Source organism: Hippopotamus amphibius, chromosome 5, assembly GCF_030028045.1.
Source record: "Hippopotamus amphibius kiboko isolate mHipAmp2 chromosome 5, mHipAmp2.hap2, whole genome shotgun sequence".
In the NCBI taxonomy this organism is placed as follows: Eukaryota; Metazoa; Chordata; class Mammalia; order Artiodactyla; family Hippopotamidae; genus Hippopotamus; species Hippopotamus amphibius.
In genome coordinates this window covers 78,455,010-78,526,412 of record NC_080190.1, presented here as the reverse complement: position 1 = coordinate 78,526,412, position 71,403 = coordinate 78,455,010, and the positions used below count along the sequence as shown (strand labels likewise).

At 45.6% G+C, this 71,403-nt stretch overlaps 2 protein-coding genes across 2 annotated transcripts; both read left to right on the top strand.

Annotated features, from left to right (window-relative positions):
* The first annotated feature begins 40,719 nt into the window (after positions 1 to 40,719).
* Positions 40,720 to 54,921, top strand: CCSAP (centriole, cilia and spindle associated protein). Its single transcript, XM_057737366.1, has 4 exons — positions 40,720 to 40,888; positions 41,316 to 41,732; positions 53,227 to 53,495; positions 54,738 to 54,921. The coding sequence occupies exons 2-4, from the start codon at positions 41,366 to 41,368 to the stop codon at positions 54,912 to 54,914; spliced, it is 813 nt and encodes a 270-aa protein (XP_057593349.1). The 5' UTR covers positions 40,720 to 40,888; positions 41,316 to 41,365; the 3' UTR covers positions 54,915 to 54,921.
* Positions 54,922 to 55,623: 702 nt separating this feature from the next.
* LOC130854490 (eukaryotic translation initiation factor 1-like) lies at positions 55,624 to 59,224 on the top strand. The gene has a single exon (XM_057737367.1). The coding sequence runs from the start codon at positions 55,692 to 55,694 to the stop codon at positions 56,031 to 56,033; it is 342 nt and encodes a 113-aa protein (XP_057593350.1). The 5' UTR covers positions 55,624 to 55,691; the 3' UTR covers positions 56,034 to 59,224.
* Positions 59,225 to 71,403: the final 12,179 nt, after the last annotated feature.

Sequence of the window (71,403 nt, the reverse complement as noted above, 5' to 3'; positions counted from 1 at the left end):
CTGGAGGGAAAACTCTGGGATGAAGGAGGCGGGCACACCTGGAGAGTCCTATTTTCTTACCAACTGCTTTTTTTTTTTTGCTTTGAAAGCATCAAGAGCGTGGGAAGGTTGCACTTTGGCTAAAAGGATATGTTTCTAGCTGACTTGTTTTCTAGACCAGGTCTCTCCTGGGAAGTGATGCTTCTGCCAATTCTGGCAGAATTAACTCCTGGCCACAGAACCCTCCTCGGTGGCCTAATGGGCAGCTGGCGTTTCCCCAAGCACGGATGGATTCCCCCTTGGCTGTGGAGCCAAGTAAGTGATTTCTGTGACTGGAAGAAAGTGAGGACTCAAAATAGGTGCCAACTGCACGCTGCAGGAAAAAGAAGAAATGAATAAAAAAGGGAAGGGAAGGGGAGGGGAGATGTGTGGGGACAGCAGGGGGCCAGGGGGGCATCCCGACCCTGGGGTGCATCACATTTTCCTTTAGAAAGTTTACGTGGGGCGGGCGGAGGCCTTGGTTGTTGACTTCACTTGCTTTTCTTTGCTCACCGGTGAATTGAAGTTTGTGTTTTGTGGAGCACGTGTGCCCTGTGCTCACCGGGCAAACTTGGCCTTTTGTGACGGGTCTGTTGCGTCCTCTGTTGAAAAGCACATCCGATTTTCTGATTAGTTTGTAAGGACTCTTCACTCCAGCTTCTGGGCAGGTGTATATGTTGTAATTATTTTTTGCAGCTCCTGATTTTGAGACGTTGCCGTGGATTTGCAGGTATTTACACATTATCAGCATGGGTCACACGTCTATGGCTGGAGTCTGGTTTTCAGTTTCATGCTGGTGAGGAAAACTCTTGTCACTGGAGATGATAAATTTCCTTCCCTCTAGAGTCTGGGTGAGCGGGGCTGAGGGTGCTTTGCGAGCCCGGGCAGCTCTGAGACACCCTTGCTGTTGGGTGAGGGAAGAGGAGTGGCAGACAGTCATGGCATGATAGGGAGGATAATGACAGGCACTTAGATCCCAGGACAGCAGCCTCCTGACTTGCAGTGAGATCGTGGCAAGAACTGGAATTTCTCTGGGCCTCCGTACTGACCCCATCTAAAAAGACAATAAGCAAATAAAACAAAAACAATAAATGCGGGAGAGGGTGTGGAGAAAAGGGGCTCCTCCTACACTGTCGATGGGAACGTAAATTTGTGTGGCCACTGTGGAGAACAGTATGGAGATTCTTTAAAAAAACTAAAAATAGAGTTACCATATGATCCACCAATCCCACTCCTGGGCATATATCTGCAGAAAACTATAATTCAAAAAGATACATGCACTCCAATGTTCATGGCCACACTATTTACAGTAGCCAGGACATGGAAGCAACCTAGATGTCTATCGACAGAGGAGTGGATAAAGAAGATGTGGCACATATATACAATGGATATTACTCAGCCATAAAAAGAATAAAATAATGCCGTTTGCAATGACATGGGTGGACCTAGAGATTGTCATACTGAGTGAAGTAAGTCAGACAGAGAAAAACGAGTATCATATATCGCTTATATGAGGAATCTAAAAAATGCTTACAAATGAACTTATTTACAAAACAGAAATAGAGGCACAGATGTAGAAAACAAACTTATGGTTACCAGGTGGTAAGGGGGGGAGGATAAATTGGGAGGTTGGGGTTGACATATACACACTACTACATGTAAAATAGATAACTTTTATATATATAAATTGGGAACTTTACTCAATACTCTGTAATGGCCCATGTGGGGAAAGCACCTAAAAAAGAGTGGATATGTGTATGTGTATGTATAACTAATTCACTTTGCCATATACCTGAAACTAATAGAACATCCTAAATCAATTATTCTCCAATAAAAATTAAAATAAAATGTGAGGAGATGATGTTTAAGGGGTTACACTATGCATTTACGGAGGTTACCTGTGGGGAGGGAAGGGGGCATGGGGTTAGACGTGAAGCAGAACTTATTCTTTTCCTTCCATCTACTTCTGTACCACTTGGGTTTTCAGGACCTCTGTGTATTCATGAATTTCCCCAACATTTTATTATGAAAAACATCAAGTATACAGAATGTTCGAGAATTGTACATGAACACCCACACACCTGCCACCTGGAATCTACCGCTAACATCTGACTGCACTTGCTTTATCACCCATCCACCGGCCTGTCCATCCCACTACCCACCCTTCAGTCCATCTGATTTTTTAAAATTAATTAATTAATTTATTGGCTGCGTTGTGTCTTTGTTGCAGCACATGGGCTTTATCTAGTTGGGGCAAGCGGGGGCTACTCTTCGTTGCGGTGCGTGGCCTTCTCATTGCAGTGGCTTCCCTTGTTGTGGAGCACTGGCTCTAGGCATACAGGCTTCAGTAGTTGCAGCACACAGGCTCAGTAGTTGTGGTACATGGGCTTAGTTGCTCCGTGGCATGTGGGATCTTCCTGGACCAGGGCTCCAACCCGTGTCCCCTGCATTGGCAGGTGGATTCTTAACCACTGCGCCACCAGGGAAGTCCCCCACCTGATTTTTGATGCATTTCAAAGTAAATTGCAGATGTATATTTGTAAAATATGCTTATAATGAGTCTTTAGTCTGTTCATAGAGATGTTTAAATTAAATGATCCTCAAGGTTATATCTAACTTCAAAGATTACAATACTGCCGTCTTTTCAAAATGTCTCTAACAAAAAGATTTCTGGCCCTTCACTGAGGAATGTTTTTTCCCTTAATTTCTTTGATATAAGTAACAGGTATTTTTTGTTGAAAAATGAGAAAATAGAGGCATAAAGAAAAAAGGTTAAACTCACCCAGAGATCTAATTTTGCTGTGTTCAGATCTGGATTTTTTTTTTTCCAGTGTAAATATAGAGAAGTAATTAAACCAATGGCATCACACTTTTGTAATATGATCATAGATCAGCGATAAGATCGTGAAATGGGTACACAACTGCCACACCTTTCGTGAAGTGTGTTTCGCACAGCAGCTATCGAGGTAAGTCCTGTCACCAGCTGCATGTTCCAGGTGAGGAAACTAAAGCTGAGAGAGACTGGGAAACTTGTCCACCGTCACACGGCAAGTAAGTGGCGGGGCTGGGACTGGGATTCAAGTCTGGCTAATGCAAAGCACATACATTTAACTATTACTATTTTTATTCCAACCAAGGGGAACTTAGCATTCTTGCATGTGACCTAAGAAATGGATACATGTGTTTGTATCATGAAGATTGCTTTCAGTTACAAAATTAGCGTTTAGAGGTATGTAGCTACATTGAGAGATGCAGCAATGTTAGCGGTTAGGCGGGGCATGCAAAGAGCGCAGCAGCCCAGCTTCAGCCAAAGTGGGGGCGGGGAGCCCATGTGAGGATGGGTGGGGAGGAGGATGAAGCCCAGCCCCAGGGAAGAATGGGAGGAGCCAGAGAGGCCCTGGCACCCCTCCCCGTTGCTTGCCACCCTCCTCTCTGAATGTCTGTGTTGTTCTTGCCTTTGTGCAGGTGCTTTTCTCTGCATGTCTGGCTTACTTTAGAGAATGGACACCCTTCAGCTTCAGATTTATACTTAGGTATAGACAATAGCTGTAGGCGCAGACAGCTCAGATTCTCTAACTGGCAATCCCAGGAGTGGGGAAATTCGGGCTGGCCTAGCTGGAATCAAGGCTCCATCCCTGGTCTTATAAGCAACGGCCAAGTAAGGGGGATGCCCCAGCGAGCACTCGGCCAATGGGAGTTCACTGTCCCTGATGGGGGAGGGGAAGAGAGGAAAGGTCCCACAGAAGAGGGTCACTGGCCTATGGGTGGGCAGACGCTCCCAACATACACCCCTCAAAAGAACAGATGGAACAGAAAGACTAGCAATCAAGAAGCCACTTGCTCTACCTCCTGCTTTGTCCACTGCTGGAGACCTCACCACCTGCAGGGAAGGACCAGGAGGGCACACAGAGTCTTTGGGGGATGCACAGACATCACAACAGGGATGGCCTTCAGGGGCCTCTGGAGACACCTCCGTGTGTCATGAGATGAAGGGCTGAAGGGCTCAGATTGGTCCCTGTGTTAGTCTGCTTGGGCTTCGTAACAAAGGACCACAGACCTGGTGGCTTAAACAACAGGATGTATTGTCTGACAGCTCTGGAGGCTGCAAGTCCAAGATCAAGGTGTCGGCAGAGTTGGTCCCTCTGAGGCTGTGAGGCAGCAGCTGTCCCAGGCCTGCCTCCCTTGGCTTGTAGACAGCCGTCTTCATCTTCCTTCAGTGCGTCCGTTTCCTCTTTTTAGAAGTACTCTCATCATATTGGATTAGGGCCACCCTCGTGAGCCCATTTTAACTTGATTAACTCTGTAAAGAGTCCATCTCCCAATAAGGTCATGTTCTTAGGTACTGGAGGCTCATATTTCAACATATGATTTTGGGGGGAACACGATGTAACGCACACAGTTCCTCTTTGAGTCTCCCTCCACATTGAGTGGAGGAATGCAGGCCAAGGGGCAGGATGGGAGGGTAGCATCTGCCTCAGAGTCACCCCCAGAGTGAGCTCGGAATCTGTCCTTGAATGCTTCATACTGTGACCCAAAGCCAACACGGTCTCTGTTTTGGAATGTTCAGCAGCTTTTTCTTCAATGAAAGAATGGACAAGCCTGGGGGCTTCTCCGAGGCCACAGGATAAGGGGGGCAGGAGCCAGACTCAAAGGTGGGCCTTCTCGGCAAAACTGGCCCAAGTTCCCCAACCTGGAAATTTCTTCTCCTCTTGGAGAAGTGAGAGAGTGGGCTAAGCACAAGCTCTTCGTGTGTGTGTGTGTGTGTGTGTGTGTGTGTTCGCGCACACAAATACGCATCTGTGTCTATGCACAAGCCCACATGTGCATGTGTAAGTGTGGGTCTTTTCAATCTGAGTCCTTTAGGAGACTCTAATACCCTTATTATTCTTACTCAAAAAGTCAAGTGCTTAGAAATAAAAGCCTTGGGCTTCCTAGGTGGCGCAGTGGTTGAGAATCTGCCTGCCAATGCAGGGGACACGGGTTCGATCCCTGCTCCAGGAAGATCCCACATGCCGCGGAGCAACTAAGCCTGTGCGCCACAACTACTGAGCCTATGCTTTAGAGCCCATGAGCCACAACTATTGAGCCCATGTGCTGCAACTACTGAAGCCCACACGCCTAGAGCCCATGCTCCGCAACAAGAGAAGCCACGGCAATGAGGAACCCGCACACTAAAACGAAGAGTAACCCCCACTCACCGCAACTAAAAAGAAAGCCCGCACACAGCAAAAAAGACCCAACAGAGCCAATAAAATAAATAAATAAATAAATATATTTATAAAAAAAAAAGAAATAAAAGCCTTGACTTCTGGTACTTTCATGTCTCTGGTACAGCGTTTTAAGACCTGAGGTTAGCCCCAGTGTTCATTACAGCACTATTTACAATAGCCAGGGCATAGAAGCAACCTAAATGTCCATCAATGGATGAATGGATAAAGAAGATGTGGTACGTATATACAATGGAATATTACTCAGCCATGAAAAAAGAACAAAATAATGCCATTTGCAGCAACACAGATGGACCTAGAGATTGTCATACTGAGTGAAGTAAGTCAGACAGAGAAGGACAAATATTGTAGGATATCACTTATATGTGGAATCTAAAAAAAAATGGTACAAATGAACTTATTTACAAGACAGAGGAGTCACAGATGTAGAAAACAATCTTGTGGCTACCAAGCAGGAAAGGGGGAAGGGATAAATTGGAAGATTGGTATTGACATATACACACTAATATATATAAAATTGATAACTAATAAGGACCTACTGTACAGCACAGGGAACTCTACTCAATGCTCTGTAATGACCTATATGGGAAAAGGATCTAAAAAAGAATGGATATATGTGTATGTAAAACTGATTCACTTTGCTGTACAGCAGAAACTAACACAACATTGTAAATCAACTACAATAAAAATTAATTTTAAAAAACTATGCTCAAAAAAACCCCCAAAAGACCCAAGGTTAGAAGTCAAAGCCAAGGATACTTGGCCTCTCCTGATGCAACAAACAGCAGCCTCTTTAACGATGAAAGAGTTACGGGATAGAGAGGAAGTACCGAGAATAATGACATTTTTAAATATTCTGTTTCATCAGGATCAACAGATGTAATGATTCATGTGTTTCAGAGTGTGCTCAGGGAATAGGCAAAAAGAAGAAAGAAATAGAATTAAGCAACCTTGGCCCTACTTTGTTTCCTAATTTCTTCAATGTGAAATGACACGTCATGTTTATTTAAGCCACTTTTCCTCACGGTGCTAGGAACTTCCTGATCACTCTTTAAGCGTGATACTGATTTGATTACATCTTTGAAGGGCCTGATGATACTGTAATAAGGAGAGAAATGGATCAAAATGTAAACAAATGATTCAAGTGCCTGCGGAAAGCGGCACTTGGTCCAGCCCTGCTACCACTGTGTGTGCAGCACATTTCCCACAGTCAGGGTGAAAAAACACTTTGTAACTTCATACAAAATAAAAATAATACAGCCACTCTGTCTAGTTTTGGTTTCTCCAAAGAACAAAATCTGGAGCATTTCCTGTAAGCCTGGACTCTCGGCAGGGACCACATAACACATGAGGCTGTAACACAACGTTGGGATGTGAGGAGCTGATCTTTTCCCACCATGAACAGACAGATGTAAACATGCAATCTTGTGGGGTTTTGTAGCATTAGATACTTGCTGGATTTTTTATTGGATGAGCTGGTCTTATTGAAGTCTGGCTCCCTTGCCCTTTAAGCAAATAAAATTTTTTTTGTGTGTTTTGAAATACTTCTTGCCTCTGAACTTTGCCTTGACAGAATCAATGAATTTGATCTCACAGTTTTGAAAAGCCATACATGTCGCTCTTTGCAGAGCCATGTGGAATATCTAAGGGGCCCCAGAGTCCCAGTGCCCGCTTTCTCATGGCTCCAACCCAGGGCTGGCAGCCTCCTTCCCCATGAAACTGGCATCAAGACTCAAGGGACAGAAATGGCCTCAATGGAAGCCTGGAAACAGCATGGGGCTGCCTCGATTGGCCCACGTGTATTCCATGCAATTGACAGCACTCAGCTTCATCTCCTTGAAGAAGGGTAGCCCTGGGACTGCAGGTGGGCAAGATGTTGCTGGAGGAGATTGGTGACCTTTGAACCAAGTCCCCACCACCTAGGACCATTTGTAGGCATCCATGTATTTGGAAAGAAACATGGAGATGCATGGCCTGATCCCTGGACCAGCCACAACGTATCTGAAACAACCTCTGCACTGCAAATCCGGGGCTGTGCTTGTCTCAACTGTGTGCTTTCCAGCAGGGCTCCTGGACCCCGCGGGCTGCCCTCACTAGAGGAAGCTGTGCAGGCAGCACCTCAGCTCTGACGCAGGGAGGGCCATCCTGTCAATGTGTCTCTGGTTCAACGTCAAAGCTCCGGGGTTCTAAGGGACCCCATGGTCCTGTGGCTGCCGCCTGTATCACACCTGCATGGCACCATAACTGAAGCCTTACCACGGCAGGGAGTCGCTAGCAGAGCACCTGCCCCGTCCCTGCTGTTCAGCCTCAATGAGGGGACCTGAGTTCTGACATCCTCCATGTGGACCCGTCTGTTGGGGGAAGGAGCCCACAGACCTGGCGGAAGGCACTGCTGCGCACAGACCTGGCTGAAGGCATTGCTGCGTGCGCGCAGGACGGGTGCTGAGACGCACGGACACGTCTGTCCTCCTGGGGACTGGCCCTCGACTATCAGTTACATTGTTGCACAGCACCCCCACCGCCCATTTCCCACCCCCCACACCGGGACTAGGCACATGAGCCAGGATGAGCTGGAAACAGCAGTTGGTCCTGGATGAGCGCGGTGATCCAAACAGTCCAGGGAGCGTCCTCGCCCAGACTGGTAAGTGGAGTGCAGAGATGGGGGCTGCTTCTGCGGGGCCTGGGCAAGCCAAATGGGGGTGGGGGTGCTGTGCAGCTGGGGTGCCACCCGAGGAGAGAGCTGGGAGACAGAGAGACAGGTGGAGGCACTCCGATTGGGTCTGAGGACCCAGCCGTGCCTGCATCCATTCCCATTGCTTGAGTAGTGGAAATTAACTTCCTTTCCATCTTTGTTTGGCTTCAGCTAGTTTGATTTGGGTTTCTGTCACTTTCAATAGTCCTGGCTGTCCCTTGAACCCAGGCAGCTCCCTGGTGGTTAAAGGTACAGATGCCTGAGTTGCGATCCTGGTTCCGCCTTTCCAAGTGCAGGACTCTGAAGCCCCCAGCCTGTTGGTCACATCTGGGTGATAACAGGTAAGAAAGCTTCCAACACGTGCCAATTATCACGACTGGGTCCTTTCAAGTCTTCCAATGTTAGGTGCTCCAAGCAAGAGCTTTCCTTCAGAAAGAATGTTCTTATTTTTGAGACAGATTTAAGTGTAACTGGATTAATCTGAAGGCCTCCACTTGCTTATTACAGGGAAATTTATCCAGAGGGAAGGAACACCGTCATTCCTATTTCTCCAGAGAGCTCTTCAAGAAAGGAAATCCTCCTTACTCCAAACTTTCTGTTAAATTCCAAGGCAGAGGTGTTTTCATTAAGTGTGTAATCAATGCCTGTCATGGCCAAGACAGTAGTAGGGCAAGTTCGTGATACAGCTGAAGAGACTCTTTCACGAGCGGCAGGGCATTGTTCTGTAGAGTTCTGATTACTTTTTATGAAATTGCTGTATGCTTTCATTCACATAATGATTTGTATGCAAATCCTTGCAGGAGGCTGAAATGTTTGTTTTTTTATTTGTACACTTTTTTTTTTGGCTGTGTTGGGTCTTCGTTGCTGCGCGCAGGTTTTCTCTAGTTGTGGCAAGCAGTGGCTACTCTTCATTGTGGTGCGCAGGCTTCTCATTGCAGTGGCTTCTCTTGTTGTGGCACATGGGCTGTAGGCACCTGGGCTTCAGTAGCTGCAGCATGTGGGCTTAGTAGTTGTGGCTCGCAGGCTCAGTAGTTTTGGCACACAGGCTTAGTTGCTCTGCGGCATGTGGGATCTTCCTGGACCAGGGATTGAACACATGCCCCCTGCATTAACAGTTGTAGTCTTAGCCATTGCGCCACCAGGGAAGTCCTGTACACTCTTGTTCCAGAAAAGATTTGTGACAATTTATACAAGTTTATAAAAGATAAAATAGAAACAAATAAGTGAAGAAATTGGACCATGAAGGGTGGAAAGCTAAGATAAATCTATGAGTAAGATTAATTAGACAGACAGGTATAAATGAACCATAAATTTAATTGTGAGCTTAGTAACAGCTTACACAGAGGTGTATGTTTATGTTAATCATGCCTTTTTATTCTGATGCTTTGACATCTTTGGGCCTTGATGACCTTGTGAAGAACCGCCCCCCCGCCCTGCCCCCAAGGGCTAGCTAATTTCTGGATGTAGTAAACAACCAGCCTTCAAGCACCTTTCAGATGCAAACCAACCAATGCCACACCCCAACCACCTCCTCTATGGGACTCTCACTCTGGACCAGGATCCCCCTGCCCTAATCAGCCAGGGCCAAGTAGCAGACACCTAGGGACAGTGCCTATGTCCCAAAGCCCACTGAGATTATTCAAACTCAGTTATTCAAAGTCAAATTAGCCAATATTAAACCTACTTCTCCTGCCTCTCCTTGCCTTGCTTGTGGAAGCCACAATAAAGGCTCCTGGCTGAATTTTCCCAGCTCCCTCCGGCTCCTGACTAACCCTGGTGCTTCCCTGTATGGCCCTGCCTCTCATTTCTAGGGACCTGTGAGTATACAAAAATCCTTTGCTCGTGACACATATTTCCTGATTAAAACAAATCCCTGGCACGTTCTACAACATTGCTTCATAGCATCCAAGAAAAAAAAAAAAGTCAGTGGCTCAGAAGCACAATTATTCATAAAAGCGGGGCCAGAGGTAATTATTTCCAGTGAGTTCTCTTAGAGAGGACATTGTGTCATGGTGCAAGCAAAGCCCTAAAGGCAAATCCACAACAGAATGCCTTGGTATCAGTTAGGACCCTTTCAGCAGCAATAGAAAACTGACTGAAAGAGGCTTAGACACCAAAGTTCAGAGCAGGGCAGTTCCACAGCATTTGCAGCTCTGGGAGAGCTTGGTTTCTTTGTGATTCTTTGGGGTTTTTTTGTTTGTTTGTTTTGTTTTGTTTTGTTTTGCTTCCCCACTGAGCACTTTCTGAGACACAGTACATCTGTTTATCTGGATGTAGTAAGAAATTACTTTGAAATATTATATTAACTGATCATTTTTACTCAGTATTTCTATCTACCCCATGGCCTTTCTTTCCCACCTTAGAGGCCAAGTCCAGAGACAAAAAATGGAGTCAAAATCTTAGCCTTGACTCAATAAAATAGGCTTCTGAAAACCATAGCAGAGGTAATGTCTTGAAAAATAAGGATTTCCATTGACAAGAACCTGCCCTTTAGGGAGGATCAAAAAGTTCACAGTGAAGAGCTGAGTGCATGACGTTTACCTGGAAATGGCAGCTGGAAGAACACCTACCAGCCCGTTCTCTTCACCACAAAGCAAGGGGAGGAAGGCTCTTTCTGGGCTTCAGGGAAGAGAGTTTCTCCAAATTTCAGAGGGTAGGGTGGTAGGAAAGGCAACTGATGTTGTGAGTCTCCAAGAAGGAACTCTATGTCAGGCATGCCCAGGCTGAATAAGCCTTGATAATGACACTTTGATAAGTTGGTGGGGCCCCTGAGCACTGGGATCTACGCCTAAGAAGTGGCTGGCATGGACCAGGGCTCAGAGCAGCATCTAAGCAGGGTCTGTGGGTGGCCAAGGCTATGGTTCTCAGGGTGGATCAGGGAAAGGTCCTGAGACCCCAGGAGGTCCCAGAAGTGCTGAGAGAGCTGGGGGAGCCTCATGGCTTTGGTAAGGGGGGTGTAGCTGCTTATAGAGCTGGGGACCTGGCATCCATGACCATGGCAGAGCTGCAGGGGATGCAGAGGTATAGGAATGAGGACCCCACAGAGGGGCCATGTGGGCAGAGATGAACTGAGTCCAGCCTCTCCTCCCCACAACTGCAGCACTTACCTGGGTCTCCCAGAGCCTTGACCCATCCTCAGGGCAGAGCAGGGGAAAAACATCTGAACTTAAATCCTGAAATGGCTCCATAGTCATTAATAGAGTTTATCTGGAAATAAGATTATTTTTGCTCTTGGGAGAAAGTAGGGGCTCCAGGCAAAAGTAAACATGATCATGGAAAAATACTGTTTCATTTTCTCATGTTTGACCTCACAGATCTTAGGGAAGCTCAGTATAAGGTGTTCTGGTATTTAGTAAAATAGTTGTTTCACTCAAACTAATACCCAGTGATTTGTTATTAGCTGTAGGCAGCACTCAAATGAGTCATAAATAGTTTGTCTATATTTCCTCATTTTTCTTAATTTTTAATAATGAACATTATTGCTGTGGCATTTATCCATTCAGTAAACACTACTGAGGACTTCTAGGTATCAAAGGCATCATGCATTAGTTTGGAGTAAGAGACAAAATATCAGTGACTTAAGATAGAAAAGTATTCTCTTTCCTATAAAACTCGGGGAATAGATAGTCCAGGACCAGAGTTGTGGCTTCATAACTCCACAAGGCCCTCATGCATCCAGGACTCTTCCCTTGCTGTGCACAGTCTCATTTCACATAATTACTTCCTGGTCCAACATAGCTGCCCAGGTCCAGTCATCACACCTATATTCCAGCTGGTGGGAAGGAGGAAAACAAAGGACATGCCTAGCTGTCTTCTTTGGAAAGCTCCTGGAGGCTGCCATGTGATACTGCTATTTACATTTCATTTGGCAAATCTTGGTCAAAATGCATTGCTTTAAGGGTGACTCAGAAAAAGTAATTTTTATTCTGAGTGGCCATGTGCTCAAAAAAGTGGGGATTCTATAAGGATGTAAGAATGGGAAATTATTTAAGGGGATAACTAACAATCTCTCACTAGCACTAACAAAATCTGTAGGGGTGTTTCATTTATGTCAATTTAATTCAACAAACATTGATGGAGCATTTATCACACGCCAGGCACTGGCAAGAAAGGTGTTGGCGGGGCCTCCTTGGCAGGACTTCATCCCATCATGCCCTCCCTCTGATGAGGCAACCATCTCCTCATCACCCTCTGATCTGATTTAGTTTTGTAGAGACAGATTCCTTTAAAAAAATATTTTCCACTAGCAATGTTGCCTAATGCTGAATTCTGAATGTAAATAATTCTGTTTTCCTTACCTGATACTTTGATTCTTTATGAGGAATCACCTAGCCTACAATTTACCTCTAGGCTTTGAGTGTGAATCATCAATTGATATTAAATCTCTTAGATCCATAATCACAGACTCTTAAAGCTAGAATGGTCTCAGAGAATATTGAGCCCGCCCTACTCATTATACATGGGAGGGGATGCAGAGGCTGGCCAGCACCGGAGGGTGCCTGGAGTTTGTGGTCCTCTCCAGCGCCTCTGCCTCCCTCCATCAATGGGAGCACCAGCATCCTGCCAGAGGCCAGCTTGCCTCTGTCACATGTCAGCGGGCAGTGCAAAGAGAGGCTGTAACCGATGCTTCATCCTGCTCTTTAATCCCCAGGTGGCTTGTCCCAATTCTGCAGATACACATTTCTGAGTCCTGCTGGAGGCAAAACTTGCTCCTCGGTGCCCCTCTCCATCCTCCTCCCCTCGCCTCATCTGCACCCCCCAGCCACCCACACCATCCTTCACCTCGTCAGCACCTGCTCTTCTGTTTTTCTACCCATTGCTGGGTGCAGGGGGAGGGGGCAGAAGTTCCCTGCACCCCAGCCAGGTCAGCATGTTCTGAGTAGGCGGGTTGTGTGTAAGTTGTTATCCTAATAGTAAACAATCTGGTGGTAAGTGACTGAGTAGGTATATAAAGAGTTAAAATTACTAAGGTCATTCTTACTTGGGCCGAAGTTACAGCCAGGAGGGCTGGGGATTAGCCTGGTCCTTGCACACCTGGAGGCTGAATTAGAGATGCTCCTGGCATCTCCCCCGGAGCCCCACCCCAGTCACGCAGCCTCCAGCTTTCTCTTGCGTCCTTGCCCGGCCTGCGGCTCCCTGCTCCCTCTGGCCCCTTCCTCGGGGTTGCCCATCCTCAGAGCAGAGGGAGTTCTCTCCTTGGTTCCCCAGGGCATCACCGACACTGCGCCAGACCTCTCCGGGCATGCGCGTGGGAGCAGGGGTGGCCAGAGTTCTCCCCTCCTGTGCGTGAGTGAACCAGAGGTACAGATGGGGTAGCAGGACAGGTTGAGATAGCAAAAGACTAAGGGAGCATCTCACTCCAACTGATGCAATATGAGCCATCTTCCCGCCCCACCCTTGAGGAACTGATCATCAGATGTCTCAGTGATCCGGATTCATCTGACTCAAGGTCCCAACTGCTTGGCACAGGGCAGGGGTCGCCCAGGGCTGTCAACACTCTGCTTTTGAACCATCCTTTAATGCACTGGAGCGGGGGTGTGTGATGGGGCTTAAGTGTTGATAAGTGTTGGGAGAAGGACTGTGTCTGTTCTGCTGCACAAGGAGGCAGAGAAAGTGTTGCCTGAGATGCAGAAGCTCTTTTTTTTTTCACATGCTTTGTTGTTCTCTCTGTGTGTGTCTTGTGCATTTCAGAATTCCTCACAGAGAAACTAACTGGAAAGGAAAAAGCCAAAATTCAAGCCTGAAAAAGAAAAATGCTTCCCGGAAGTTTTGATGGCATCACGTCATGTGGGGGCGCCTTCCTTATGCGGCCGAGAAAACGGTGGGCTATTATTGGATACAGACTGTGGGTGGCCTATTTCCTTGCAAATCATCCTAAGTGGAAGGCCTAACTGCTTTTCTGTCAAGCTATTTTCCTCGAATTTACTTGCAAAAAGTTGCTTCCAGTGTTTCCCTGCAGAGAAAGAACACACTATACTATTTTAGAAAAGGGCAAACATGGCCAGAGACTTCCTGGTCCCCTAGCCTTGTCTTCCACGTCCTTGCGCATCCCTGGCTGCAGGCCTGCATCTGCTCTGTGCTCACTGTGGCTGGCAGGCTGGGGTGGATGGCCTCCCTTTCCAGGCTCCACACTTACTCTTTTAGGGCACAGATGGGGAGGTGTGTTCCTAAGCCCTCCTCCTCAACACAAAGGTCCTGGTCTAGTGCATTTTGGATGTGACTTTGAGTGACACCTATATCCGCATAAAGGGCCCCAGGTCACAATAAAGAGAGCCCAAGAAGGCCCTAGGGCCGGGATCCACTTGGCTATCTTGAGATCTGTCCTTAAGGCCAGAGAACAGCCTCAGATGGGGTACCACTGGAGCACCACTGGAGCCTGTATTCTCACTTTTTTTCCTCCTAGCTTCCCTATCAGAAACCTAGTGTTTAAGGTGGGAGGATGGAGGTGGCGAGGAGGAATTAGACTTGGTTGTGAATCTTCATTTTAGTCTGAAAAATAAGTGAGGATGTATTTTGGTTCATCCTTTGCTACCTTCCACCTTAAGAAGAACTGGCCATCCAGTGCCACAGGTGGAGGACATGTTATTCATCAAAAGTTCTCTTAGGGAAGCACAGGTATTTATTTGGAAGCACGTGTCCACAGAATGAAATCCCAAGGATATGATGAACCCACAGAAGGTGATCCCCAAACTGATACAAGACCAGAGGTACTCGCTTTGTTTGGTGGCAGAATAGGGATGGCTAGGGAGAGATGGAGGGAAAGGGGCCAGTGGAAAAACTGAGCCCTATGTGTTACCCCAATTTTCAAAAAATACACTTTATTGATAAACTCACCAAATGCTTAGGGTGAGTGAATTTCCGGTGGGAGCAGCTGCAGCGGCTCAGTTCTGCCAGGGGGCAGGCATACACAGCCTGCCCTTGCACCCGTGGAAGAACCAGGGGCAGAGGCTGGTGGGCAGATGGAGGCACAGACACTGGAGGCTATACTCTGATGGGCCCCAAGACTGACAGTGGGATTGGGCACGGGTCTCAGCCAAACAAACTTAGACCTTATGGTGTAAGGGGAACGCCAGCGGACATCTGTGTTCTACTGCAAATAAGCAAGTGACTTTGGAAGGAAAAGCAAAATCAGCCCGCATTTTCCTTTTTATGTTACTTGAGAATGTCACGCACTTCAAAGCTACAGGCTTCGGTCTTTGAGTGTGTTTGTGCTTGACAGTGAGTGTCCAACATTCCAGAGGGGACAACACTCTGTGCTCACCCACGTGAATCACGTGACACACACATCCCTGTCCATGGCAGACGGGGTACAATGCTAAGTCTGCCTCCTTGACTGAGAATTCATACCCTGGGAGCAAATGCATTGTGCCTCCAAATACTCCAGCTTTTCCTGTGGGGACTTGGGTTTCCTTTTGAATCTTGCAGGACCGCCTTTGCCTTTTTCTCAGTTCTCCCTCCCCCACAGTTGGGTCAGTGTGTCTCAAATTTTTTTGGTGCACAGTATGACTTAGGGGTCCTAGCAAAATGAAAATTCTAATTCAGTAGATCTGGGTGGTCTGAGATGGTACTTGTTAATACACTCCAGGTGAGACAGAGATGCTGGTTTATGGACCACAGTTTCAGTATTAACCCTCTAGACCCCAGTTCAATCCCTCAACTCAGTGTGGTCCTCAAGCAGTCAGCATCAGAATCCTGGGGGTGTGCTGGTGGGGACTGGGCTCCAAACAGAGTCTAGGGAGGACACCTGGCACCCAGAGTCTAATCAAGTCCCCGATGATGCTACTGCAGACAGATGTTGGTGAGCGGCGGCTCCAGGAGCAGAAAGACTCATGGTCTCTCCCCCCAGCCCCCTGCAGAGCCGAGGTTGCGGTGGCCCATGGCTTGAGCACAGCCTCCTCAATCTGGGCCCTCAGGTTTCGGCCTCCTAAGTCCTGGAAATAGGATTGTCTTCATGGGATGGCTTCAATAAGCAGCACTTCAGATCTTGTCATAAAGAAGCCTTCGAGGGAAATATCGCATAAAGGAAAAATCACCCAGGAAAGCACTGGGGTGGGGGTGGGGCCAGGTGGGGAGGGACCCTCCAGCGACTCTGTTCCGCAGAGCATCCTCAGCACAGGGGAATCCCCTGAGCCGTCGCTGAGGCCGTGAGGCTCGCGAGCCGGGCAGAACTGGTTGGCAGGATCCTAGCTGCCAACTCAGGGTCCCGCCTCGGGGCAGTGCCGGCTCCCTCCACGGTGGACGCAGAACCTCCCAGGAGATGCACCTTCCTGCAGGGCAGAGACAGGCATTTAGCACAGCACAGCCTGCCTTGCCCCAGGCCCCAACAGAGCACTCTCTCAATCTCACACCTGAGAAACCCAGGTGACAAGCTGTGTGCGGATCTAATCACATGAGCAGATGGCGTGGTCCCCTTGGCACTTATACCTGGTGGCTGTTGAAACTCTAGAAAGAGAGTGTGATTAGAGTGAAATTACAACCACCCTTGCTTCATGTATTCACTTCCCTTGTCAAGTGAGAAGTCTCACCCTTAACCAATGACTTTATCTTCTGTGAAGGCTGTCTGCCTGTCCAGAGTGGACCCACGGGTGATTTCCACTTTCATTTTAACATAGATGTAATAACGACCCTAATGTTACCACCACCTCCCATAGCAACGATGGTGCCCCCACCCCCCATGTGTGAAAGGACTTGCACTTTGAAAACACGGTTCCCCAAGGCCAGTTCCCCAGGGCCAGATCCATGGAGACCCCGAGCCACCTCCCTACTCCCTTCCTACTCCACTAATCCACAGGGTGCCTGCCAGGGGCAGGTGGGCCGTGCCAAGGGGAGGTAGGGCCTGGCATTAGGGCGGGCATGGAGAAGTGCAGAGACAGGCAGGCAGTTAGAACCCCAGTGATGAGTGCGATGGGGGTGGTGCAGCAAGAGGGATGCTTCCAGAAGCTGTGAGGTCCGAACTGAGCCCTGGAGGCTGAGCAGGAGTTTTATAGGGAAACACACCAAGGCTGGAAGGTCTCTCCCACTCTGGGCACCGGAAGCAGCCAGCACTGCTGGTGCCAAGGACAAGCATGGCTGGGGGAGGTGAGGATAGAAAGGCAGGCAGGGGCCAGGGCGGGGAAGGCTTCCTATGTCCTGCTGAAGGGTTTAGGGGTCTCTCCTCCACCCGCTGCAGGAGCCCCTGTCAGGCCTTATGCAGAGGAGCCTTTGGGAGTACATCCTGGAGGAAGCACAGGCAGGCTGTGCATGGCTGCCCGCCTGGAGAGGAAGGCCTTGCATTAGCTCTGCTCGTGCACTGGCAGAGAGGTCCTTGCAGACTTTTGTGCTCATCTCATCACAGATCAGTTCCCCCACTACCGTTCACGCCCCAGTTGGTGCCGTGAATGGATCTAGAGTCCACCATAGGTCTGCAATGGAGGCAAAAGAACTGATGGAACGCAGCCGTCAAGTTCACTTTCAAATAGTTGGTGGGGAAAATACTCGCCACAATAAGAGAAATGGTTAATATAGTCTTACCTAAGAAAATAGAAAATTGACCTTAAAAAAAAAAAAACCCAACAGGGACTTCCCTGGCAGTCCAGTGGTTAGACTCCGCACTCCTAATTCAGGGGGCATGGGTTCGATCCCTGGTAGGGGAACTAAGATCCTTCATGCCCCACAGTGTGGCAAAAAACAAACAAATGAACGAATAAATAAACAAACAAAAAATCCAACAACAAACTAGGCAAAAGAAATGTGTAAACAAATAATTTAAGATAACATATAGAAGCACAAAGAACATAAATAAATATATAAAAGGAGCAATACACATGAAAATAATACTATTAGTGATGAAAGTCATGACTAAGTCAAGAGTTGCCACTTTTGGTATAGCAAATTGGCCACATTTAAGAAGCAAACACCTGACTTGGTACTGAGGAGAGTGGTGAGGTGTGCCCTACCCAACACTGCTGGGGGCATGGAAATTGGAAATTTTTCTGAAAGCAATTTGGGAAATTAAACCCAAAAGCCATGGCAATTTCTTGTTCTGTGATTTTACTTTCAGGGATTTCTCTTAAGGGAATAATAAACGAGGCAGCAGGTGTATTCTCAAGGACACTGCAGTGTTAAGGGGTGAGCTTTGGAACGTAGAAGTGGAGTGTTTGAAAAACAAAACCAAGCCAAGAAACACAAAAAGTCATCTACGAGGAAGTGTCTCAGGCCACAGGACAGGCCAAAAAGAGAGCGCAGGCCATGGGCCACCACCTTGTGCCTGGAGGGAAGCCTGTCCCAACCTGTGTGCCCTGCAGGGGCAGAGAAGCTGAAGCCAGCCTAGATGCATGAGCCTGAAGGCTTAGGGCTGGTAATGAAAACCTGTTCCAGTGAGCCTGGGTGCAGTTGGGGTCAGCCCTGGGTTCCCTAAGGAGCTGACTCCTTCTAGGGTGTGCTTGGGTCTAGGTAATGTTTATTAGGCGTTTGCTGAGTCCTGGCAAACTCACGGGGCAGGGGGCTTGTCTGTTTTGCTCACGGCCACACCCCCAGCACCTGGAAGAGTGTCAGCCAGAGCAAGCCCACAGGCAGCACCAGGGCCAGGGTCCGCGGGCCCGAAGCTTGCATGACTTGGAAGGGCCTCTTTAAGAAAAAGAACTCAAAATTTAAAAAAAAAAAAGCTTCAAAATAAATAATTTGTTTAGCATGAGCAAACATGGCAAATTCTAAGATTTTAAATGCCTACAAGGGCCACAGACTTACAAGATATAGGAAAATAGTGCAATCGTATTAACCAGCTGACCGCCTCATCTCTAATATGTTCATGCAGACCAGCTTCTGCCACCATGCTTTAAGGCTGTGGCTCCGCGTCTTCCAGGGCCAGGCTCAGGAAGGCCCATTCTTGCCAGAGTTGTGTCCCCGTGCTGTGCAGTGGCCTCAGGGCCCTGTGGGTCAGCAGGGGCGAGGGGCCCGGAGCCACCCCTGAGATGACTACCAATGGTGGAGGTGCCCAGGTACATAAGCACCACCCTCCCAACTCAAACTCAAGTGTCCCTATCTTGACATCCCTCATCCCGTGTGAAGGGAAATGCACTGGAGGGAAAGTTGTGGTTAAAATATCTCACTTTAGCAAATTTTGCCAAAACCTATGACTTTCTAAAAGTGTCGCTAGAGTCCCTCCCGGAACATTGATAGGAATCAGTGTCAGTGGGGTCCCCGAAGCGAAAGGCCACCTCTGTGCTTAGTAAATAATTGTTGAATTGAGTAAAGGACACTGTGATATTGTGATTTATAATAAGAAATGTTCATTTGGTCTTTGTCCCTGTTTCTGACTCACTGCTCCCCAAACCCTCGGAATTTCCCGAGCAGTAAGAGCCACGGGAGCATCTTTTGTTCTACTTGGTCTCTTGTCCTCTGAGCCACAGAGGTGAAATGGGTGTCTTGTTATTCACAAGCCCCTTTCCACCACTGCTGGGTTTTGGAAGCCCCTGTGGATGGGGACTGTTTGCTGGGGGAACCAATTGTAAATAGAGGGGTGCAACTTTCACTGCTACCCCTTGATTTCCTGGGAGGAGAGGGGCTGGAGATTGACTCAATCACCAATGGCCAATGACTTGGTCAATCGTGCCTATGGAGTGAGGCCTCTGTAAAAACCCAAAAGGATGGGTTCAGAGAGCTTCTGGGTTGGGAAATGCATGGAAGTGCTGGAAAGCTCCATGCCTTTCCCCCATGCCTCACCCTCTGCATCTCCTCCACCTGGCTATTCCTGAGTTATATCTTTTTATTAAAAAAAACAGTGAGCTAGTAAGTAAAATGTTTTTCTGACTTCTGTGAGCTGCTCTAGCAAATTAATCACATCCCAGGTGGGGATCCTTGGAACCTCCAAATTACAGGCAGTTGATTAGAAGCCTGGATTTGCAACTGGTATCTGAAGTGGTGGTGGTCTTGTGGGTCTGAGCCCTCAGGCTGTGGACCTCATCCTGTCTCTGCATGGAGAATGTCATAACCGAGCTGATTCAGAGGACCCCCAGCTGGTGTCAGAGTGCTGCTTGTTGGCGGTGTGGGGAAAGTCCCCCTCCCCCACCCAAGTGGAACGCAATACTAAAATCATCAGACCTGCACCCGGCCCTGGAGGAGCTCTGGCTCCAGCGCTGAGAGCCATGGCATCTGGTCCGGGTTGGATTCCTGAGTCTTCCTGGGCATCACCTGGGCAGCAGGGACCCCGGAGCTGACCTCAGAGCCAGCACAGGCCTGGGGCACTCGGACGTGGAACACTGTTTACAGAGGCACTTGAGTCTTTCTCCAGGGCAGGTCCTCACACTTATACCTGGGAACTTGACCTTTGAGGCTGGGGGCTGCTCCTCCTGCTTTTCCAGCCCATGTGACGGTTGGAAGCGGAGATGGGGGGACACAGCATGTTTGCTCAAAAGACCTGCTGAAGTCCAAAGGCTCAGGTTCCTGAGCTCTGAGTGGAAGCCAGAGCCCTATGGGGGCCTTACGCTACGAAGGGCAGACCTGGGGAAGGTATTACATGGACCTGCGGGGTGGGTTTGGGAACCAAGGTCATTAAGCAAGTGGCCATCGTGCTTTAACTGCAGTGGGATCAGAGGGGCCAGTGGTCGGGGGCCCCAAAAAAGGAAAGCTGTGCAATTTGCTTTCACCCATGCAGTTTGGCTGGTACCCACTGGCCCAGTGTACCCAGTTGTCTGACCTGCTGGCAGGAAAGCAATTCCAGGTGCTCATTTAGGAATCAACACTTCCTCCAGCCCCCATGAGGGAGGTGGCCCTGAAAGTCCCCATTGGATGGATACTGTTCTTTGGGGACCACAACCTCACACTCACCCTGCCCTGCTCCTGCATCCCTCCTCGGCAGGGCAGCCGTGTCCTCCCTGGGGGCCTACAGGGGATGGTCCAGGCCCCTCCCCACCCTGCTCCAGCCCAGCTGTGCCCTCACTTCTTGCAGGACCAAGGGGTAGGCTAGAACCTGGTCTGCTGCCCACTGCAGCTGGGCCTTTGTGCCCCCTCCCCCACTCCGGGTCACACCTGTGGGGCTGTCGTCAGTGATCATTAGTGATGCTGACCCAGGGTGACGGTTGCCTGGGTTGGGGTCCACATTGAAAGCAGTGCCCTGCTGCATGCACAAGCCAGCCATGCAGCTGCTCAGTGGACAGTCGACCAGCATCTTTGAGGCCTTAGACCTCCTCCACGGGTGACATGTTTCTGTTTCAGAGCACAGTCCTAGGCACTTTATGAGCTGCCTGGGTTTGTAGAATACCACAGAAAGGATTTTGGCAGTTAATTGGTCGATTCTGCTGGCCACGCTTCAAATAAATTTCCCAGTCAAATCCACCTTCGTGTCTCCAGAGAAACCAGATCTGGACCTTCAGCCCCTGTCAGTGAGAAGGTGCTGAGTCCCCCCTCCTGGCCGAGATGCCTGGAGAGGACCGGGCTGAACACAGCATCAGATCAAAAAGCAGAGAACCGGGCCCCAGCTTTTCAAAAAAAATCAAGCCAGCAGCCTCTTCGGGAGCTAAGCTCTCTTTTCAGCATCTCAGCTCTTATGCATCCCCCAAATTTAGTTCCCTAACCTCTGAGAAAACTTCCTGTCAGATGCCGACCCACTGTCGTCAACCCCCCCCAAATCTGACTTCAAAAGGGAGTTGATGTGAGCGTCCTCGGTTCTGCATGGGCTTGGTTCAATGCTTTTATTTCATGCAAAGCAACCGCTAAAGAAGGATAGCCATTCCCTTTGTGCCCAGGGGCCCCGGGCCCCTCCAGAGATGTCTGGAGCTATTTATAAATGTGACACACGATGATGTCTGCCTTGGCAAGAGGGTCATACAGAACTTGAAGTTTGGGGAGGTCGGAACAGATACCCCAGTCTGAATCTGGCCATGATGTCATTTGCCTTCTAATCCCAGGTGGCCTGCTGCCCAGCGAACGCCATCTGAGCCCTTGAGGCAACCAGGGCCCTGAGGGAAAGTCCAGTCCCTGAGGACCCCCTCTGGTGGGTTGGGAAACGTCTGGACCTGTAACGGGCACTGAGCTTGGGAAGGCTCCAGTCCTGGGTTTTGTCACTTTATGCTGCTGGAGAGGTTCTCATGAGTGTTAATGGAAATCAGAGTTTCCCTCTGCCCCATCCTCCTCTGCCTTGTCCTTTCAGGCAACAGCACAAGCCAGAGCAGAGCACGATGCTTTAGCCATCCAGACCCCAGACCCAGATAATCTAGAGCTGGGCCTTCTGAAGATGCTCCTGGATGTAATTTGGAAACTTGTTTTTTTTTTTTTTTTTGGTGATTTTTAAGGCATCATTGAGAATAGTAGAAATAATAAAAAGATTAGAATCAGACAAGCATTTTTTTAAGGAAAATATAGATTCTAAGAAATTGTATGTCTGCTTGGCATTGCTTCCCAGAAAACTCCTGGGATTGTCATTGAACATATGACTTGTGACCATCACACACAGGACACAGAGATGGCCAGGGGTCTGCGCTAGTTCAGGAAGGGCTGGTCCTGCCAACCTCACACCCCTTCTTGTTCAGGTCATGCTGCTTAGTTAACACCTCGGACAGAGCACATAGCATTTTTGTAATTTCATGAAATATAAATATAAATATAAAGTATGAAGTAGATCAGATCAATGAATAAAATACCAACCAAGATGAATGTCAAGTTTGTATTTAAAATTTTAAATATGAAAAAAGGGTGGAGGTGTATATATATATATATATATATCTGATTCACTTTGCTATACACCTGAAACTAACACAACATTGTAAATCAACTATATTCCAACAAAAATTAAGAACAAAAAACAAAACAAATTTTAAATATGGGAGAAATATCTTGGCAATTCATGTAAAAAATAATTGGAGAGTTAAATAAACCACAGTGTGATGTGATTAAACACACACACACAAACCTGCCCTGCCTACCTGGAGCAGCTGTGTCCTCCTTCAGGGTGGGTTCTGTTCATGTTGTCACGTCTATTTCTACACTAGTGCCAGGTGCACATCGGGGACTCAGCCATTTCTGCTGGTTCCTGCCTCAGCGCTTGTGGGCTAGAGGGAGAGGAGACGGCCCCGATCCCGCAGGGTAGGTCCTGCAGGCCAGGAGGAGAAATGCTTGGTGTCTCCTGTGAGAGGCAGTGCAGCAGCTGGAGGACTGAAGGCCTGAATTGAGTTTAGGGACAAGTCAGAGCTCACCCAGGTGACAGCAGTAGGAGAGGCTCCAGATGGAGTGGTGCGGAGGTCTGTTTGCAGCTCCAGGTGGCTGACCTTGGCAGACAGAATGCTCAGCAAACACCCACGGGCTCCCCTACATATTCCTTTGTGGTTGGTTGAGTTCATGTGACCAGATCTAAAAAGGATGTATGTCACTTCACAGACACGGATGTTAAGAGCTGGTGTGTCTCCTCCATCCCTCTGAAATTATAGGATATATTTGTATACATAGTCTCTGTCCTGGTTCCAGTCATAGAACTCCTGAAATCCATGTAATTTCCCAAGTGATAAGAACATTTGGAGCACCCTTTGTTGGAATATTTGGTCTTTGACTTTGGTTCCTGGCACAGAGCTCTTAAATCCTGTGGAATTTCTTGGGTGATAGGCGCGTCTGCTATTCTAACGAGGCGACTCTGGGGGTTCCTGGGTGGCTTCCAGATGGAGGCTGGTCACAGAAAGACCAAGCCACTCTAGTCATGCTTAGACCATTCAGCCCCACCCCCACAGCCTCCAGGAAGGAGAGGGAGGCTGGAGGTGGAGCTGATGATCGATTGTGCCGATATGATAAAGCCTGTATAAACCCCCCACAGTTTTTATACAGGGGTTCTGAGAGCTTCCGGGTTGATGAAGCATCTATGTGCAAGAAGGTGGTGCACCCCGACTCCTCAGGGACAGACACTCTTGTGCTCAGGACCCTTCTGGACCTTGGCCGCTCATTCAAATCTTCTATTATATCCTTTTTAACAAACCAGCAAATGTCAGTATTTCCCTGAGTTCTCTGAGCCATTCTACCAAATGATCAAATCCAAGAAGGGACTGTGAGAACCTCTGATTTGTAGCCAAGTCAGACGGTAGTTGTGGATCACCTGGGGACCAACCATGGGTTATCGCCGTCTGAAGTGGGGGCAGTCTTGTGGGACTGAGCCCTTAACCTGTGGGGTCTGATGCTGACTCCAGGTAGACAGAGTCAGATCTGAATTGCAGGACACCCAGCTGGTGTTGCAGGATTGCTTGATGTGTGGAAAACCTACCTTTCTGGTGTTGGGAGTGTTGTGCGTGTAAAGAGGAAACATACAGGGAGTGCTTTTCTCCAATGAAACCCTCCGTTCCCTTCTCCTTGTGACCTGGAAGCTACATGTCGGGATGGCTGTGTCATAGGGTGAAGGGATCCAGTGTCTCTGACTCATGCTGGGAGGACAGCCCCTCTTTGTCTGAGTGAGAAATAGACTTCTATTGTTTTTAATACGGAGGCTTTTTTTTTAAATTGAAGTATAGTTGATTTACAATGTTGTGTTAACTTCTGCTGTACAGCAAAGTAACTCAGTTGTACATATACACACATTTTTTCATATTCTTTTCCATTATGGTTTATCATAAAATATTGAATATAGTTCCTGTGCTATATAGTATGACCTTGTTTATCCATTATATATATGATAGTTTGCATCTGCTAATCCCAACCTCCCAGTCCTTCCCTCCCTACCTCCCTCCCCCTTGGCAACCACAATTCTGTCCTCAGTGTCTGTGAGTCTGTTTCTGTTTTGTAAATAAGTTCATTTGTATCATTTTTTTCAGATTCCACATGTAAGTGATATCAAATGGTATTTGTCTTTCTCTGTCTGACTTACTTCACTTAGTATGATAATCTCTAGGTCCATCCACGTTGCTGCAAATGACATTATTTCATTCTTTTTTATGGCTGAGTAGTAAATACTGAGATGTTTGAATTTGTCTACTACAGAAGCTGGTGGTTACTTGTTCCATCTAAAACACTGAGCGAGTCGGAAGTGTTGACAGGGACTATTATCTTATCTAGATGAGATAGAAGACAATGAAAACCTGCTCAGATTTCCCTACTTTTCTAGAGAATGAGGATTGTCACCTTGGTTTCATCTATCTGTTTTACTCGTTCAAGTTCACTTGGTCAGATTGTCATTAATGAAAGGCTTCTGCTATTTTTTCAAAAGCCAAAAAATAAATGAAAACTTCTAGCATTTATGGAGGGCTTGTGAAGCCCCCAGTGTGATCTTGCTGCATCCTCTCAACAACTCTAGGACACAGGTGTTGTTACCTACCCCATTTTTCAGGTTTGGAGGCTGAGGTTACAGGGGCAGGTGGCTCCCCTGGGGCACAGCGGAGGTAGGTGGGGAAGCTGGATTCTTAGCCCTGGTCTGTCTGACTGCAGAGCCCTTTCTGCTAATGGCTAAGTACGCCACTGATCTAATTTATCCTCCACTAATGCTTAAGTCCCCAACAAGGGTCTTCCTTAGTCTACCTGGTAGAGCCCTCAATCACATTTCTGGTCCACTTAAATTTGTCAGAAAGTTCTTCATCGTGAGGTGAAATCTGAGTCCCAGGCCTCTAATAAATGAATCATTAAGCCTTCATGAGTCATCGTTTTCCTTCTACACTATATCCTATATGCATCTTTCCATTTTAAGAAGATAAAGAATCTGTATAGGAAAAGGAAAGAGCTAAAGGGGAGTTTCCAGCCAGCTGTCCATTGCAGAGAGAGGCATCATGCAATAGAACGGATGAGTACTATATAGTGCATTTCAAAGTCACGGTGAGGGATGAAGGGTGATGTTCACCATTGGTCTCAGGATCTTGTGCTGTGCTGTTTTTGCTATTTTAACATCCTGTGCAGCTAAATTATTTTTTGAAACATCTTTATTAAGAATCATAGATAGTAGTATTCTTTGGAATCATCTTTGGGGTTTATAGCAAGTGGCTCTCACAGAACGTAATATATTTTCTTCCGTGTGAATGAGTCAAATGAAAGATTGGATTCTGCAGCTTTGTTAATGTGGATATGATCTTGGGACATTCACTTGCCTTCACTAGGATCTTATAAATCAGCTCTCAGCTTTAAGACTAATGAGATGTGGACTAGCCAATATCGAAGCAGCCTCTGAATTTTAGGGGACCCATGAGGGGAGATTTGTCATATCTAATCCCATCCCCAACACCCCCAATCCCACCAACAGAAATTCTAATTTAACTTTGCAGGCTTGATCAGAAGGCTCAGATAATTTTTCTTTACTTCCTGTGCCTTTTAATCAAGATTTCTTGATGAATTGTGTTCTTTTGTTTAATCTCTAGCAGTGAGAAATCAGGGAGCACAGTCCACAAGACCACCTTCCCTTTCCAAACCAATTGCAAATTTGGGACTCCCCAAGTCCACCCTTAGGTTTGATAATTCTCTAGAAGGACTTGTAGAACTCACTGAATGCTGATATACTCATGGTTACAGTTTGTAACAGTAAAAGGGTCAGATGAGTGGAGAAGCTCATGGGTGGAGTCCTGGAAGGAGGGCTCCCAACTCAGGCGTTCCAGCCTCCTCTCCCCATGGAGCCATGAACAGAGGTAACTCCTCCCAGCAATGATGTGTGACAGTACGTAGGAAATATCACCAACCAGGGAAGTTTACCCAAGCCTTACTGTCCAGAGTCTTTATTGGGCCTCCCTGGTCAACTGTCCATGCGGCTGACCTCAGTCTCTAGACCTTCTGGTTGCTGAGCTGATACAGCACAACTCAAAAGCCCCTACCATCAACACATTGTTAGATGTTCCGGTGCAGTTCAAACCCCTGGGTCAATAAAGACACTCATCAGATAGGGAATTCCAAGGACTTGGAAATTACCCACCAGGGGATGAGGGCAAAGTCAGCCGTCCTTTTGGTGAATGTTAAAATTCTTACTACGTATGCAGAAATGTTTTCTTTTAGGTACGCTTGCAAACACCAGTCTTTCTCTCTCTCTTTCTTTTAAAAAACTTGTTTTCTATTTGAGACAAAACAAAGTCAACTGCATCATCTACAGTAAATGCATTTTGAACCCCTGCTATTGTGCTCGGAGAATCCTGTGTTAATTGTTGAAATATTTTACCTTACCCTGTCTCAGCCATGTCTTCTCTATCAGCAGAAGGTCATGGCATGTGATATGTTACATGTTCCAGTAGTACAAATGGATGGAGTTGTGCAGGGGTTATCACTTCTTGACTACAGAGTGATCCAGGTTTAACCTGGCTTCTGACCAGAACTGTTCTTTTGGTCATGGTTGCCAATTCCCAGGGTTCTGAAAAGAAGGCATGATGAGATGTGGAACAATGTCTGCATCCTCAAAATCTGCAGCTGATTTATCACCGTCATTCGATTCCCTTTCACATACCCATTTTCTCCTTCTCTCCAGGCTCAGAAAATGGGCCACCCACTGGCTCCCAAGGCTAAAAGCTCTGCCTGTGTGTGAGGTCTCATTTATCCCACTTTTAGCCCCTTTCTCTCCTCAATTTTCCCCTTCACCAAATATGAACAAGTTACTCCTGTCTTTGATAAATATTTTCATTTGACCTAATTATATCCCGATTTTCTGGTAGAGTTATTTATTTGTTTATTAGGTTAAACACATGTCAAAGATTTATTTAACTCATGATTGAAGGAACCAGTGAGCTGAGATAGTTGGTTCAAAGAATTATGGGAGATACAGAAGTATTTACAGGCACAGACAGAATGCTGGAAGAAGATTACAAAATTCCATACAAATTGGTTAATGTTCTACAGTGGAATAACTTTTGGAGTTTTCTTTTCTATAAGGTATAAATCACTTGCATCTCTTCAGGACAAAATTCTTTGGGAAACAGTATTTTGTGAATGATGTTAGCAAAATTATTTTGTGCCTATTTCTGTTAAGCCACATACAAAATATCTTTTCTGATCATAATGGAATAAAACTAGAAGTCAACAAAATGAAAACTGGAAAATACACAAATATATGGAAATTAAACAGTACCCTCAAACAACCAATGGATCGAGGGAAAAAGTACAAGTGAAATTAGAAAATGTCTTGCAACAAATGAATATGAAAACAAAACATAATTATGGGATGCCAAAACTTATGGGAAGCAGCAAAAACACTGCTAAGAAGAAACTCTCTAGCTGTGAACACATTTAAAAAGGAAAATCTCAATTCAATAACCTAACTTTACAGTTGAGAAAAAAAAGAAGAAAAAACTAAACCCAAATGTAACAAAAGGAAGGAAATAATAAAGATTAGAGTGGGGACAAATAAGAGAGAATAGAAAAACAATAGAAAAAAATCAGTGAAACCAAAAGTTGGTTCTTGGAAAAGATTAACAAATTCACAAATCTTTATCTAAATTGATTAGGAAAAAAAGGGGAAAGAAGAAAAGTCAAACTACTAAAGTCAGAAATGAAAGTGGGGCTGTTACTACTTGTTTTACAGAAATAAAAAGGATTATAAGAGAGGAACAATTGTATGCCAACAAACTGAATAGCCTAGATGAAAGTTACAACAAAATGAATAGCCTAGATGAAAGTTCTAGTTTCCTAGAAACACACAACCTACCAAGGTTGAATCATGATGAAATAGAACAGCTAAATAAACCTCTAACTAGTACAGAGATTGTATCAGCAATCAAAAATCTCACAACATAGAAAAGCCCTGGATCAGATTGCTTCTCTTGTGAATTCTACCAAACATTTAAAGAAGAATTAACACCAGGTCTTCTCAAACTGTGCTGAAATATAGAAGAGGAGGGAACACTTCCTAACTTGTTCTATGAAACCAGCATTTCTCTGATACCAAAGTGAGACAAAGACATGACAAGAAAACTACACACCTTTACTTTTGAATATTATGTAAAAATCCTCAACAAAATACTAGCAAACCAAATTTAGCAGCATATTAAAAGGATTATACACTGTGACGAAGTGGCATTTATTTTCAGAATGCAAGGATGGTTCAGCATGTGAAAATCAATTAATGTAATACATATTAACAGAATGAAGGAAACAAATCACATGATCATCTTAACTGATTCAAAAAAAATTGACAAAATTCAACACCCCTTTATGGTAAAAAAGACTAATAAATTATGAATGGAAAGACACTTCCTCAACATAATAAAGGCCGTATATGAAAACCTGCAGCTAACATTATATTCAATGGTGAAAGACTGAAAGCTTTTTCATTAGGATCAGAAACAACAAAAGGATGCCCATTTTTTGCCATTTCCTTTCAGAATAGTTCCAGCCAGAACAATTAAGCAAGATCAATCAATCAATCAATCAATGACACAAATTAGAAAGGAAGAAGTAAAATTGTCTCTGTTCATAGATGCCATGATCAAATATGTAGAAAACCCTAAAGATTACACAAAAACCTGTCAGCACTATAAATGAATTCAGCAAAGTTGAAGTATACAAAATCAACATACAAAAATCAGTAGTATTTCTATACAATAAAAATGACAAACCAGAAAGGAAATTAAAAAAACAATTCCATTTACAATAACATCAGAAAGAATAAAATATTTAGGAATAAACTTAATCAAGGAGGCAAAAGACTTGTACACTGAAAACTATAAAACATCACTTAAAGAAATTAAAGAATACACAAATGCATGGGAAGACACCCTTTGTTCACAGATTGCGAAGACTTAATATTGTAAGATGCCAATAGTACCCAAAGTGATCTACAGATTCAATGCAATCCTTTTCAAGATCCCAATAATTTTTTTTTTTCGGAAATAGAAAAACTCATGCTAAAATTCAAGGAACCCTGAATAGCCAAAGCAAACTGACAAAGAAAAGCAAAGTTGGAGGACTCACAATTCTGGATTTCAAACCTTATTACAAAGTTACAGTAATTATAAAAAAAAGTGTGATACTGTCATAAAGACTTACATACACACCAATGGAATAGAATAGAGAACCCCCAAATAAACACTTTTACATAAATAAACCTTGGCACAAGGGTGCCAAGACCATTAAATAAGGAAAAGACAGACTTTTCAACAAATGGTGCTGAGAAAACTGGATATCCGCATGCAAAAGAATGAAGTTTTACCCTTACCTTACACCATACACAACCATATACAAAAAATCAACTCAAAATGGATCAAAGACCTAACTATGAGAGCTAAAACTATAAAACTCCTAGAAGAAAACAGGGAAAAGCTTCATACCATTATCTTTAGCAACAATTTCTTGAATATGTCACTGAAAGCACAAGCAACAAAATAAAACATACATAAATTGGACTTCATCAGAATTAAAAATCTTTTGCATCAAAGTACACTATCAACAGAGGGAAAAATCCACCCACAGATTGGAAGAAAACATTTTCAAATCATATATCTGATAAGGGGTTAATATCCAGAATATGTAAAGAATTCCTGCAACTTAACAATTAAAACAACCCAATTGAAAAATGGGCAAAACACTCAGATATTTCTCCAAAGATATGCAAAGGCCAATAAGCATATGGAAAAAAGCTCTGCACTCTACATTACTGACCATTAGGGAAATACAAATCGAAACCACTATGCGATACAACTTCACACCCATTAGGAGTATTGGCAAGGATGTGGAGTAATTGGAGTCCTTGTGTATCGCTGGTGGGATTGGAAAATGGTGACGCTGCTGCATAAAAAATTAAACATAGAATCGCTGCATAAAAAACTAAACATAGAATCACTATATGATCCAGCAATTCCACTTCTGGGTATGCACTCAAAAGAATTGAAAGCAGAGACTTGGACAGGTATTTGTACACCATGTTCATAGTACAAAAGGTGGTAACAACCCAAATGTCTATTGACAGATGAATGGATGGACAAAATGTGGTATACAAAATGGGGAACATTATTAAGCTTTCAAAAGGAAGGAAATTCTAATACATGCTACAAAATTGATGAACTTTGAAGACATTATGCTAATTGATATGTCAGTCACAGAAGGATAAATACCCTATGATTCCACTTACATGAGGTGGAATTTGACTTAGAATAGTCAAAATTCATAGAGACAGAAAGCAGAATGGTTGTTGCCAGGGGCTGGGGGAGGAGGGAAAGAGGAGTTAGTGTTTAATGTGTAAGGCGTTTGAGTTTGGGAAGATGAAAAAGTTCTGGAGATGCACTTAATGTCACTAGACTAAACATGGTAAATTTTGGGGTACGTATATTTTATCACAATAACGTTCATTTGCATTTTTACAAGTTAACACAAATCCTTACACAATTTAAAAATTTTTAATTAACAATGAAGATACAAACCACTAGAGCAGGGTTTCCTAACCTTGGCACTACTTGATTTTGGGGGCCGGATGCTTAATTGTTGTGGGCATCGTCTTGTGTATTGTAGGGTGTCTAGCAGCATCTCTGTCCTCTTCCCACTAGGTGCCACTAGCACCCTTTTCCCCTTGTGACAACCAAAAATGTCTCCAGACATTGCCAAATGCCCCCTGGGATGCTACATCTCTACTGGTTGGGAAACACTAATAAGGGTTCTGGAAATTCTGACAATCTCTGATACTGAAAGTTGTCTAAGTACCGTCAACTTGGAAGTCTATAGCCATAAATTTATTCCTTGAGGTATTGATCATTAGAAGTTTCTGGTGGAGTCCTTTCCACCAACATCCAGAGACCATCATTCTCTGTTGTAAAACAACTTCTGGAGTCTGTAGTTTATAGCAGAGCAAGTCCATATCTCAGAGAACTGATCTCCTTTATGGTGTGCATGAAATATTTATGTAATTGACTTAAATTCATAAATAGACAAGACTATTAACCCCAGTCTCCATTATATTTCATGTGGCAAAGAAAGATTATCATCCTCTTCATATATGGTTAGACCATAAAGCCAGATTCCTAATCATGGCTGCCAATGGGGAATAAATTATTAGCCACGTGCAAATCAGAGCCAGAAACAAACTTGTCTAAGGGCCAGAAATAGAACCAAACATCATGGGACAGCAGTGGAGTGCAGAGAAACAGAGAGTCAAAGAGGTGAATTCTATTTGCACTTGGGATTCACTCCAGGCACCAAGAAAATATGTTCCTGAGCTTACCTGACCTTAGGAGGTGCACCTTTTTGGGGCAATGATGTTCTGAAAGTTGAATCCACTTGGACATCACAATGGGATCTCCAAAACTGTCAAAGTTTATGCCATGGACTAAATGGTATCCCCTCCAAATGCATACATTGAAGCCCCAACCCCTAATATGACTCTGTTTAGAGATGGGGCCTGTGAGGAAGTGATAAGGGTGCCCTAATCTGGCAGGGCTGGTGTCCTCATAAGAAGATTAAGCGACACCAGAGCTCTCTCTCTCCACCACGTGAGGACACAGCAAGAAGGCAGCCGCCTGCAAGCCAGGAAGAGAGCTCTCACCAGAATTTCATCGTAACGGACCTTGATCTTAAACTTGTAACCTCCAGAACTGTGAGAGATGAGTTTCTGCTGCTTAAGCACTCCACCTATGGTATTTTGTTATGGCAGCCTGAGTAGACTCATACAGTGTAATATCCCCAAAGTGGTCAGCATGACTTACAAATTCAGGACGAACATGTGTCAAAGATTCATTTAGCCCTTCAATAGGCCCTGCTATTAAGCCTATTTTATATCTAGGGTCACTGGTGCACAAAGAAGTTGTTACTTGACCAAGGTTACAGAATTAGTAACAAAGCCAAGATTCAAACTCAGGCAACCTGGCCCCAGTACCCTGCATACCTACCCCCACACCACATTGTCTCCATTCTCTCTTCTCTCCATCTCAGAGCACCTGGCTGATTATTTCTTGGCCAAATTCCTTTTATCTTAATCATCCCTTCTAGCAATACAAGCATTGACCCTGGAGCCAGCCACACCTGGGTTCCAGTTCTATCTCTATTACTTATGAGCCATGTAATCTTGGTCAAGTTATTTATCTGAGGTCTAGTCCTCAGTTTCCTCATCTATAAAATAGGCACGATAGTAGATTCGATTTCAAAGAGTTGCTGTGAGAATTATTGGAGATGGTGTAAGTAAAATATATAATGGGCATTTGATGCTAGTTCGATTAGATAGCTATTGTTCTTCTCTTGAATACAGGGTAGGGGTTCTTGTTCAGTATGGGGAAAGGCTGACAGGCAGGCAAACGTCTTGTGTGTACATTTATTTTTTCTGGGGAAAACACCTATAGCTTTTATTATATACCCAAGAGAGTATATGACACCCCCCACGCCTCCCCACCAAAATTCAGAACCACTGAACTTTAAGTGAGCCTGGAAGTTGAGACTGGAGTCCCTCACACGTCCTGCCCTCAGGAAGATCTCGGTCTTTTAGGTTTCCTCCCCTCAGCACAGCACAGGGCACACAGCAAGCTTTCAGCAATGTGCATGGAATTGAATTCCACCATAATTTAGCAGCTATGTCAAGGCCTGGGACAACGAGGTCCCTGATGTTACCAGCCTGTCTTCCTTCCATTCAAAGAAGTGCATGGTTAAAAGATTTCCGAATCACGTCTTTAGTAATGACAATATTTCAAAGCTCAGTATCCCAAATGCTGCATTGGAAAAGGATGCTGATTACATCAGTCAAGCTGCACTATGACGCTTGCTGCTAACTGACTCCTACACGGGTGGAGGGGATGACTTATATGGCAAGTCTGTATTACCCCTCTTGGCCTTGACTTCACTCGAGTACCTTAAAATAATAGCAGCTACCACGTAAAGAATGGAAACAGAAACTATTCATTTTAATTTTTACCCTTCTACTTGTGGTTTGTTATACTCACCCTCAATTCAAAAAGGATTCATATACCTGCCTTTATATATATATTTATTTACTGAAGTATAGTTGACTTACGCTGTTGTGTTAGTTTCAGGTGTACAGGAAAGTGATTCATTTACGCATACATACATACATATATATTCAGGATTCACATATATTTAGATTTTTTTTTTTTTTTTTGGCTGCATTCGGTCTCTGTTGCTGCACACACGCTTTCCCTAGTTGCGGCAAGTGGGGGCTACTCTTCATTGCAGTGCTCGGTCTTCTCATTGTGTGGCTTCTCTTGTTGTGGAGCACGGGCTCTAGGTGCTCGGGCTTCAGTAGTTGTGGCATGCAGGACGTAGAGCACAGGCTCAGTGGTTGTGGCTCTCGGGCTTAGTTGCTCTCTGGCATGTGGGATCTTCCCAGACCAGGATTGAACCCGTGTCCCCTGCATTGGCAGGTGGATTCTCAGGGAAGTCCCTATTTAGATACTGATTTCCAATTAAGGTATTTAATATATCTTATGTACCTCATATATCTATGTGAGATCTGCGTAGTTTCATATTACACATTTCCTTCAATCTCATTGAATAAAAAAGTTCACATTTTACATGAGTTCTGGAAAATATATAACAATTTTCAAACATTTAAAAAACCATTTAAGTCAGCTTCCAAAACACACATGATAAAAAAGGATCAAATCCATAAGAGAGGAAATCGGATCGAGGAAGAGAAAAGAATATAAAATAGAATAAAACTGTGGTATGTTAATGTACAAAAGTGGGCCACAAATTTGGCTGTATACTTTATAGCAGCTGAAGCAAAGAAGAAAAAGCAAAACGAAACAAAACAGAATTTCCCGTGTCCAAAATGTAAAAAACTAGTCAGCTTGTCAATAAAAGCCTGAGACGAACTTCTACCATGGGTTGTCACAGAGGGTCACCTCCTTTCATAGATTCAACAGTTCCACCCACCTGTTTCTGGTCCAGTGCCTCAGGGAAGCTGATACCTTGATACCAAGCGCAATTCAGAAAAAGCAATTCTGTGAGGGGCCAGAGCTGTGCTCTTGAAGTGCACTGTTTTCTACTAAATTGGCTAGAATGCAAGGGGAAAAAAATAGACTTTGGAATCCCAGAGCAATGGAGAGAGTACATATTCATTAGGCAAGCCTCCTGGAAGGCTATTTTCTTGCTCTCCATTCTGGCAGAGTTAGGGGCTCTGTTCTCTGGGGGGAGGGAAACCTGAAGTGTATGGAGTCTGTGCTGCTCAACTAAGTAAGTGGTAGAGCATCATCCTCTCATGAAAATTCCGAAGTCTCGGAAAAAGATGAGTATTCTGACGTGCATGGTGATGGGCTGATGGAATATGGGCAGTCTGGTCAAGAATGTCTTCGGAAATGCACACAACCAGGCGGCCCGGGGCTCAGCATTCCACAGCACAGAGCAAGACAGCCGGAGTTCAAGTCTGGGCACGCTCTCAAAGCGGGCGTTCCCTGTGCTGCCGGAGGAGATGCACATAGAATTCTGTGTTCTGACAAATTGCCATGGTAATCACACTGTTTTTCTGGATTTGACGGCTTATTATCAAGTAGTCAAGGTAATTGGGGATATTTTTGCTTCTTTGTTAGATGGGACCAGGAGTGGGAACAGCAGAGAAGGGGGGTTGTTCTGGAGGGAGACAGAGGCACTGCCGGAAGTGGAGGGGTGGGGGAGAGAGGGGGAGACGTTGAGGGGGCTGTTCAGGAAAGGCCCTAGCAGCTAAGAGGCAGCAGCGGGGGAGGAAGGGCAGAGGACAAGGGTTGCTATGGTCTGAAAGTCCCCCTAAACTCACATGTTGAAAGCTACCCCTCCCCCAAGTTGATGGTATTAAGAGGTGGGGCCTTTGGGGGGGGGATTTGGTCCTGCGGGCGATTTGGTCCTGAGGGTGAAGCCCACATGAAGGGGTTTCCTGCTCTTATAAAAGAGGCACCAGAGAGCTCCCTCACCCCCTTTCCCACCACTGTGAGGACACAGTCCATGAGGGAGAAAGTGGATTCTCCCCAGAACTCAACCACGCTGGCTGGCACCTTGATGTCGGCGTTGTCAGCAATGAATGTCTGTTGTTGATAAGCTGCACAATTTGTGGTACTTCGTTAGAGTGACCCGATCGGATAAGATGGGGTCTTCACCTGAGAGACCGCCCCAGGGCTGAGTAGCCTCTCAGGGAGGAACTTTACTGGTGGTCCAGGTCAGGGTCTGTGGTCAGGGGGTCCTGGCACAGAATCTCTCTTCGCCTCTTCTTGGGAGGCGAAAGACTTAAGCTGCTTTTCCTGCTGGGACTCCAGAAGCCCTCTAGGGAAGCAGGCAACATCACTTCTGTGGAGAGACAGGGTGTTTTGCACAGAGGCTGGGGTTTACTGCTGGGGAGCCCTCTTCCCATGAACAGGGCTCCAGGCTATCAAGCTAGGGGTACTTCCCCAAGGCTTCTTGGTAGGAATTCAAGCTAAACACTTTGTTGTTTTCAGTGCAGATTCTTGATTTTTCCTGCGGCTGGTATGGCCTTGAGACCTAAGGTTATGACCACCAGGACTAATCCAGTGAAACAAATGCATCGTCCAGATCTTGCCCACATAAAAGGAACTGTTCATATGTATTTTGCTACATTCATTGTAGACAAGAAGGGAAAGAGGGCAGTTAAACCGTGCTGAGCTTGTATTTGAAGATTTTTTTTAAATGCTATTTTTCTCTGCCCTCATTTAGCGGTCTGGACCAGCCTGCGGCTCTGACAGCCCTCTCCCGGGCTGTGGGAGTGGTGTCCCCCACGCATGGGGGCGGGGCTGAGGGTACAGGAACTAGTGGGGCCGGCTTTGGCTGCAGATACCTTGTTTGGATCAGGTCCTTGCTCTCTGTAGGGCCGTGAAGCGGGCTCGATGCTCCTGAGTATGCCCCCAGCCCTGACCACAGTGATAAGGGGGGATGGACACGTGAGGCACCGTCTGATGGACGTGATTGCCCTAGCCAGTGATTGCATGTGGGCACCCAGGCTCAAGGATGACCCTGGCATTTTGACCCTGTGGCTGGGAGAATGTAAATGCCATCAACAGAAACGGGGAACGAAGATGGTAAATATGAACACTGAACGTGAGCAAGCTATGTACCAGGGGAGAATGGCCAGTGAGCGGGACGGTGGTCTGGCCCTGCAGGGTGGGGTTATGGAGGTATAGATGCCACGGTATATATATACAGTGGCAATCACTGCTCTGTGGTCTCTTGTGCAAAGATGGTGGGCAGAGAAAGGTGGGGAAAGAATGAGGAATCTTTAGTTTAAAAAGGATGGGGAAGAGGAATACAAAGCTGCCAAGGAAGCCGGAAGCTGATCAGGGAGGAGGAAGGAGTCAGGACAGTCCAGTGTATCGAACAAAGAGCCTGACTGCTCTCAGAGAAATGGACTCTGCTCATTTTAGGTGAAAAGAGACATATTAAAAAGTCACTTGGGTGGCTTCCAGAATCTCTGGAAGAGGTTTGGGGTCTGAGAGGAAGAATACCAATGGAGGCCAATGGGGCTTGCATCCCTGACACCACTGGCTCTGGATGCCAGCATTTCTGCAAGGATTAGGGCCACCGCTGCTCCAGGAACTCAGTCCTGAAATTGGCATTTTATCCAAAGAAAGACTCTCCTGGTCCTTGCTTCTCTGCACCAGCAGACCCTGATTCTAAGCCTGAGGGCAGGAGTATCTGATTAGCAGAGTTTAGGTCTCAGGACTACATTCTAGCTGCAAGGGAGGCTGGGGGCAAATATCTAGCATCTGTAGCTTCCACACTGGGAGGTGGGTTTTATAAAAAGGGTAGAGTGGATAGGGGACTCCTGAGTCTGTTTGTGTTTGGAGAGAGAAAGTGAAGGAAAAGGCGAGGGAGAGGGAAAGGGAGGCAGGCAGGGAGAGAGACAGAGACAGAAATGGAGAGAGGTGAAGTCCAGAAAGGAATGGGAAAATGGAGGCTGATGGAGGGAGCACTGGGTGGGAGGGGTCAGGAATGGCAGGAGGTGAGCACATGACATGAAAAGAACATCTTAGGAGGAAGGAAGGGTAAAGTTGGGGAAGTTCTTGGAAGCCAGACTGCCCTGGCTCAGAAGGATGTGGATATCGACATAGGACAGGATAGCATCCTGAAGGGAGGGAGTCACAGTGCCAGGGTCCTCGGGTGGCAGGGTTCTGGAAGTAGGGAGTGCAGGAAGTTCAGCCCAGCACCCCTGAAGGAGGACAGCCTTCAGGGCTCACCAGTTTGTGAGGCTGACATCCCAATGCTGCCAGACAATCACTAGCAGGCTTTCCTATATGGAATCTATATGTCTACGTAGCAAATCTCTATTACCTCTCTATGATCTTTCAGGAGTCTGACACTGACCTTCCTTTCTATGAGCTCCTGCTCTCCCTCATGCAGGGGCCCACCCAGGGCTGCCTCTCACTGAAGCTTCCTCCTACCAAAGCCCTCTCCTGTCCATGCTGGGACCCTGCTGCCCAGCCTCTGAGGTCCTTTTGGTGCCTGCCCATTTTTATGCTATTTCTTCTGTGAGCTCCTTAGGCCAGTCCTAAAGTTTCCCTCTTGCTTCAGAAACAAATTGCAAGTCCGCAACATTTGCAACAATTGTATCTTAATAATCTCTGCTCCTTGGTCCTGATTGTACCTGCAGAACAGATCAACACCATCATCCACACAGGCAGTCCTTCAATGCTCTCTGAACAAAGGATTCTTTAGAGGAAAGATTTACCACTGGGAAAAATACAACTTTGTAGCTACTGCTTATGATTGTATTCAGTTTCTTAACAACTGTACCTTACTAATGGTCAACTAGATCCCAGAAGTTTCCTCCAACAAGTGCTGTCAAATTAGATCTTTCCCATCCTGTTATTCTTTTAAACACAAAGATGAATACATAGATGGGCATATGTTGTTTTGTCTGCCTACTGCTCCATCCTCCCGGGAGCCACTTCTTCCTTGTCTCCTGGGGCTGTCAATTTCAGCCTCCTACTCTGTCCCCATTTACAGGGATGGACATGTGACCCATGCTTGGCCAGTCATATCACCTCCTAACCCTGGCAACAGCTAAGCATGTGACTGAAGAATCTTTCTCTATAATTGGAATACCAAGAAGTTCTCTTTTGCTGGTGGTCCTCAGCTAAATCAATATAAGCTTGGGGTACAAGGGGCACTTTCTCCAGCTGTGTGGAAGTAGTCCATTGCAGTGGGAGAAGAGGCCAGCCACCCCCTGCCTCCTCGGAGAAAAGCAGAACTCAAAGATTAAGAGAACGAAGTAGAGTCCCAATGACATTGATTGGATTCCTGGGTCTAGGTCTGCCAGAGCCAATAAATATCCTTTCTGTTCAAGCTAGTTGAATCAAGTTTTTGTCACTTCCAAGTGGATGAGCTCTAATAATAACACTTTTAAAAATTAGAATGAATGCAATACACTTAATTGTGCAAAACAGGGAAAAGTAAAACATATCATTCCTAATCCTATTTTTCAGATGTATGAAAAATATTATCTTATATACTTTGTGTGTATGTGTGTGGTTGTGTGATTGTAAAATATAGCCACAAATTCCTCCATCCACCATGGATGCTCCTTTGCAATGTAAGTTTGCTATTGCCCATGTCATGCAGAGGTGGAGTTTCTCTCTCCCTGATTTTGGGCTAGCCTTGTGACTTATTTGAATGTTAGAATGCAGCAGAAGAGATGTATATGACTTTTAGAGGCCTTCCAACTTCTGCTATTAACCTGTTGGAAGAAAGGGCCAGATAAAGAAGCCAGGCTAACCTTCTGGAGGATGAGACCACAGGGAGGAGATCAAGACAGCCCAGCCCACAGCCAGCCCCAGTGCCAGGTGAGTGAGGCCATCTTGACCCTTCCAGCCCTCCAGATGAATGTAACTGTCTGAGTCGAAAGCAGCAGAGTGAAAGCAGCAGAGGAATTGCCCAGCTAACCCATAGAAGATAGTACATCTTAGTTGTTTCAAATCACAAGTTTTAGGGTGGTTAATTATGCAACCAAAGCTAACTGAAACAGATTGTGTTCTGAATTTTTCATGTAACTGCACATAGTCATTTCCCCCACATTATTAATATATTTATTAAGGTTGTTTTGTTTGCAACCATGGGAAACCAGTTTAAATAAAAGGAAGATGCATTAGAAGGTTCCTGGGGTATTTCAAGCCACAGAAGATGAAGTTGGGGAGGGGAGAAGTCAGGGCCACGGTGGGGGTGTCAACAGCAGGAGGTCCCAAGTGTCTCACCAGAAAACTGCCATTAACAATTAGTGTTAATGACTTCTGGACAATTAACTTCAAGTTCTCTGAAGAGGCTTGGGCCGCGTCTACCTCTGGATCATTTGGCTAGGATGGGGGGCGGGGCAGGACGCAGAGACGAGAGACTAAAGGGAAAATAGCCTTGAGTCTTGGAAATCCAGGATGGAAGCCGGAACCGGGTAACTCATCACCACCTACGCCGGCTCTTCAACCACTAATGCTTTGATTTCCCCAAACTTCTTTTCTTTCAAATCTTTTTGTTACTAATGTATCCAGGCTCCTTCTAATAAAGGGGAGGAAAGTGTGAGGCCACGCTGGAAACTGTAACCATCAGAGCAACGTTGTATACTTAGCACAGTGCAACTGAGTCGGCCAAGCTTTTCAGCGCAAATGGGTCTCTGAAAGGGTGGCCTGGCAGTTTTAATCAATAGCTTCAAAAATGTTCGGGGTGCAGACGAGAAAGGAGTTGTACCAAAGCGTTGAAGAGGGGTTACAGCCAGAGTAACAGGTGTTGTGAACAGAGAGAAGGAAGCAAGAGCCGCTTGGTGCGGACTCGGTGTTTTCTGGGAAGCGCGACCGGCGCGGGTGCTGGGAAGAGAACACAGAACGTCGCGGGCTGGGAGCCGGCCTGGTTCCCGCACGCCTCCTGCAGCGGCGGGGGCCCCGGGCCCGCCGAGTCGCCCGCATCCCCGCGCCCTGCACCGAAGTCGCCGCCCCCACCCAGCTGGGCGGGGGCCGGGAGCCGGGAGCGAGCGGGGTAGGCGTCTGCCCCCGGGACGGAGGCGGCGCCTTCCCCTCCCGGCTGCTGCAGGAGCGCGGGCCGCCGCGCCGGCGGCGACATCTTGCTGGGCAGGAAAGCGCGGGGAGAGCGGGCAGCTGCGCCGCGCGCTCCGAGCACCGGCCGGTGCCGCGAGGCCCCGGGGCGCACGAAGCAGGTAAGCGGGGCCGCCCCTCCCGCCCGCACGCCGCGCTCCGGGGGCGCTCCCGGGACCCCGAGGCCGCCCCGCTCCCACGCCCCCTTCGCCTCCCTCCTCCACCGCCCGTCCGCTGATTCCCGCGGCCTCCGGCTTCCGAGCTCCCGAGCCGCGCTCTCCGGTGCCCACCCACGGCCCGCAGCCCCGGCCGCTCGGCCCTGCCCCCCCGGGGCCGCCTGCCCGGGTCCCCGCCCCCTCTCCGGGCGGGCCGCGAGCTCCCTCCGCCCCTCTCCCCGCCTCCCGCCCCGGCCCGCCCCCGCCGCGCTCCCGCCCCCACGCCCCGCCCCCGCCCGCCCCGTGCGGGCGGGGCTCCCGGTTTAAACGTCGCGGCGGGCCGGGCGGCCGGAGGGGCGGGGCGCGCGTCTGTGTCGTGTCGCGGGTTCCGTAGGCGGCGGCGCGGCGTGGAACGGCGGGCACTCGGGGCCGGCGGGCGGCACCATGTCCCCGGGGAGCGGCGTGAAGAGCGAGTACATGAAGCGCTACCAGGAGCCGCGCTGGGACGAGTACGGGCCGTGCTACCGCGCGCTGCGCCACTACCGCCTGGGCCGCCGGCTGCTGGAGCAGGCGCACGCGCCCTGGCTCTGGGACGACTGGGGCCCGGCCGGCGCCTCGGACGACTCGGCGTCGTCGGCGTCGTCGGGCACCGGGGCCCCCGCGCCCAAGTGCATCGCGGCCTCGCCGCCGCCGCCGCCCGCGGAGCCCGCGGAGCGCCAGGGGCCGGAGCAGCGGGCGCGCGCGGCCCCGGAGGAGCAGGGCGCCGAGGCCGCGGGGGACGCGGAGGACGCGGAGGACGCGGCGCTGCCAGGTACCGGGCCGGGGAGGGGGCTGCCAGGGGCCCGCTCGCGGGACTGGATTTGCTCTCGCGTCTCCTCTGAGTGCCCAGCTGTTTCTCGCTGCGCTCAGGGCCAGCGCTTCCTGGATTTTATTTCTTCTATTTGTTTTTGGTAGGCGGGGAATACGCCTCTCTTGACCCAATAAGGAAGGGGTCGGCCCCGCCTCCGGCCTCGCACCCTTTATTTCCGTAATCAGGTGGCTCTGGGTTGAGCCAGCTGTGAACGCCATTGGCGTGGGGCTGGCCAAGTCCGGGTCTTCACCTGGTGGCCTTGGCGGCCTCTGAATCACTGGACTCCCATCTGCTTATTTCTAAGCGCCCGTTTACGAGAGGCGCCCAGCTTTCATCCAGTTCTCCAAGGTGACCGCCAGCGGTTAGGAACCACTGAGCAAAGCGCTCTGTCTTGTGAATGAGGCCGTTGTCTTCTGTGCTAACTCCCCGACCTCGCCGCGCTGTCCCTAAGGAATATTTTGCATTTGTTTACACAGACGGTTGCGTAACTCCCGGCTGGTGGGAGATGATGCTTCTAAGTGCCTGGTCCTCTCCGCTTCTCGCCTCCCCTCCTCCGGCTGCTGCTGCTGGGAGCTAGGAGCGGCAGCTGGAAAATGGCTCTTGGGGGCGGTGCATCTGCTGTTGCCGCTGGGGCCCTGCGCCTTCTCTCCTGCCCGGAGGAGCGCAGAATTGGGGGGCCCTCGGCGTGTGAGGCGGGCTGGTTGGTCACTGGGGCTAAGGGCCAAGTTGAATGAATGCCCCAGATACGGCCTGGAGGAACGCCCGGTTTCTTCCTGCTGCTCTAACGTGGGCCAGGCACCACCCAGCGTCACTCAGTTTTAAAGAGGCTCTAGTTAGCAAAATCATCAAAATGTACTGAGAGCTTGTCGTGCATCCAGTCACTGATCTTAGAATATGTATTTTCTCATTCAACATTCAAAACAATTTTACTAGGTAGGACCATATTTTTTATCTCAATTTTATAGATGGAACTCAGGATAAATGATCAGTGATTTTATTTTTGTTTGCCAGTTGCAAGTGGTACAGCCAAACTCTCATCCTAGCTTCTCTGTGAGATGCTGATGAGGAGAGGAAATTGAGTCTTGTTATACTGCTTTTAACTACATTCAGTTCGAGATCCCTGGCAGAGCTGCTCCTCTATCCTCATGTTACTTGTGAATTCGCACCCATTCCTGACCTTTGCTAGAAGTTCAAATGACAGAAGGTGGGGAGGGTAGGGGGCACTGATCTACCAGTTCAATTATGAGGTGTACTTTATCAGACTGAATGGCTTCCCCGGCTCTTCCCCTTCCTTGTTTGTGAAAGAGCTGTCAGTTATCTCCATGCATATATATAATGCAGTTTTAAGACAGCATTGTAGTATGGATGGAGCCTGTGTTTGCAAGAGTTCATAATTATTTTGATTTCCTCAGAGATACTAAATCCTCCCAGTGGCTGATGTAGTTATTTTTTCTCTGCTAATATTTCTGGTTTGGGCATCCAGGAGAAGAAAGGATGTTTCTGCTTTCAGGACTCCCAATCCCAGGATCCTTTGGTTTGCTTATGCCTATCACAGCCCCTGTCCATCCCTGTGTCTGGCAGGATTGAAAGTCCTTGTTTTTAAGTGGACAGTCTTATATACTAGAATGGTGAGCACACTTTTGAGTTTCTTAGTATAAAGATACAGCAGGTCTCCCCTGCCCCACTCCAGCTGCCTATTCCCTAGGTGACCACTTTCCACTTCTCTGGTTTTCCTTGGTGTGTATTTCTATTTCTCCAAGTACCATGGCTTTTATTGACACCTCTTGACTTTTTTCCGTTTTTAGCACCATCTATTGGATTTGGTTCTTTTTAGTGCTCTGCTAACCCATACACACGGCCCATCCCCACCCTCTCAGTACAGTCATCATGGAGTTTGTTAGATTCACAGCTAGCACCTGTGGAAAAGGTTGCTCACAGCTGCCCTATATTGTTTGCTGTAATTCCCTTTTCTTTCTTTTGCAACACCACTGACACTTCAGGTTTACTGTCACCCTCCACATCTTAAGACGTCCCCTCCCGGGGCCTCTGACCTACTTCCATCTGGCCTGGTTGCTGCTCACGCAGCCTGCTGCCTGGTTGCGTCTTGGGAGGGCCCTTGGCCACCACCTTGGGGCTCCCTGACTTCTCTCTTGGGTAGGACCCTCTGTTGTGTGACTCTCATGTCATCTTCTTTCTTGGTTTACCCTCTCCTAGCGGAAGATTATCTTCTCATACCTTCCTGAGAAAGGGTGTGTGAGAGGTTTAATTTCCTGAGACCTTGCATGTCAAAAGATTCTACCCTCACCATTCAGTAGTCTGTGGCTGGGCATGAAATTCTAGGTTGGAAGTAATTGTCTCTAAAAAATCTGGAGGCATTGCTGTCCAGTGTTGGAACTTCTCATGTTGTCCTTACACTCCCTTGTACTTCTGATTCTTAATCCTTTGTCAATAACACGTTCCCCACTCCGGAAGCTTTTCGGTCTTCTCTTTGTCCTCTTGTATTCTGAAAAACTTCCCCGATCCAGGCCTGTTTTCCTCCAATGTGCTTCATGGGTCCTTGCAGTGAAACTCATGTTTTGTAATTCTGGGAAGTTTTCTTGAATTGTTTTCTCATTTCTTTTTTTTTTTCTTTCCCCATTCCTTTCTTTCTGAACTCCTTAGTTGGATGTTAGGCTTCACAAATGTTTCCTATAATTTTCCACTCCAGCCTCATCTGTCATTTTCTTCTGTTTTTCTGGGCAGTATTCTCAACCTCATCTTCCAAATGTTCTATTACATTTTTCATTTGTGGGATCCTATTTACTGTTTAATTAAGAGGTGTTTAATTGGTTTCTGGGTTTTCCTTCCTCCCCTTCTCCCCTCCCTCTGTATGTCTCTTTAAAAAACAGTATTCTGTTCTTGATTTCTGTATTTCTTCTCTTATCTTGCTGACTATATTACTAGGAGTTTCTTGTTCATTTTCTTCTTCCATGTTTCTTCAGCACAGTCTGTTTCCCTTCTGTCTCCCTGCATTTGCTTGTTTTGCTTGTAATCCTGTATTTTATGTTAGAGGCTTTTCTCAAATGTCTAATAACCCTTGGCTTCTTGTCCTTATTTGAGAGGTGGGTACTAAAAAGCTGTTGGGAAGTTCCTGGTGTGTTGGGTGTGGGGGCGGGAATGCTTGTTCACTGTGAAGTTCCTTCTCTCCGTAGCCAATACGCTTTGAAGAGTGCCTGGAGTGTCTCCAATTCCTTTCTTCATATTCACATTTCTTTTAAATTAAATTTTATTTTTAAACCAGTTATACGTATGCATAATTTTTTAAAACTATGCTTAAAATGAAAAAGTAATCCTGGTCCATTCACCACTCATGCCCCTTGCTCCCTAGGGGGCTCCTTCCAACTCTTTACTTGTCCTTTCAGCATTGTGGCCAAAGCACTTCTCATTCAGACTAATGCTGGCTTTTTTATTTTAAACGTTATATATTGACATCCCATCTTGGGAGATGATTTAGTTCAAGATCTTAGCTTGGCCACCCCCACCTCCAGAGATACATACACCAGCACCTGCTTTGTCCCACAGTGTTAACTATCTGGCTCTTTCATTTAAGCACTATTCTGTGTTTGGATGATCATGGCTATGTAAGTGTTATTTGCAGGTAATTCATATAGTACATTCTGATTACATTTTCTTTGTTATCATTTATGTTTTTCCTAGAGTTAATCATTGCTTGCTTGCTTTTCTTTCTTTTTCTCTCTCTTTCTTTCTTTCTTTCTTTCTTTCTTTCTTTCTTTCTTCCTTCCTTCCTTCCTTCCTTCCTTCCTTCCTTCCTTCCTTCCTTCCTTCCTTCCTTCCTTCCTTCCTTTCTTCCTCTCTTCCTTTCTTTTTGTAATTCAGCCAGAAATAGTCTGGTAGTACTGTGAAACTTGTCACATGCCAGGCATATTAGGTGTTCTATTTATTGCATTATTTTCCTTGGAGACATTTTTTTGGGAAATCTCAATTCTCCTGTTTTAATTTAGACATTATGCTGTCCAAATCTGACACAGCTGTCAAACTTCTCTTTACTGTTTGCCTGACTATTCCTTTTGCTTACTTCCTTTATCTGACCCTGTCTTACAAATCTCAAGTCTCCCTTCCTTTTGGTGGAGCACATCCTGTGTAAGTCCTGAGAAATGTTGAAGGGGAAGTAAAACTTTTGTCACCTTGCAGTCTGAAAATGTCTTTATCCAAGGACTGGATTGCCAGATTGGCAAGATAGAGACTTCCTAGATTAGAAAATTCAGTATTTGAAGTCATTATTATATTGAATCCTAGGTTTTGGTCTTACTCTTGAGAAGTACCATGCCATTCTGGCACTTATTTTGTATATGTGACCAACTTCTTTCCTTCCTTCCATCCTTTTTTTTTTTTGGAAGTTTTAGGACATTCTCTTCATCCTAGGTGTTCTAAAATTCTATGTGTGTGTCATTTTTCATTCATTGGGCCTCTTTAATCTGGAATTATTTCTTTCAGTTCAGTGATATTTTCTAATACTGTTTAAAATAATTTCCTCAGCTCTATTCATTTTTTCTTTCTATAATTATTTTTAGTTGGATGGTGTACCTCCTGGATCAAATCTCTAACATCAAAAAAATGTTTTTTCTGTTGGAATTTTTGGTTCTATTTTCCAGGAGAACTCTTTAATTTTACCTTCCAAATTTTCTATTGAAATTTTAAATTCTACCATTCTGGTTTTTAATTTCAAAGAGATTAATTTTTTGTTGCAAGTGTCCTTTAAAAAAATTTAAAAGAATAGCATCCTTTCTTTCCGGATTTCTTTTAATTCCCCCTTCCCTCCCCGCGTCCCCCCCCCCCCCCCCAAGCCATACATTTGCTTTGAGAGCTTCTTATATTCCCAGCATAGTCTTTTTCTCTATATTTTGGTCTCTTTCTTATTAAAGGATGTACTCTAATGCTTGCTCTTGGCCTGCCTGCTTGTATGTAAGAGTGAGGCTTGAAGGGCTTTTCAGGAGCTGTGTACATGGGGGAGCTTGTGACCACAACTGCAGGAGGACTCTGGTATTTCTCTGAGGGCTGCCAACATCAGTACCTGTCTGTTTCTCTAGTGTCAGCTCCTCAGACAGCACTCCTCCATCCTCCTGCCTGCGAGGGCACAAGCCTGGCTGTCAGCATCCTGGGAGCAGAGCTGGGGGAAAGGAGGAGGGATCCCATTCTTTCGTCATCCTGTTCTCAGGAAGGTGCCCCCCTTACTTCTACTGTGCCTGGTGCCCTCTAGTCTTCCGTCTTTAGGCACCTGGGCCCTGGGACAGGGGTGGGGTGGTCACCTGGCCTGAGGACCAGAGGGAGGACTGTTGAAGAAGTATCCATTGCTGCACAAAAGGATTACCCTGGAAACTAGTGCTTCAGACTCCAGTTCTCACCTGTTATTGCTCATGGTTTCTGTGGGTTGGAATTTTTCTGTGGGGTATGCCTTGTTTCTGCTGCATGCTGACTATGGCCATCTGCTAGGACACTTGCAGGTGACATCTTCCTGTGCCTGGCCCTCCTTGTCACATGCAGGCTGGCCTCAAGGGTGAGCATTCCTGAGAGGACTGGGCAGCTGCCGTATTGCCCTTTACGACTTATCGCCAGGAGCCACGTGGCACCTCTTTTTACCCCATTCCATACTCACAAAAGTCTGTCCAGGTTCATGGGCAAGCAGCATGGACCCTGGTTCTCAGCAGGGGCACCTTCAAGTTATACTGTCAGAGGAGCACATGGCCTGGGGCACTGATTGATGCTGGACCTTTGGGAGGGTGGTCGGCTGCACTCGCCTTCCGCGGCGTCTGGTGCCTCAGTGCCAGTTCCTGCGGGGCTCCGCTGTGCCCCGGGGCCCTTCTGCTGCAGGGAGCCAGAGCATCCTGCCCTGTCCTGTGAGTCACTTCCATCTCTTCATCACTTTCCATCTTCCAAAATTTGCCTGATTTCATCACCTCCTTGCCGTTTGTCCTGTGGGTTTATACCTTTTTTTCCTTCACTTTAGTGGGGTTTTGGGAGGAAGGGACTACATGCATGTGTCGCCAATGCACATTTAACCTGATGACCCCATTTGCTCCGTTTTTACTCATTTTTATATTTCACTTTCTTTCTTTATTAGTCTTAGAGGTTTGTGAATTCTGTTAAATTTTTTTTCCAAACTAATGCTTGGCTATGTCAGTTTTCTTTATGATATGTTTATTAATTCATGATCTTTTCTCCTTACTCTAACTTTTTAATGCTTATTTTTATAATATTTTAAGATGGATGCTTATCATTGATTTTCCCCCCTGCTTTTTTTTTCTTTCTGATATATTGATTTAAGGCTCTAGATTTCCTTCTGATTACTGCTTTAGCTGCATCATACTTAATGAGGAAACTTTAGGAACATTGCTAATAAGAATAAGATTAAGGGCTTCGTAGGTGGCGCAGTGGTTAAGAATCTGCCTGCCAATGCAGAGGTCACGGGTTCGATCCCAGCTCCAGGAAGATCCCATATGCCGTGGAGCAACTAAGCCCGTGTGCCAAAAAAAAAAAAAAAAAAAAAAAAAGATTAAGAAAGGAATGCCCTCTATCACCATTACTTTTTTTTTTAATTTTTAAAAACTGTGGTAAAACACACACAACACAGATTACCATTTTAACCATTTTTAAATGTATAGCTCAGTGACATTGAGTATATTCACATCTTTGTGCAATTCTATGACTTGGTTTTGACCCATGCATTATTTAGAAGTGTTTTCAGGGGGAGGGATAAGTTAGGAGTATGGGATTAACAGATACAAACTACTATATATAAAACAGATAGGCAACAAGGATTTACTGTATAGCACAGGGAACTGTATTCAATATCTTGTAATAACCTATAATGGAATACAATCTGGAAAAAATACATGGTATCTGAATCACTTTGCTGTACGCCTGAAACTAACACATTATTGTAAATCAACTATACTTCAATTTAAAAAAAAGTTTTTAAATTTCAAAACTGGAGTTTAAAAAAGTAATTTGTTTTTGTTGTATCTAGCTTAATTACATGGTAGAAAATACCTCATATATGATTTCAGTTTTGTAAATGTATTAAGATTTGCTTTATGACTTGGATGGGTAAATTTTTGTAAATGTTCCACATGTGCCTGACAAGATTGTATATTCTGCGGTTGTTGGGTGCAGTGTTCTGTATATACCCATTGGGTCAAATGTATTAATTCTGTTGTTCAAATAGTTTAAAGGATCATTGTGTTCAGTCAGCCTTTTAGGTTCTCTGTCTGCACCAGCCAGCATGGTACCCATGAGCCACATGTGGGAATTGGGCCCTTGAACTCTGACTGGTATGACTGAGCCGAACATTTATTTTTGCTTAATTTTAGTTAATTTAAACTTTTACTTAATAGCCACATGTGGTTAGTGGCTTTTGTATTGCACAGCATGGTCCTAAATCCAGATTGAGCTTATTTTTCAGTTACTGAGAAAGGGGGTATGAGAATCTTCCAGAGTAACTGGTGGTGACCCTGTTTTTGTCTGTCTGGGAATGGCTTTATTTAAAACTTTGAATAGGATTTTGAAACATATACTTATATACACTTATCTTGTACCAGGCACTATTTAAAGAGTTCTATAAGTATTAATTTTATGGTGGTAAGTTCTGTCTCTTCTATATTTTCCATCTTTTGTCTCCTGCTACAGACATCATTGAGCTTGTGTTTCTTCTGGAAGTACAGAGCGTGAACACGGTTGTTTTATGGTCTGTCAGTGATCATCCCATTATCCTCACTGTCTCGTCTCCCGTGTGCCTGGTCATCATCCCAGGGCACTCAGCGCTGTGTTTGGAAGATTATCTGTAGGAATAATCTGAGGCCTAGGCTCTCCAGAAAGGATTTTAGTTTCATGTGTTATGTGCCTGTGGACGCTGCTGTTTTTTTTTGTTTGTTTGTTTTGTTTTGTTTTTTTTAATAAATTTATTTATTTATTTTATTGGCTGTGTTGGGTCTTTTTTGCTGTGTGTGGGCTTTCTTTTAGTTGCGGTGAGTGGGGGCTATTCTTCGTTGTGGTATACGGGCTCCTCATTGCTGTGGCTTCTCTTGTTGCGGAGCACGGGCTCTAGGTGCATGGGCTTCAGTAGTTGCAGGACATGGGCCTCAATAGTTGTGGCTCACGGGCTCTAGAGCGCAGGCTCAATAGTTGTGGCACACAGGCTTAGTTGCTCCACGGCATGTGGGATCTTCCTGGAGCAGGGATCAAACCTGTGTCCCCTGAATTGGCAGGTGGATTCTTAATGACTGTGCCACCTAGGAAGCCCAACACTGCTGTTTTTAATGCCAGCCCTTTCAGTGATCAGTGGTAACGAGAGCTGGTCCATTACCTGCATTGGGGTCTCCCCACTCTTCAGCCCGCACCCTACTCTGACCTGGTTCCCCACCCTCCACGCTCCCCTCCATCACCCGTGAGGCAGCCTAGCTTCCCAGTGGCAAGTCTTTCTTTTAAAAAAAATTTGAGTATTTTATATTTAATTGTGGTAAAACACACCTACCATAAAATTTACCATCCTATTTTTGTGTTGTTGAGGTATAGTTGATTCACAATATTATATAAGTTTCAGGTGTACAATATAGTGATTCATGACTTTTAAAGGTTATGCTGCACCTGTAGTTGTTATCAAGTGCTGGCTGTGTTCCCTGCACTGTGCGAAATACCCTTGCTTTTTACATAGTAGCCTCCTAAGCCCCTGCTCCTAGAATGCCCAGGCTCTCTTCATCCGCATCCTCCCACCTTCTCTGTAGTGTTTGGCTCTGTTAATTGCTCTCTCCTTTTCTGGGAGTCCTTCTGCAGCTTCTCTCCTGGAAGCTTTTAGACTTTGCTAGCTGTTCTTTCCCTGGCTCCCTCTCTGGCTCTCCTTCCTCCATCTGCCAGCTCAGTAGATGACAGTGTCCCCGGGGCCTCCCTCTGCTCCCCTCCCCCTGACTCCACATTCCTGCGGGGGGATCTGCTCTACATCTGCGCCTTGGCCCCCACTGCCTGCTCACGACCTTCTCCAATTTCACGTTCTCTTTTGGGCCCCAGATTAAGGGTCCAGCTGCTGCCTGCTTGGTGGTTCCAGGGGCATCTCACACCCGAGGCATCAAGCACCCTCTCCTCATCCTTTGGCGGCCTTCTGCTGGAGGATAGCGGGAACATCACTTCCAACTCCTGAGGACGCAGACTCCTCTTTGCCTCCCAGCATCCACACGGTGTCTGTCGCCCACTCCCCTGCCCGTGTAGCCCTCTGTTGCTGGGCTCTCTGCTCGGGGCGGGGTGGGGGAGGTGGGGGGCTTGGCACCCCCTCCCTGCTGTTTTATCAGTGTGCAGTTCACAGGTGCCCTGGTGAGTCTGAGCACCAGCCAGGCATGGTGGGCGCTATTCTGCTTCTTTTCCACTGCTCTGCCCCTGCCATCACTGTGGGTTATGCACCCCACCCCCGGACTCTGCTGTTTTTCCCTAGCCGTCCTTTCTGCCCCCACCTCTCTGATCTAACCCATCCTTCATGTTTGTTGCTAGAGGCCTCATTCCTGAATGCAAATAGGACCAGATCCTTTTTCAGACTAAAATCCTTCAGTGAGTCTTCATCTTCCGTAAGAAATAAAACTCCTGAGTTTGGCACAGAAAGTCTTTTCTCCCCACTGCTACCTGCTCATGCCTTCATCCCTAGACTCCCTGTGTGCCTGCCATTTTGAACTATTTATATTCCTTTTTCTTTCCAGGCCTTTGAACAAGCCAGTCCCTCTTGCTGGAATTCTCTTTCCTAACCTCTTCCTGGCTGGCTTTACCTTGTCCTTTGAACCAAATCATCGCTGTCTTCTCTTGACAGGCTCCCCTGGAAGGGCTGAGTGAGACACGTGGGCTGGGGGAGGAAAAGAAGGAAGGGAAATGAATCGATGAAGATGATTTGGGTGGTTTCCCTCTCTCTGTGTCATGACTACACAAGCCTTGGTCTCCCTTCTACTTCCCGTTGTCTTGGTCCTGATGGGCTCTTTCCCCTCTTCCTAGATCCAGGGAAGAGAGGAGGACGAGGTGTGGACACATCACTCAGAGGAGTGTTTGAGTGATGGGTGGATTCGGGTTCTCATGACACAGTGGGAGGCTGGCATCTCACCTCATCCCCAGGCAGCTCAGGGCTGGGTTTACAGATGCGGTGCATGGGGGTGCAGAGCACTGAACCCCAGGGTCAGACGCGGGCTGCCTGCTCCCTAAAATGCTTAGTAATAAATGAAAGGATTTGGTAGATCAGGGTCATTGCAGAAGACAGAAATGAAGGTGATCTGTCAGGGTTCACACTTGTGCACTATGTCTGGACTGCACGTGTGGGGGCCTCTGCTTCCACGGGGACATGGACGTTGGCAGAGAAGGATCCGCTAAAGGATTGAGGGACACAGGTGTGTCCTAAAAGTGATGGGGTTTGGGAATAGCAACCTGTAAAGTCATCACTTAGAGCGAGATTCTGGAGCCTCAGAAGTGAGGGGTTTCCTGCAGATGTGTACAAGGGGGTCCTTGAAGTGGAGCCTGGGCGCACAAGGAGCTCTTATTCAGAAATGAGTTTAGGCTGAGATGAAACGTGGGCTCGCTAGGGGTTTACACAGAGAATACAGCTTTACAAGCTTATACAGTGCTTATAAAAATAATGCATAGAAAGTCATAAAGGGTAATAAGGGAAATAGTTACATTTTGGAGTGTGTCCTTAACATCTGAGGTCAGCTCAGGCGGGCAATCTGTTCCCCACCGGAGTTTCCCCAGCCCCGTTGAGAGATTTAGGACTGTGTAGACCAGGGGCCCTGGTTCACGTGGTCATGAACAAGAGCCCTTGTCCCAGCTCCTCACGCTGGGGGTGCCCAGCTGTGCATCGAGGTGAGTAGCTATGGAAACCATCCCCTATTGTGACAGAGGGCTTTTCAAGTTAAGGTCACCAGCCAGCTCTTACAAGGAGCACAGGAGAGCTGAGAGGAGCATTTTCCATAATCATGGAGCATTGCAAAAAAATGCAATCCTGGAACTCCAGTTGAGGAACTTGAAAACCAACCTTTTGCAGCTGTTGAATGACTGTCACAAATCCAGATCTGTCCCTGTAGCAAGATGATAAGGCTTGTCTTGGGGAAAGCCATTAGGCTATGGTGCTTTCCAGCTTTTAAGTATTTCATTGAGATGCTTAATCTCAGAATGTGAGTGATAGTTGTTACTTTTGAATAGGCCTGGTTTGATCTTGGTGTATTTATTGTTGATGTTAAAATGGGAAAGAGTGAAAATTATTATACTAACTTGTTTCTGTCCTTCCATTTTAAGTGAAACTTGTGAATTGAGCTATAAGTGAAAGAGTTACTGACTTAATTAGGCATTATAAATTTTTCATCCCAGATATTTAAATTATATGAAATTATATGTAAACCTGAATTTAAAGCATTCATCTTGTTTTATCTCCTTTTTCAAAAAGCATTGCCAGTGAAAGACATAAAAGAAAAACCTGAACGACAGATCAGGACAAGAGAGCCTGACAAATTACCCAGCAGTACTGAACCTCAACAACCACCAAGTGCCTTACCTGCCAGAGGAAGCAGGAGAGCAGTCAAGAGTCCTCAGAGGTCATCAACTAAAATAAAAGAACACAAGCATCCATTTGCCCTTTATGGGTGGGGAGAAAAACAGATGGATACAGGAAGCCAAAAAACTCACAACGTCTGTGCTTCTGCCCCAGTGCACGAGGTGGGTGCCAGTGAACGGGCTTCTCTGCTTTTCCCTGGAGGGTGGGAGCTGGCCTCAGTCCTGTCATTGGCTATCATATTCTGAGGTCACTGTGATGCTTTGGGACGTAGTAGGTCTTAGATAGGTCAAGGAAAGCCCAGAACTGGGCATCTGATTTGCAAACAGGATGCAGGATGTTAGCTGCTTGGAGATCAGGGGTTTTGCTGGGATTTAGCTGGTACCTGGAAGGGATTACTGACACCGAGCCAGGTGGAGAAGTGGCCGGACTCAGGGTTCTTAAGTTCCTGGGGGGCCAGGAGGTGCAGCCAAGGGACACGGCTAGGACTGGCAGCTGCCTGTCTAGATTTGCCTCTGGCCCCCTGAGAGGCTCCTGCTCTATCGGCTTTGATAGCTGGTATCCATCCCCTTGACCCCTGTGTTACTGTCTGTCAGATCACATCTCCTGCATTCTCAACATCTATCTAGACTCCCGTTTTCTCTTTGGATTAAATTAGAGTGATTGCATTTCCCCTGCTCACCCTCGAAGGTCTAGTTCTTCTCGGACTCAGCCCTGGCATATCCCCGTGTGAAGGCCTGAGGACACAGCAGATGAGGGGGGCCTCACATGTGGAGCTGCAAAACAACGACCGTGTTAGCACTAACACCGTCACTACAGCCCAAAGCAAAGAGGCATGGAAAGAAGCAGAAAGTGCAGGCTGTCTGAATTCTGGTGAAATGCCATGACCCAGTGTTCAGTGAACAGACTTCTGAGCCCTAGCAGATGGTGCTGTTTGGAGTGATATTTGAGACAATAGAGCTGTCCTCTGGCAACCCCATGGGATTAAGTTGAATGGGGTTCATTAAACGTCTTAGGTGGTAAAATCCCTTGAGATTTGTTAGTATTTTGCGATAAAACATTTAAACCCCTTCCATGGAATACTGATCCATGCTTAATTCTAAGCAGTTCCAATAATTTTCCAGAGCCAATTTCTCAAGGCCCATGCAGATTAGTTGCTTACCATTTATATCTGAAATTTAGTCCGGTGGACACTTTCTGTTGCTTAGTTTCTTTATTGCTGATGATGTGGTAAGACAGGATCCTGGGAGTGGCTCTTCTGGAGAAGCTTTGCTACACAGAATTCCTGGATATGGTGAGGCTGGCTTGCCTCTGCACTGCTCCAGGTGACCTGAGGGAAGCTGCATCGTGAATTTTCTAGTGCCAAAGCCACTTGAGTGAGTGTACGTTTATTCCGACTCCCTTAGATCCATGAATCGGCGTTGCGAGCCAAGAGCAGAAGGCAGGTGGAGAAGAGGCGGCTGGCGGCTCAGAGGCAGCGGGCTCACTCCGCCGATGTGGAAAAGAACCGGCGGGTCAAGCCTGCCTCCTCGGAGAACCCGTGGATGACGGAGTATATGAGATGCTACTCCGCCCGAGCTTGAGGGGAGGAACAGCTGCTCGGATAACCTCTTTTAGAACATGTAAACGAAAGAAAGGAAAAAACAAAACAGAAACCATCAAAAGAAACCGGACCCAGGTTTAAGAAACTAACTGATTATGCAAGATTTTTCTTAGGGAATTTCCAAAAGATTGTCCCTTTTGATGAATCCTGGTCACCTACCTCAGCAGTAGGGCGACAGTCGAAGCCATAGACATTTGGTTATTTATGAGGAGAATTCCCTAAATCTTTGATATTCTTATAAGGCTTTTGTTTTAAAGCATCTTAATCTTTTAAGATACTGACACCAAATGCCTTTAAATGGCTTACAGATTTAACTTAAATCTTGACTTCAGTATCTTCCCTCAGTTTAGGTGGAGACGTTTTCCTCCTGTTCTGAACACCTTCCCAGATTCCACAGCTGGTAAGATCACGCCAGCTTGCGGCAGAAGACTCCTTTTCCTTACATGTAGTTTTCCTTGTGAAAAAATATCAAGTGACAAGTGAGTTTCGGCGCTTGTATCGATTCCACGTACAGTGAAAGTAGAGCTTTGGTAGTTCCTAGACAATTAAACCTTCTTTTGCATTTCACGTCAGCACTACTTCATGTGGACTATGACGTTTAAGAATTATTGGGGCCCCAGTCACTGAGCCGCCGTCGAGGACTCAGCAGCCTCCCCCTCGAGCCCCCTCGCTTCCCGACGCCCCGTCCCCCCCGCCCGCCTTCTCCAGCCACCGCCTTCCACAGGCCGTTTCCACCAAGGAAAAGGAATCGTATCGTATGTCCGCTCTCCAGAACCTCCACTCTTTCGACCCCTTTGCTGATGCAAGTAAGGGTGATGATCTGCTTCCTGCTGGCACTGAGGATTATATCCATGTAAGAATTCCACAGAGAAACGGTAGGAAGACCCTTACTACTGTCCAAGGGATCGCTGGTGATTACGATAAAAAGAAACTAGTGAAGGTGTTTAAGAAGAAATTTGCCTGCAATGGTACTGTAATTGAGCATCCAGAATATGGAGAAGTAATTCAGCTACAGGGTGACCAGCGCAAGAACATATGCCAGTTCCTCGTGGAGACTGGACTGGCTAAGGACGACCAGCTGAAGGTTCATGGGTTTTAAGTGCTTTTGGCTCACTGAAGCTTAAGTGAGGATTTCCTTGCAATGAGTAGAATTTCCCTTCTGTCCCTTGTCACAAGTTTAAAAACCTCACAGCTTGTATCATGTAACCATTTGGGGTCTGCTTTTAACTTGGACTAGTGTAACTCCTTCATGCAATAAACTGAAAAGAGCCAAAAAAAAAAAAAAAAAAGAATTATTGGGCCGGGTGAGGGTCATCTTTTCTCTTTAAATTATCGTCTAGGCACTTCTTAATAGTTGAATAGTTCAGGTGCATTCCAGTAAACGAAGTGCCAGTGCAATGTGTTTAGAAGAGGTACTGAAGTTTTTTTTGTGTCAAAGACTGTCACTTTTTATTGTGAGTTTTTTTAAGGACACATAATGGGGTACCAGTCGCTTGCTGCAGTCTGGCCTTTTGGCACACACCCACTATGGACTTTTGCCTCTTCTAGAATAGTTTGGCGATGACATTTAGAATTTATCATCTGAAATTTCGTTTAATGAATTGAGATTGTCTTACTCATTGGGGACGGGGGATAAAGTTTAAGATACCCATTAGAGATGTGGGCCACCCCTACTTTCTCCTCCACAGAACTCATCAGTAACAAAGCCTTGATGATGTACATTGTTCAGACTTTTGGTTGAAGTATAATACTTGCCTCCTAGGTTCCCAGCCAGTAGGTCTTGTGAAGAGCCTAATGTTGTGAGGATGCTGGTGTGTGTATAGGCACAGACGTGAGTATGTAAATAAGTGCTCCTTCTCTCTAGTACATTTGCTTGTGGGGTAGAAAGTGGTTTTGAGAAACACTGGTTTCCATGCAGCAGAGACAAGCATCTACAAGAAGGTTGAACGCTAAACTCCTCATAGGAGAGAAGAAAGTACTTTGCCAACTTAGCACGTGGAGACGTGTGAATGAAAATCTGGTGTTTGATGTGAGTTTGAGCATTTCTTTGGTATTTTTACTCTGGGTCTTTGAAGTATTATGGTAGATTTTTAGAACACAGATGTTTTATTACATGTAAAAATCTTCACACAGTATCATCTTACACAACTGTATTATTTTGCAAACTCATACTGAAGAATCATGAGCTTTTAAAAAACAAAACTTTTAAAAGATCTGCATTGTTTTGAGGTGAATGCATGGAGGGCTCTCCCGGTCACTGTGATGTGTATTTAGTAAGAAGAAGGCCTAGGTCTTGTCCAAAACGACCTTGCTAGTGATTCTGGTGAATCTTGCTGTTATTATAGTCTTTAAACGTTGCAGGTACCTAAGATGAAATTCCTGTGGCATGGTGATGGTGGAAACTGTTCCTTTAAAACCACTTCCTGCATGCTTGGTTTCAGCCACCGGCCCTGGGTTTCAACCACCAGCCGTGGGTTTCAACCACTGGCCCAGGTGTTCCATTCCTGTTGCAGCTGACAATCTTAGGAAGAGGCCGTGGGGAGTAGCTCAGGTCCACACTGACGGATTGCCTTAGAAACCCGACCCCTGACTCTCTCCTTTAGAGAACAGACTTACATTTACTGTGCTTACTACTGCAAACTCCAGATGCAAATCTGCAAGAACCTAGAGGGCAGTATCGGCCAATTTTTTCCCCTTTTTAAGTAGAGGACAAATGAACAAGATTTTTAAAGTACTTTTAAGGTGCATGAACAATGATTGAGTCAATATAAAGTAATTGTGAATCCCCTTCCTGTGTCCAGGTCATTAGTTGGTTAGGGTTTCTTTTCTTTCTTTCTCTTTAGGGGTAACGATTATCTTTTCAGCCTACAAAACTTTTTAAGTTGTAACAATTTGGTGTCCTACTTTTTCCTTCTCAATCTAGGAACTAATGTGATCATGTTCTCATTTCTTTGGACAACTCATGAGACATAGAGGTAATTTAAAATTACCTTTCATGTTGAAAAGTTTGAAACTGAGAATCCAGTGATATTTAAAATTTAGAATAAAATAATTGCTTCATAAGACTCTTTTTAAAATTTGGGTTTTAAGATCTTAATTAAAACAATTTGCCATAAACATGTTTTCTGTGTTACTTTTATTAAAGTAGTAATAGAATATTGAGTAATACCTGAATACCTCTGCTGGACCTAGGTGAATGAGAACGAAGTAGAAATCTGTCCTTTTTCTTTCTTTGAAAACCTGAAAGATCACTCTTCTTTAGGAGGTGTCGAAATGCTTGTACTCCCCCACTGCCAGGAAATTTCCAAGCACATATACATATTTTTTTGAGTTTACTAAAAGTAAAATAGGGTCTAGTTTATCCGAATTGCTCATAATATAGTAAGCACACATTTGTGGTGCTTCTTATGAAGTAGTTTTGTCATTGATTCATCAGATGTAACTAGTAACCTGAAATGTGTGTATACTGGGTCACACAAACTAAACTCGGCCAACTAAATTGCACAAAAGAAAGGTGGCTTTCGAGTTCTAAGGCTGTGCCGGGCATAAACTTTATCAACAGAATGTTAGTACTTGATAATCAGGGTGTTCAAACGTATTATTGGTAAAGAGGGAGAGGGGCCAAGCATATGTTAGAAGTAAAAACACCTTTTCTTGTCAACTGCTTCAGTGAAAAAAAAATAGTGGGTAGTTTTACATTTCAGTGGACTAGATAAAAAATGGTGCTATATTTATACAGTCTGATTCTGTGGTTGTTTTGGGATCAAACTGCCAATGTCTGACTCCTAAGGTCCTTCCTGTATAGTCTTATGAGCATTTAAATAATGTTTAAAAAATGATCCTAGAAGTGTAATCTTGTATTTGAAATGGATTTTGTACAGTAGGATGAATAGGGAGCTCTTCCATGTAAGTGTGTGCTTAATACCAAATTCTGTGCAAGGGTGATGTCTAGGTTTGGGGCCCAGACTTGCTCCCTTCCAGCTCTAGTATGAGAAGGGGCAGAGCTGCTCCTTTATTATTTATTTCCATTTTGAAAGTCAGGACACCTGAGTGAAGACACTAGAGGCCTCGTTTTAGATTTCTTTTATAATGGGCAATGCTGTGTTTGAGATCAGTCTCCCTGTGTTGCTGCTGTATATTTATTTTGAGCACTGCACTCATGTTAACATTCTGAAGGAACAAAGGCCGGGCTCTTATAATCACAAGGCTCAGGCAGTGGGGATTCGGGGCTGTGTTTTCTACAAACTGTGTATTGCTTTTAGCTTGTATTTAATATTGCAGTTACTTGGAGAAATGTGAATAAAGTTCATGAATATTACAGGCTGAAACTTCTGTTTTGTGGAAAAGAATTCTGATTAATACATTAGCCGTTGAAGAAAGTAGATGATCACATCGATTCCTAAATGGATTTTTCACTAGATAAATGTTTAACAAGACAAGTTAGATACACCCAGGAAAGACACTCTCTGTGGATACACTTTGAATTGCACGCCGTATTTCCCCCAGTCTTTCCCTCACACCTTCTTATTGTTTTGAAAATTCCAAAAGTGACAGGACATGGGTAAAGTAACTCAAAGAGAAGTATCGAGTAAAAAAGTGAAAGTTCCTTTTAATATCACCCCCTCACCAAAATTCGTTGCCCTTTCTTAGAGGAAACCAGGGTTAAGTTTGGTGTGTAAACTTCCAGACCTTTTTTTCCAGGCCCTTGGAGGTTCATATACACTTTTATTTTTTTGCACAAATATGGAATAATGCTATACACATTCTGTAACTCCCCAGCTTTCCCACACCTGTTCCCCTTGTTCACAATGTGTCCCCGTGGAGCTGGTCCTAATTAGCCTACCAAGTACCCTTGAGACTGCACTACCCGGCAGACCCCTCCTCAGGTCTCAGACTGACCACAAGATGGTGTACACGTGGGGCAGGTCCGAACAGCGCTGCAAAATCTTTGAAGACTGAACTGACGTTGGAACCAACACCCACAGAACTTGGGACCTGAACCTAAATAGGTTGCTTACTTGCTAAAACAAAAATACCAGCATTCTCCATAAGACTTGGTTGTGTTTCATCATGTAATATTCAAAATGCCTTTGATACAATCCCAAATTACTCAGCATATGAAAACCATGAAAATGGCTCTCATGGAAAAAGATAATCAGTAGCTACCATCATAGACTTGAAGGAAGCTATTATTGAAAAGTTCAGATGAACAATCACCCTCTTGAAATAAGCATTAAAATAGAAATTATCAGTAGAGAAATAGATGAACCAAATGAAAATATTAGAACTGAAAAAATACTCAACTGAAATGAAAAAAAGAACTTTACTTGATAGACTCAATAGCAGATTGAAGACGAAATAAAGGTAATAGATCAATACAAATCATACAGTCTGAACAACAGAGAGAAAAATGGGCTGAAAAAAAATGTTTCTGGTTTGTGTTATAGGAGTCCTAGAAGGGTAAGAGAAAGAGTAGTGCTTTAGAAACATCTGCAGAAATGATGGCTAAAAACCTCCCAAGCTGAGTGAACCTGAAACAGGATAAACCCAAAGAAATCCAAGCCCAGATACATCACAAACTGTTGAAAATTAACAGACATCTTAAAAGCAGCCAGAGAAAAATGGAAGATGACATACAGGGGAACAACAATTAAATGCTTCTGCATTTTTTCATCAGAAACTATGGCGTCCAGAAGGAAGTGGCACATTTCTTGAAGTGCTGAAAAAAAAGAACTGTCAACTCAGAATTCTGTATCCAGTAAAATATCCCTCAGGAATGAGGGAGAAATAAAGACATTCTCAGATGCAGGAAAACTAAGAGAATTGATAGCCAGGAGACCTGCTTTAAAGGAACAGCCAAAGGATGTGCTTCTGACAGAAGAGAAGTGATACCAAAAGGAAACTGGGGAAATGAGAACAGTAGTTCTAGAATCTGGTCTTTTGTCCTCAGTTCCTGAAACAGCTCCAGAGCCAGAAAGGTGAAAGGAGTGTCTTGTCATTCATAACAAGCCCCTTTCTAACACACCTTTTGAAATGACTTTTGGCCGGCTCCTAAGAATGGGGGCTGGTTGCCAGGGAAACCAACCAGGAGGAGAGGGTTGGAACTTTCAGTCCCAGCCTTGAACTCCAGGGAGGACAGAGGGGCTGGAGATTCAGTCACCAGTGGCCAATGACTTAGTCACTCATGCCTATGTGATGAAGCCTCCGTAAAACCCAGAAGGATGGGGTTCATAGAGTTTCCAGGTTGGTGGACAGGTGGAGACGTGAGGAGTGGTGTGCACAGAGCATGGAAACTGCACTCTTTCCCTGCACCATGTCCCATGCATCTCTTCCATCTGGCTGTTCTTGAGTTATATCTTCTACAATAAAGCAGTAATCCAGTAAGTAAACTGTTTTCCTGATTTCTGTGAGCTGCTCTAGCAAATTAATCGAACCCAAGGGAGGGGGTCCTGGAACCCTCCAATTTACAGCTGGTTGGTCAGAAGCACAGGTAACAACCTGGACCTGTGACTGCTGTCTGAAGTTGGGGCAGGGGTCAGGCTTGTGGGGCTGAGCCCTTAACCCATGGGACCTGCCACTCTTTCCACGTAGACAGTATCAGAATTGAGCTGAACTGTAGGACACCCAGCTGGTGTCATCGAATTGCTTGATGTGTGGGAAGCTCCCATTCACCTGGGGTCAGAAGTGGTCAGAGGTGGAAGTGGTGTAGTAGAGCAGACACAGCAGTCGGTTTTTCCTGAGAACCTAATAACAGAGCTTCCAAATAGACGAGCATTTGTGCCTACAGTGAATGAGTGTGAGCCTGTGAACGTTCCTAAAACCTGGCACTCCTGTGGGGAGCGTGGCAGACATCATCCCTATAGAATGACAGACTGCAAGACCAACAGGGGCACTCTGCAGGCACTACGGCCAGGAAACAGAGTGGCCACGGTGGGCGGATTAGGCTGACCTTCCGGGAAAGGGCTAAAACTACAAAGAAGATTGTCCTGAGGGGAAATATAATATATGAAGGGACATCTGACCCCTGAAAGGAGAACTAGACAAATTTACAATTATAGTTGGAGACTTCAACACACCTATGGATAATAGAACTAGTAGACAAACAAATTGGTGAAGATATATAAGAACTAAACACCACCATTAACCAAATCACTTGAACTGACATTTATAGGACACTCTACCCAACAAAAGCAGAACATGAAATTTTTACGTGCGCATGGAACATTCCTCAAGACAGTTTAGATCCTGGTTATTAAAATAATCTTAAATTTAAAATCATACAAAGTATGTTTCTGACTATAATGGAATTAAACTAGAAATCAGTAAAGATAGGAAAATCTCAAGTCAGTTGGAAATTAAACAACTTGCTTATAAATAATCCACCAAAAATATGGTCTCAAGAGAAATTAGAAGACATCTTAAATGGAAGGAAAATGAAATTACAACATATTAAAATTTGCAGGCACAGTTAACGAAAGCAGTGTTAGAAGGAATTAATAGCATTGAGAGTTTATATTAGGAAAGAAGGTCTCAGATCAATAATTTAAGCTTCCATCTCAAGAGACTAGAAAAAGATCAGCAAAATAAACCCACATCTTAGAGAATGCAGGAAAAAGGAAAGAGCAGAAATCAATGAAATTGAGAAAATAAATTAAGCCAAAAGCTGGTTCTTTGAAAAGATCAATAAAATTGATAAGCCTCTAGCAAGCTTGACAAAAAAGAAGCCATACATTAGCAATATCAGGAATAAAACATGGTTATCTGTTTGCATTTCACTGACTATTAGTGAGGGTTAGCATTTTCATGTTGATCAATCATCTATTTCTTTGTTGAATGGCCTATTTATGTGCTTTGCCAAGCTTAAAATATTTTGGGAAAACTAGAAAAGCACAGTGCCTTTTTTTTTTTCTTTAGTGCGTTTCTGTCTAACTCGCTAGGATCTCTGTATTTCTGATACCAATCTTCTATTAAACAGGTTGCAAATGCTTTACCATAGCTCATTGCTGACTTTATGCTTTTTGTCTTATAGAAAATACTAATTTGCAGACTCAAACCTCAAACACTTTCTTTACAGATGGGGTATGTTGTGTCACCTACAGAAAGATTCACCCTTTGGTCATAAAAAAATTCTGTATGTTCTTCTAATGCTTTTAAAAAAAAAATCTTACCTTTTGCTTTTAGATCTTTAATCCAACTGGAATTAATTTTTTGGTGAATATGAATTAGGGATTCAACCTTTTTAAAAAAATCAATTAAATGGGTAGAAAAAGGATGTAACACCATCCAGTGAAGAGCCCTTACTGATATAAAATGTCACACCATACTTTTTCATAAATTGCCACAGATACAAGGGAAAGTTGCAGTGCATTTTAGTATTTGGTATGGCAAGTCTCCCCACTCCCACGTTGTTCTTTGCTTTTCTTGGCAATTTTCTTTTTTTACATATGAAGTTGAGAATGAGCTTATCGACTTCCTATTTTAACATTCCATTTGGGAATTTTATTAAACTGCATTGAATTTGCTAATTTTGGAGGACTGCATCTTTCTAATATTGGGTCCTTCTATTCCCCCAATAGAGTATGCCTCCATTTAAGTGGGTCTTATATTCATTTCAATAAAGTTTTCATCAAAAAGGTCTTTCACATTTCTTGCTGGATTTTTTTCCCTTCCATCAGATTCTGCAAATGGTTCTTGCCTATGCATAGGAAAGGGGCTGCACTGAGAGGAATGCTGTTACTTTTTCTAGTGAATGAGAGAAGGAGAATGGGTGAAGACAGAAATTGACGATGCTGTCATTAATCATATATTTTGGAATTTCTTCAAAAGAACCAGGGAATTGGAAATGACCCAATTGTTTATCAGTAAGGAAGTGGTTAAAGAAAGCATGGCATAGCCACACAACTGAACATTATTCAGCCTTCAGTAAGAAGGAGAAATCTCTCAATGTACCCAGATGTGCCAAGAGCTCCAAGATGTGGGTAGATGGAAAAAGACAGTGTGTGTAACATGTTGCCTTTTGTTTAAGGAAGGGAGGAGTAATAATATCTGTATCCACATCAAGAGACTCTGGAAGGATACACACTAGCCAGTGGTTACTGTAGGTGTGGGGGAGGGAGGGAGGGAGGGAGGCAAGGAGGCCCCAGGGTGACCTTCCATACTGCTTTGATTTTTGACACATAAGAATGTATTAGCTATTTTTTAAAATCCTAGAGAAAACAGAAAACAAACCAAAAAAATCCCCCCAAAACAAAAACCAAACTACGCACTCTATGAAGATGTATTTTCCTCTGAAGACTCTGAGCTGTGAGCTGGTTAAGCTAGGCTTATAGCAGAGCCAGCTGGGGGCCTGTAGGGCTAGCAGCCTACTGACTGCAGGCCGCTCTCCTGAACCTGAACCCCGGCCGGGAGGGTACTTTGAACATCACCATATTCAAAACATGGAGATTTTTGCATAGTGAGGTGTAAATCCTGAATTTCCACTAAAAAGACTAACCTTTCATAGGAATAAAATTTTAACTTGATTACACCAACAATAGACGCTTACTGAGTTTTTGAGAAGGACCAGGGCTTGCTTAGGTGGGCCAGGCTGCTGGCTTCTCCACAATTTCTGATCCGGACACACAGACTCTGCTCCACTTGCCTCCACAGCAGGACTGGTTTCCCAGGGATGCCTGTGGTGTGCACTTCATAACAATGGTGCTTCTATAGCCTGTGACAGCTGTTTATAGATTAAAGGATACACCTACTTCACCACTGACACAGTATGTATGGCAAAGGTTAAAAGTTAATAAAGACAAAATATAAACCTTAAGTTTTTTAAAAAAGTGTTTTTTATTTGTTTTAAACAGCGTGGATTTAAGTTTAGGCCTCCTGCACTATTAGTGGGAGGGTAAATTAGCAGAAGTTCTCTGGATAGCAGTTTGGCTTTATTGCTCTTAAAAAGGAGCACATTGTTTTTTTTCCAAAGATTTTTTTTTTTTTTTTTAAAGGGATCTTCCTGGAGCAGGGATCGAACCCATGTCCCCTGCATTGGCAGGCGGATTCTTAACCACTGCGCCACCTAGGAAGCCCCAAAGATTTTTTTTTTTTTTTAAAGCTCTTTATTGGAATATAATTGCTTTACACTTTGGTACCAGCTTTTGAGGTACACCAAAGTGAATCAGCTATATTTATACATATTTCCCCATATCCCCTCCCTCCCATGACTCCCTCCCGCTCTCCCTGTCCTGGCCCTCTAAGGCATCACCCATCATCGAGTTGATCTCCCTTTGTTATACAGCAACTTCCCACTAGTTATCTATTTTACAGTTGGTAGTGTAAATACGTCTATGCTACTCTCACACTTCGTCCCAGCTTCCCCTTTGCCCCACGCCCTCCCAACCCTGTGTCCTCCAGTCCCTTCTCTGCATCTGCATCCTTATTCTTGCCCTGTCACTGGGTTCATAGGTACCATTTTTTTTTTTTTTTTTTAGATTCTGTATATATATAAGTTAGCATACAATATTTGTTTTTCTCTTTCTGGCTTACTTCACTCTGTATGACAGACTCTAGGTCTATCCACCTCATTACATATAGCTCCATTTCATTCCTTTTTATGGCTGAGTAATATTCCATTGTATATATGTGCCACATCTTCTTTATCCATTCATCTGTTGATGGGCATTTAGGTTGCTTCTATGTCCTGGCTATTGTAAAGAGTGCTGCAATGAACATTATGGTACATGTTTCTTTTTGGATTATGGTTTTCTCTGGGTATATGTCCAGCAGTGGGATTATAGGATCATATGGTAGTTCTATTTGTAGTTTTTTAAGGAACCTCCAAACTGTTTTCCATAGTGGCTATACCAGCTTACATTCCCACCAACAGTGCAGGAGAGTTCCCTTTTCTCCACACCCTCTCCAACATTTATTGTTTCTAGATTTTTTGATGATGGCTATTCTGACTGGAGTGAGGTGATACCTCATTGTGGCTTTGACTTGCATTTCTCTGATGAGTAGTGATGTTGAGCATCTTTTCATGTGTTTGTTGGCCATCTGTATGTCTTCTTTGGAGAAATGTCTATTTAGGTCTTCCGCCCATTTGTGGATTGGGTTATTTGCTTTTTGGGTATGAAGCTGCATGAGCTGCTTGTATATTTTGGAGATTAATCCTTTGTCCGTTGCTTTGTTGGCAAGTATTTTCTCCCATTCTGAGGGTTGTCTTCTTGTCTTGTTTATGGTTTCTTTCACTGTGCAAAAGCTTTTAAGTTTCATGAGGTCCCATTTGTTTATTCTTGATTTTATTTCCATGATTCTAGGAGGTGGGTCAAAAAGGATCTTGCTTTGATGTATGTCATAGAGTGTTCTGCCTGTTTTCCTCTAGGAGTTTTATAGAGGAGCACATCTTCAACTTGGCAATTCCACTCCTACGTGTTTCCCCCACATACCCACGTGGGCCCAGGAAGGTGACCACAGCGCAGCATCCCAGGCAGATGGAGGCACGTCCGCACGCTGCCCCCATCAGGAGCTACCTACAGTGGGGGGATGAAGAAAGGGAAGAGCATTGCAGCCCCGAGCTCATGTCCGCTCACAGGTTCAGGAAGCCTGGTGGTCTGAGGGGAGGCCACGCCTGCTGCCTGGGATCTTGGCTGTGAAAGTGGCTTCAGTTTAAACCCAAAACACTGGCCGTGTTGACCATGAGATGTTGTCTGAACTGGTTAAGAGTGACCACTTGTGACCACTCACATTGCTGTTAATCCATCCTTTTCTGGTTTTACGGCCTACGTGCTGACTAGGGCCTGAGACGACAGCCTCTTTTTCCCTTGAGGATTTCATGAGAACTGGGGATTATTCTGTCTCTGTGCTGCCTTCTGCTCCTTGAGAGGAGTCCTGAGGGTCGGGACCAGATGCCCGATCGCTGCCAAGAGCCCCTGCAACAGCCCACCTTGCCAGCGGGCCCCAGGCTGGGCACCGCACCCCCGCCCTCACGGACGGTTCCTGACACTGCCTGCCGGGTCTCCTATGACATTCTCTATGGACTAGACTTGTACCCACACCCAGCTGAGTGCTCTGCTGTGCGGTGTCACCCCGTGGGAACGGCGCTGACAATGGGTGAGACGCCATCTCACCGGGGAGTCCCTGAAGACGAACCAGACTTGGCCTCAAGTCGAGGCTGCTACACGGATCCCAAAACGTAACTACATTGGGTAAGAGTCTGAAGTCATGGGCTAGTGTTTAAAGCCAACGTTACTCCTGGAAACAAAAAGAGGAAAAGAAGAAGGCCAGAGTAGAATAATCGGATAGTTACAGATCAAGTAAAAAAAAATCCAAGTACATAAAGACATTTTTCGTCTGTTCTTGCTCAAGGACTAAGTTAAACAGAGAAGAGAAGCAGCACAGGCAAGGACCAGCCTGGGTGGGGAGTTTATTGGCAGACAGCACACAAGTGTTGCCACGATAAACACATACATTAGATGTTGCCAGGTGAGAGGTGCAAGGCAGAAACCACCCTTCCCACAGGAGGAGGGTGACAGCCACAGCACAGGCCCCCAGGCACGGTCTCACCTTCACGAGAGAAATGTCTGACTCACAAGCAATTCCCGTACAGCTTTAACCAGCAAATACAAGAAGACTGTGACTAGCATTCTGAAAACCAGTTGGCATGCATTTTCAGTCATGCATTTTAGTCGATGATATTGTCAATGTACTGAAGGCAGGACAAAAAAAGCAAGTTATCAAACTTGCAAGCTTCTTTTTTTTTAAATCAAAGTATGGTTTCACTGTGATGAAATCAACTTATTTCCCACCTCGAACAATTTAGCACTACAGGTATCTTAAACGTGGAAAATACTCTTACGAGTTAAAATAAGAACCTTCTATAGTTCTTGAAATTCCAATAACATGTGTGTCTGAAATTTCCATGAATTTTGAAGGGAAAAAGGGTCCAGTCAACAGAAATCCCGATGCCTTGTGCCTCGCCGTGGATCCCACAGGGCCTGGGGCCTGCCGGCTACTTCCTGGGGGTGGCAGCGCTGGCCTCTGCATCTCGGGCCCCTGTGCTCTGTGCCACTGCAAAGGGCCATTGTGAAGGTTTAATCAGATGTTAAATGTGAGAACACTTTTAAGTTGTAACAAATGCTATGCCCCTTCGAGGCTTTATTATAGACATTTCAAATGACAATATTAAAAATGAGAAGTCTGTTAAACTTAATTCTCCAGGAATTTCTTAATAAACTATGTTTTTTTACAGAAGAAAATAAAAGTTGGTATGAAATCCTATACTTTGATCAGAGACACAGTGAACAACCAAAGCAGCGCTTGGGTACTGGATTTCTCCAAGTCCAAAAGTATAGTTCTCATGGCTCCCATAGGGCTAAAGTTTGAAAAATCAAGTAAAAACATGTATAAACAACCTAAAAAGAAAACCAAATTGAAAAGCTTCAGGCAAAATCATTTCATCTTAAAATTAGAGTAGGAAAACTTATTTGCCATTCCTCTACTGCTGCTTTGAAAAGGCAGCAGTTACTGAGTTTTTTATAGCTCTGGCTTCTGCTTCAACATGAGGACTTGTCAACTGTAACACAGTGTGCATAATTAACAGAATTGAGAGATTTGATGCATTTCACCCCAAGCGTTTATGACCCATCCTACAAGTCTTGGACAGCTGAGCACACTTAGGCCTGAAAGCAGACGTTTATCAATAATCATATCCTCCGTTGCTTCTCACAGCCTCAAGTGACAGGTCAGCATAGACAGACAGCACAGCAGTCTGGACGCCTGCTTGCCCACAGGCTGTATTGTCGGGTACCAAGCGGCCAACTAAGAGTGCACATACAGCAATTATTCCCAAGAAACACTGGTCCAAACAACAAAATCTGCAACCTAAACAGCAAAGCTCTTAACCCTAGAATGTAAACAAGACAACTGGATAATTATGCCTTAAAGCCAACAGTCACAAATGAAGAGGCTGCTTTGGAAGTTATGATTGTAGACAGTTTCTTTATAATGTGTCTTGGAGAAGAGAGTTTTGGATTGAAACTTGGCTATCCAAATGCCTTAGGTTTAGGAAGTTCTCAGCCATCATTTCTTTAAACAAGCTTCCTGCCCTCCCTCTCTTCTCCTGGGGCTCCAGTGATTTGTAGACTGTCTCTTAATGGTGTCCTGTAAGTTCTGTAGGTTTTTCATTCCTTTTTCCCCTTTGCTTCTCTGTCTCGATAATTTCAAATGATCTGTCTTCAAGCTCACTGATTCTTTCTTCTGCTTGATCCTGTCTGCTCTTGAAGCTCTGTATTAAATTCTTCAGTCAGTCGTATTCTTCAGCTCCAAAATGTGTTTGGTTCTTTTTTGTTTTCTCTTTGTTGAACTTCTCATTCTGTTCTTGTACTGTTTTCCTCATTTTGTTATTTTATCTGTTTTTTTGTAGCTCTCTGAGCATTTTTAGAACAATTATTTTGAATTTTTTGTTGGGCAACTCATGTGTCTCCATTTCTTTGGGGAGAGTTACTGGAAGTTTCCTTTGGTGGTCTCATGTTTCCCTGATTCTTTGTGATAACTGAAGTCTTGCATAGGTGTCTGTGCTTTTTTTTTTTTTTTTTAACAACTTTTATTGAGATACAGTTAACATACAATAAACTGCATATATTTAGAGTGTACAATTTGGTATTTTTTTTTCTTATTAGTAATGTACATATGGCACTCCGAATCTCCCAATCCATTCCCCCCAACCCTCCCCACTTTCCCCACTTGGTGTCCATATGTTTGTTCTCAACATCTGTGTCTCTGTTTCTGCCTTGCAAACCAGTTGGTTTGCACCATTTTTATATATTCCTCATATATGTGTTAATATATGATATTTGCTTTTCTCTTTCTGACTCACTTCACTCTGCATGACAGTCTCTAGGTCCATCCATGTCTCTACAAATGTCCCAGTTTCATTCCTTTTAGGTGTCTGTGCGTTTGAAGAAGTCACCTTTTCCAGACTTTATGGGCTGACTTTGGTATAAGCAAAGACCTTCACGAGCAGGTGGGGGGTGTGCTGGAGTGTGCTGTGACCCCAGACCTAGTGGTGCAGGGTGCCAAGTGCAGGGGCATATGGTGGTCTGGGTGGGAGGCATACTGTGTCATTGACTCAGGCCACTGAGGTTCACAGCATCAATTGTATGGTTCCTGGCAAGCACTGTGGGGGCTTTGCAGTGGCTGCAAGGGCTGGTGGATTCCTTAGTGGCACCTCCAGGTTCAGTGGCTAGGGGCCAGGGCCAGAAGCAGTGATGGCCAGAGCTGGAGGTGTGCACACACCTGGCTGTGGAGGCCAGCTGCAGGTGCCTGTGTAGTGGCAGGGGCTGGTGGCAGACTCACACGCAGTGGTGGGGAACAAGGCCAGTAGCAAGGGCCTGGGCCAAGTGCGGGCCCACAGCTGCTGTGGGGGCCCTGGCAGGTGCTGTGCTTTCCCAGAGCTGCAGCATCTCCCCACAGGTGTGTACACAACAGTGGAAGCTGGTGATGGGGACCCACCTAGGGGTGTGCAGGTGCACAACTGGAAGGGGCTGGTAGTGGGGGTCAGCCACAGGGACCTAGGCTGGCATCTTGCACCAGGGTAGCTGCAGAGGCCTGGGCAGGCTGCCAGTGCAGATCCTGGGCTCTGGTGGGACCAGGGGAGGGTGGGGAGGGACTCAGGCAGCAGGTGCCCGGGAATGGGAGGACCCACGGGGTGGTAACCATTGAAAGCTGCTGGGCTCCTCTGTGGAGCGGGGCACTGGGAACCATGGTTGTTCCGGCTGTACGGCTGACACGTGTTCCACGTCTCAGCTCCACTGGTCTCTGGGTGGGGTGAAACTGAACAGGTCCTTTGTACGGTGCTCCAAAAGGCTGGGGAAGCTGGTTACTCACCCCCTCCTACCTTTCCTGGGGAGGGGAAGTCTTTCTAGCTGGGGAGTTCCCTCTTGGTGCTGAGCAGTGCCAGCCTGGGGGCGGGGCGGGGCGGGGCGGGGAGGAGGATGCATGCAGGTGAAATGAAGCTGTTCTTCCTTCCCTTTCTGTGTGGTTTTTGTTCCATGGTGCAGCTGAAGTTCCTTAAGTGGACTCCTGAGCACTCCCAGAGCTGTTTTTCTTGGTGGACAGCTAAGTGTTGATCTTTGTTGCAGGGCATGGAGACTGGGGTCTTCTACTTCACCATCTTGGTGATGTCCCTGGAAAATGAGCTCTAGGAGTTATGAAACTCCCTCCCAGAAAGGAAGGGACTGAGCAGAATCATACAACCACCTTTTGGGAGATTTTGAAAAACAGGCATCTTGCAGTGGAAAGGCCTGATATCCAGGTACTTTAGAAGGACTTGGGAACACAACTGACTGATCACCTGTCCTTCCCACAAGCACTGGAGTCCCTTCTATGTGCCAGGCCCTGGGCACACAGAAGCGGCAGCCCTTTCCTAGGGAAGTCTCAGCCCAGCAGAGAAGACAAAGACAGTCCCCGGATCAGTGTGACCGATACCAACA

Bases quoted from the DNA above. Each gene is read 5' to 3' on its own strand.
- CCSAP (XM_057737366.1), top strand. From the start codon at position 41,366: ATGTCCCCGGGGAGCGGCGTGAAGAGCGAGTACATGAAGCGCTACCAG. The intron at 41,733-53,226 runs GTACCGGGCCGG...TTTTTCAAAAAG, and splicing joins GGAGGACGCGGCGCTGCCAG to CATTGCCAGTGAAAGACATA. The intron at 53,496-54,737 runs GTGGGTGCCAGT...CGACTCCCTTAG, and splicing joins CTTCTGCCCCAGTGCACGAG to ATCCATGAATCGGCGTTGCG.
- LOC130854490 (XM_057737367.1), top strand. From the start codon at position 55,692: ATGTCCGCTCTCCAGAACCTCCACTCTTTCGACCCCTTTGCTGATGCA.